The 72,089-nt window shown below is 37.8% G+C and overlaps 3 protein-coding genes, 1 long non-coding RNA gene and 1 other non-coding gene across 8 annotated transcripts in view; 2 read left to right on the plus strand and 3 right to left on the minus strand.

The window, feature by feature from the left end:
- Window positions 1–15,974: 15,974 nt before the first annotated feature.
- LOC110939464 lies at window positions 15,975–16,776 on the minus strand. Its single transcript, XR_002592276.2, has 3 exons — window positions 16,683–16,776; window positions 16,507–16,574; window positions 15,975–16,121 (listed from the first exon to the last, which is right to left on the minus strand). It is a non-coding gene; the product is annotated as an uncharacterized LOC110939464 (long non-coding RNA).
- Window positions 16,777–27,685: 10,909 nt separating this feature from the next.
- Window positions 27,686–29,581, plus strand: LOC110942135. 2 transcript variants are annotated; one of them, XM_022183861.2, is made up of 2 exons: window positions 27,686–28,199; window positions 29,219–29,377. In XM_022183861.2, the coding sequence occupies exons 1-2, from the start codon at window positions 27,788–27,790 to the stop codon at window positions 29,236–29,238; spliced, it is 432 nt and encodes a 143-aa protein (XP_022039553.1). In that variant the 5' UTR covers window positions 27,686–27,787; the 3' UTR covers window positions 29,239–29,377. The 2 variants fall into 2 exon arrangements, with proteins under 2 accessions (XP_022039553.1, XP_022039552.1); XM_022183860.2 differs by having other exon boundaries at window positions 27,701–28,199; window positions 29,232–29,581.
- Window positions 29,582–36,376: 6,795 nt separating this feature from the next.
- LOC110942137 lies at window positions 36,377–41,217 on the minus strand. The gene is made up of 2 exons (XM_022183862.2): window positions 40,658–41,217; window positions 36,377–40,137 (listed from the first exon to the last, which is right to left on the minus strand). The coding sequence occupies exon 2, from the start codon at window positions 40,132–40,134 to the stop codon at window positions 38,722–38,724; it is 1,413 nt and encodes a 470-aa protein (XP_022039554.1). The 5' UTR covers window positions 40,135–40,137; window positions 40,658–41,217; the 3' UTR covers window positions 36,377–38,721.
- A 5,564-nt stretch (window positions 41,218–46,781) lies between these two features.
- On the plus strand, window positions 46,782–46,887 carry LOC118484567. Its single transcript, XR_004873675.1, has one exon. It is a non-coding gene; the product is annotated as a small nucleolar RNA R71 (small nucleolar RNA).
- Window positions 46,888–71,658: 24,771 nt separating this feature from the next.
- The window catches only part of LOC110942138 (CMP-sialic acid transporter 3), a 5,212-nt gene continuing 4,781 nt past the window's right edge, over window positions 71,659–72,089 (minus strand). For all 3 annotated transcript variants that reach the window (XM_022183863.2, XM_022183864.2, XM_035980002.1), the window contains one exon: window positions 71,659–71,964. The gene's annotated coding sequence lies outside the window, so the exon portion shown is untranslated. The remainder of the gene's footprint in view (window positions 71,965–72,089) is intronic.

The raw sequence follows: 72,089 nt of genomic DNA on the forward strand, positions 1-72,089 counted from the left end.
GTTACTACACATTTTTGTGAAAAATCAAGTTCATGTTATTATGTAAAATATATAGTTTTTGCACATGGTAAGTGTAAGATGATTAGTGATTTGTTGTTGATTGTTTGGATGATTTTTGAAAAGAAAATGATATGCTAAATAGCATGGATACCTCCATTTACAAAGGAAACTATGGCGAAATTTTCTAAAAATTCCAACACTTAGAAAATATTTTCTAAACAAGTGTGTTTTAAATTATGATTTATAACATAAATTTTTGTAACAAAATACAAGTATTGGAGGTTGGTTTTTGTAAATAAAAATGGGTAAATATATATTTAGAATATATATTTTATAATAAAGACACTTGTGTGGTATGTGTATACTTTGTGTATAGTTATATTCTTTTTGGGTTTAAAGTAATATGACTTAACAAAATATCAATAATTTACAATCCAAAATAATACCAAAAATCACAAGGAATAAAGTATATAAGTTACGCACTTAAATATTGGCAAATCGAACAAGAACGTAACTTAGAAAATATTCCGGAAAATACCATTACAAATATATTTTTGGCAAATATTGTTTTGGATACAAGAAATGAAAATACGGTTTTTGAAAATATTACAAGAGTAATATTGTATTTTCGACCAAGAGAAAATATACTATTTTTGGAAGTAAGAAATATATTTTCTTAGAATATTTAGAAGATATATGATTTTTGAGAAAAATATATATTTTCTTGGCAATACATTATTTTTGGACAAAACAAATCTATATATTTTCTAAGTGAAACTTGAAAATATATTATTTTGGAAACTACAAATACAAGAATACGAAAATACATGTATGAAATACTCCCATCATTGGGAAGGAAATGCGAAAATAAATACTTGAGAAGTATTATAACTTCGGATAATGTTAAAGACATAAAGGAAACCTAACTCAAAACATGAATACTAAGGCAAGGCACGGCCCGCTCGGCTAATAGACCCTAGCACATTGTAGGTAGCCGTATTTGCTGACGAGATTTAAGTTACGAAGACGCAAAACAGTGAGTTCATGCTCCCCCTTTTCTTTAACTGTTTTTGGTTTTATAACTCTCGGGGGTGAAATACATGTTACGAATACTTGAACGGTATGAAATGCCTATGAAATACTAGATCATGTGAGCATAGACTAGATATTGAAATGCCATTAATACTTAATTAGGGACGAGGGCTAGATCTAACGGGTACGGCCAAACCCCATTCATGGTCACAACTAGTATCTAGTAGTGGTTCGGAGTCCCAGTCGAGGTTAATCGACACAGTCGAGGGTAATCGACATAGTCAAGGTAAATTGACACAGTCGAGGTTAATCGACACAGTCGAGGAAAATCGACAAGAGTATGAGCCATTACGAGTGCTCCCTATGTCCTCACATGCCTTAAAGTCCTTGTAAAACATTCATGTTCATACACGCTTTTCATACCTGTTTACAAAGGAGTCTCTCAAAGATTTACAAGAATTACAGTACACAAACAAGACGCATGAACTCGCTCAACTTTTGTTGATGTTTTCCAAAATTACATGTATTTCAGGTAACAGGATGGATCTCGGGCGCGGGTGTCGTAACTAGAGGTAGACTTCAAGTTTATATGTCATCCACTTTTGTTGGTTTGTAACCTAGTCGAATGTTGTGTTTTAAAAAGTTTAATAACCAGTGTTTGTAATACTCAGATTTTATGAATGGATTAACATCGTTTTGATCATGTAGTTGTTTATTACGATTGAATGCAATGATATTAAACCAGTCACACATCATATGCTTCCGCAAAAGTCAGGGTGTGACATTTACAATCCCGACTCGAAAGATGTGACTTTGATGAAAACGCATGAAACGAAAAGCGTTTTAAAAAATTTGTCTCATTATGTGAAACTGACCCGATTATCGAAACTAAAACGTTTAGCAAAACTGACCCACTTATCGAAACTGAAACGTTTAGCAAAAGTCCCCAGTTTTACAAAGCTGACCCGTTAAATAGATATGACCATACTTATAAATATAAGTCAACGCAAAATGTTTTCAGTAAGATAAGAAACCTGGCTGATAATCAACTAAAGAGAACCCGAAGCCGAAAAGAAGAAACTTCCTATGAAAAAATAAACATCAACTATAAGATAACCAAAGGCAAGCTAAACTCCATAAAAATATAATGCCAAACACACCCTTTGAATCACTTCGATAACAGAGATGTGATTTCTGTAATGTAACACCTCGAAATTTTGTGTCCAATAATGTATTGACACGTGTCTTGAGTTTACACGTGGCATTAAATACTAAATAAAGGACTAAAGTTGACAAACCTTGAAAGTATGTAAATTCGAGGGTTAAAAATGTCAACGAGGGGTAAATATACTGTATAGTAACCCTAAATGATGCTCGTACCTTCAAACGAATAAATCATGGATCGTACGGAGCGAAATGCGGAAGAAAGTGAGAAATTACAAACTACAGGGGTTAATTGAGTCAACATGTTTAATTTATACCTCTGAGTGACCCTTTGACGAACCCGAGACATTGTAACAGTAAAATACGCTCACTAAAATATGCGATATAAATTCTGCGAAGTTTCGTTTTAAACCGAGAAAGTTATGATCAGATTCGTATGCGAGGGGTTAAAAGCGTCAACAATAAAAGTTAAGGCCTTCCGGATAGTAATTAAACTAACCGGGGACTTAACAATGCGGGTGATAGTCACGAGGCCCTTATTTGTAAATAATCGAGGCCCAAATCGCAAAGTTACCCCTTCGAAACCAAAAGGTCAGGTTAATGATTACAAAAGACTTGAAAATCTTGAAATTCATGCCTCAGGCGGCCCGCATTAGAGAAACAAGGAAGTTCAGGCGGGCTGCGAGCCATCTGTGGATACGGTTACTGACATTAGGATTCAGGCGGCCCGCATGAGCCTAGCCTGAATCTTAATGCGGGCCGCGTGGAAGTCCCAGATGCAGTAAACATGGGCAGATTCACTGTTTGAGCTTTTAAACGATCTTGGATGCATTAATTGAAGCATGGGCGCCCCCTACATGTCCCCTAGCACTCAGGGACACCTGCTGATCATCCATGAACAATTGTAGGATGAGTTGTAATGATCTTGTGCATCATTTTTCACTATAAAAGGCAATGTGATGCACCAATGTTCAACACACCTCAAACCTGCCTTCTAGTTCACTTCTGGAGCTTTAAAGCATTCCTCTAACATCTCTAGTCGTGCACCAAGCTTCTGTAAGTATGCCTACCCTTTTGTGGCTTAGTTTTTGCATAGTTTAGCTTAAAAGCCAATCCGTCGTAATTAACGATTGACTTTGCGATAAATCACAAATGGTCCAGTGGTTTGTCGAATCAAAGGATATGTTGGTAATCATGTGGGCTTTAAACCCCTAAAAGGGCACCCTCTGATTTCCACTCTAACTAGTCCAAATGTCGAGTCAAACGTGCTTAGAAAAAGTCAACAGAAATGCTATTTTGCGATTTAATGCATAATCAGTAATGTAGATGGCGTGTAACCTGTTTTGACACTCATAAAACATGATAATAAGTATATTAACTAGTCTAAGCTTGTTTGATACGACCATTTATTGTTTTGACCCGGTTCGGAGCCGAAAGTCGCAAAACTTTGACTTTTGCTTTGACTTCAGTTCTGACCCGTTAAAGTATGATTTAGATATGCCTTAGGACTCTCTTAGGACCAGGTTACATGATGGTATAACCCTCTGTGACCGGTTCGTTGTTTGTCCGAGTCTTTTACACATTTCCGTTAAATGCTTAAAAGTTGACCGTAACGCCCTTTTTAAATTAAAACGAGAATTTCGGACATGTGAAAGGACCATAACCTTAGTTACTGATTTCTAAGCATGTCCCTAAAATTTCACGTCAATCCGAGGTCCAGAATAGGAGTTATGCTAAATAGCGCAAATTACGGAAACTTTAGTAATTAAATAGCGCAATTAGCATAACGCCTATCTAAACTCAGATTTCGACACCAAACCTTTTACACACTGATGTAAAATAATATTTTGGGATTTTTAAAGATTTTTAATTATTTTTAACCTGCTCATATCCTGCGGTTATGGCAACGGTTCGGTAATTACCGAATATACCCTTTTCAGACATAACTTGAGTTCTACAAGGTCTTTTGACCCGATTCCAGTTGCTACTGATTTTAAATAATAAATAGAGTATTTTGAACTTTATAAACTGTTCGGAAAACTCAGATTTCCTGTAGAACTCAGAAACCTCTTTTATAATCTTTAAAAAGACCGAAATACCCCTACGGGGCATAATATGAACTTAAACTCGTTACGGGCATTATGGAAGGTATCTTACTGATACCACAACCTCTTTAAAGCATATTGACTTAGGAAACCTGTGTAGGACTCTTGCGGTTACCCGTTACGCCTTTTGCGCGCACGGTTCGGTTTATGTAACTAGTTTACATAAACTAGCCGAAACGGGTCAAACCTTATTGTTTTAACCTCAAAATCCAGAGTGTGGTTATTATACCCATATAAAACAAGTCTTCAAACTTGTTGGGTCCAAATCACGTTCCATTCCCGGTTTTCGCCTTTCGAGCGATTAAACTGTAAACTATCCTTTTAAACTGACCGGTCTAAGCTACGGCTAAATTAAAGACCCGTTAGGATTCTAATAGGTTATTTTAAACATTCGTTCTAGAATAGGAGACCAGTAAAAGCTATTTGCAATTTATTCAATTAAGGATTTATACTTGCAAAGGTAAATACTTGTAACTTATTTTCCGTTGTACGGGCTTGGGTTACGGTATTTAAAATACCGCTTGGTCGGGCAATGGACCCCAACTCATTAGTAGTTGGGTATTATCAATGTGACCCGTTTAAAAATTGTTTTGTTGGCTTTACGCCTTTGGGAGCTTAATGACCATGTCCCGAATATCCTTGGCAGCATTTTACGAAATGGCCACGACCTTGACATCCGGGTGTAGGCGTACACCCGGCATTATGTCCATAATTATAAAAGTATAGCCGTTGGCTTTCCCGCCACGGTTTTATGCTATGTGGTGTGTTTATTAAACTTTAACCCGACACGACCCGGGCGACCGAACGCATAGTAAACATGTAATTCTTACAAGATTTAATTATAAATTATCCCAAGTTATAAAGAGTTTGTGCCTTGTGCATTCAAATCAATTTTATTAAACATTTTACCAAAGTGTCAGTTGAATGTATTTACCAGTGTAAACTGACGTATTTTCCCAAAAAGATTAAATGCAGGTACTAAGCGTAATTGGCTGGATAATTCTCCTTAGCATCAATAAAGAGTCTCGCAAGCTTAAGATGCCTACGTCTGTTGAACAATACTTATATTTTTATTTGATCCCCTGTGGATTTTATTTCAACGATGGTGATACTTTGATATTACATTCAATGTTGAAATATATTTACCTTTATGCTTCCGCTGTGCATTCATATAATTGTGTGGTTTGACTATATTGTTGCCAACTACGTCACGGTAATCCCCCACCGGGCCCACCGGTGAGACACGTGGAAATCGGGGTGTGACAGGTTGGTATCAGAGCCAACGTTGAGTGAATTAAACACTATCCTTAAGTGTTTAATCTCAATGACACAATTGCACATACTTGAGTCTAGACAAGAACATAGGACAAATTCGAAATTTTATTCCAATTTGTCTTTCATTGTTTATTGTGATTTAAAAGTTTTAAAAGCAGGAAATATGGCACCAGCAATTATAAGAGGAAGAGGAGGAAGAGGCAAAGGGGCGATCACTACTCACAATGATCACGAGGCCGGACCTTCGAACATGCGAGCTCCTTCGACTACAAGGAGTGAAGAACCTCAGAGACGTAGAAGGAACCTCTTTGAACCTGCAAGACATTCTACCTCGCACAGTTCAACACCTTCATACCGTCACTCTTTCGGACCAAACTCAGAAAATGAACCCAATAACCCTCAACCTTCGTTTATACCTCTCCAGCGATCTCTTTCGCACCATTCTTATGGCGATCCTTCTCCTTTCTTCCGAGGACTGTTTAACCCGGCTGATTATGTCCAAGAGCCAACAGGGTATAATCCTTTAGGACCTGAAGACCATTTCTCTGAAGATAATGCGGTAGATATGGACGAGGACACGGATCCCATAGAACCTGCACGAGGTACTCCCAATCATCCAATCGAGATCTCTGATGGGTCATCCTTTCATGGAACACCCTATCAAGGTCCCGACAGTTATCAGGCGAGGTTGACCAATGTGATTGGTACTTCACACCTTCTCATCATTTCTCGCCTCATGACCAACAGCAGCAACAGGATCCTTCTGAGGATTCGCGGTTCGTGGCGGTTACGCCACCGCCTCCACCGCCACCAGTTCAACCAGTACTTCCAGATCCGCCAAGGCGTAGGAGATCAGGCGCACGGATGTCCACCCGAGGAGGGGAATTCCATTTCAGCACCCATCGCCACTCGAGTGCGAGTCACTTTCCGTCAGTGCCTGAAGAACCACAATTAGGGGAACCTTCTGGTCACCCTACAGAGGTGAATTCTGCACCAGTTGCACCACCTCCGCCACCTTTCGGCTATGATAACCCTATACCAGCGTAAGGCGGTTCCACCGCGTACAATCCGTTTGAGCAGCCGACTCACACGCACTACAACTATAACTATGATGCCGATCCATATGTGGTAGCGGCTAATTACAATGCCCTCCATGGAACCTCTTGGAGACCAGATTACTCAGCTCATGGGTATCCAGCACCTCCTAGACCTCCGGTTCAGCAACCGTCACAGCAGCCACGTTTTTCTCCACCGGAGCAAGAAGAAATCCTCCACCGTCTAAACCGAGTGGAACGAGACTTCGAACAAGAACGTAAGAGTAATCGTGGATTCCTCAAAGGCCTAGCAAACCTACTAAAAGGAAGGAAGAAACGAGATCATTAGTCTCTTTATGTATTACAGTATTTACCATTACAAGCAAAATCCCTGCGAGGACATTTGTTTAGAGTATTTTAGTCCCTGCGTGGACATTTACCGTGTTTAGTCCCTGCGCGGACAATTACTTTCAGTTCCTGCGTGGACTTATCTTTTAGTCCCTGTGCGGACATCTATCTATGTATTTGGTCCCTGCGTGGACTTGTTTTCTGTAAACCTCTGCGTAGGTATTTATTTATTTAAAAAGTCCCGTTTAGGGCAGCGTGTAATCATTATTATAATTAATGGAATGTTATGTTACAAATTTCATTTTTGTTATTATATATGAAATAAATCAAAAATCATTCCTTTTTAAATTAATCTGCCTAAATAAAGAATCTTAATGGTGAAACCTAGCCAGGTGTCATTATAAGACCCGGCCAAGATGGTAAGACCTAATTAAAAGATTCAGATTTCCAGTTAACCGCTGTAAACATGTTAACGTTCTTGGCAGATGTGATTCGTTAAAATCGCACGCGTCATTCTTATATGAGAATCCTTCTAAGGATTTCAAAGCCCAAATCAATGACTTGTAAATCATGGGTTAAATCATCAATGAAGATGATCACTTATTAAACATCCATTAACGATGTAGTGCCTACGGGCCAAACTTATTAAACATCCATTAGCGATGTAGTGCCTACGAGCAAACTTATTAAACATCCATTAGTGATGTAGTGCCTACGGGCCATACTTATTGTCATATAAGACAAAAGACAGTTGTAGTCTATGACTCCCTGTCAGAAAAGGTAAAAGGACTACGGTTCAAACCTTCATGCCTTGATTCTCTGTAATCCCGGCTTATATTATAAAAACGTCCTTATGACTAGGCTCTTGTGCCACTAACAATATTGTTTGTAATTAGGATAAGTTATATTCAAATCCTAAATTAAAGTGAGTAACAAATTAACCAGATATGGTCTATGTTTACCATGGTTAATGAATTGCCATAAAAGACAATTCCATAATAAACTCCTAAATAAAGCTTTGTCATTATCTTCTGTAGCAGATTCAAGTTACAATGGCTGATCCAAATGAAGTGAATAGTCATTCGAAAGAAGATGAAAATGATAACGCCCAGGTTCATTTGGCGGGCGCGGAATTGAAAGCACTAGTCGACGGCGCTGTTAAGGCAGCCCTGGATCGACAGTACGAAGAATACACTGAGTCCCGGAGCAGAACCATATCTAAACCACACTCAAAGCCGAAAACCCACTCAAAATCTCACAGCAAACCACCCTCGACTCCGTCTAAGCCTAAAAAGGACGACGATAAACACTCATCCAATGAAAACAGTGTTCGTCCTAAGGAAAAAGTGTTTACTGATGCATCTCGCGCCAGGGGTTGCACCTACAAGTATTTCGTATCTTGCAAACCCCGAGATTTCACTGGGGAGAAGGGCGCGGTAGATTGTATGACTTGGTTAGACGAGATGGACACCATGGTGGACATCAGTGATTGTGCAGAGAGAGACGTGGTAAAGTTTGTTTCGCAATCATTCAAGGGCGAAGCCCTGGCTTGGTGGAGGTCGTTGGTTTAGGCCTCGGGGAAGGCTGTTTTGTACAACATGACGTGGGAGGAATTCATTTCCCTCATCAAGGAAAATTACTGCCCTCAACATGAGGTTGAAAAGATCGAGTCCGACTTCCTATCATTAGTTATGACGAACCTTGACTGTCAAGCTTACCTCACGAGCTTCAACACAATGTCTCGGTTGGTTCCGTATCTGGTAACCCCGGAACCAAAGAGAATAGCTCGTTTTATCGGTGGTTTAGCCCCCGAGATAAAGGCAAGCTTAAAGGCCTCTCGGCCAGCTACCTTTAGATCTGTAGCTGACATATCATTGTCCCTCACTCTGGATGCGGTCAGACAAAGGTCGCTGAGGAACAAAGAAGCTGAGAAGAGAAAACGTGAAGATGACAATTCACGAAGATCGAGCAAGAAGCACCGTGGAAACGGTGACAACAAGAGAGGGTCTGAGTCAAGGAAAGATGGGCAACAATCTGGTGAGAAGCCCAAGTGCAAGATTTGCAAGAAACACACTTTGGAAAGTGCAGACTCGAATCGAACTCGCAGACTCAGTCAAAGTCATTTGCTTACAGGATATGCAAGTCCAAGGACCACAAGACCTTGGATTGCAAGAAGCTGAAGGATGCAACTTGCTACAGTTGCAACGAGAAGGGGCACATTAAAACCAACTGCCCTAAATACGCCAAGAAGCCTGAAAAGACCAAGAAGACCAATGCAAGAGTCTTCAGGATGGATGCGAAAGAAGCCGTGCAAGATGATAACGTGATCACAGGTACTTTCCTTGTAAATGATATCTTTGCAAGAGTACTTTTTGATTCAGGCGCTGATAAATCTTTCGTAGATCATAAATTTTGCAAATTGCTGAATATGCCTGTCAAAACCTTGAGTATAAACTATGAGGTAGAGTTAGCAGATGGCACCATAGAAACCGTCTCCACTGTGTTAGATGGATGTGTGATATCCATTAAGAATCACTCTTTTCCTCTCTCTCTCTCTCTCTCTACTTCCCTTTAAATTGGCCGGTTTTGACATAGTTCTGGGTATGGACTGGTTATCTCACAACCAGGCCCAAATCGTCTGCAACAGAAAGCAAGTGGTGATAAAGACTCCAACTGGTGAATCACTTACCACTCGGGGAGATACCCAGTATGGATTGCCTGAGCAAGTGATTATGCTCAAAGCTTCAAAATGCTTAAAGAAAGGTTGTGTCATCTACATGGCACAAGTGATTATTGATGAGCCTAAACCGAAGATAGAAGACATCCCCGTCATTTCTGAATATCCAGAAGTTTTTCCGGAAGAACTACCTGGTTTGCCACCAGATAGGCAAGTGGAATTCAGAATTGATATCATCCCTGGAGCAGCACCTGTTGCTAGAGCACCTTACAGGTTAGCACCAACATAAATGAAAGAGTTAAGGACACAACTGGATGAACTGCTAGCTAAAGGTTTCATCAAACCTAGTTCGTCTCCTTGGGGAGCACCTGTCTTGTTTGTCAAAAAGAAGGATGGATCGATGCGTCTGTGCATCGATTATCACGAGCTTAATAAAGTCACGATAAAGAATAGGTATCCTTTGCCGAGGATCGATGATTTGTTCGATCAGTTACAAGGGGCAAGTTATTTATCGAAGATTGACCTGAGGTGAGGCTACCATCAACTGAAAGTCAGAGATGAAGACGTACATAAAACCGCATTTAGGACTCGTTATGGTCATTATGAGTTCCTACTGATGCCTTTTGGGCTCACTATTGCACCGGCCGCGTTCATGGATCTCATGAATCGCGTTTGCAATCCGTACTTAGACAAATTCGTCATCGTTTTCATTGACGACATTCTTATCTACTCTAAGAACCAAGCTGACCATGAGAAACACCTTCGCTGTATTCTCAAACTCCTGCATCATGAGAAACTCTATGCCAAATTCTCTAAGTGTGAATTCTGGCTTCGAGAAGTCCAATTCCTTGGACATGTTGTCAGCGAGCGTAGTATCCAAGTGGATCCCGCTAAAGTGGAAGCTGTCATGAATTGGCAAGAGCCGAAGACGCCTACAGAGATTCGTAGTTTCATGGGGTTAGCAGGATATTACAGGCGTTTCATTGAAAATTTTTCAAGGATTGCTGCGCCCTTAACTTCCTTGACCAAGAAGAAAGTAAAGTTCGTTTGGGGCCCTAAGCAACAAGAGTCCTTTGATATTCTGAAACAGAAGTTGAGCAACGCTCCGGTACTGACATTGCCAAAAGGTATCGAAGAGTTCGTAGTTTACTGCGATGCATCACACACTGGCATGGGATGTGTGCTTATGCAAAAAGGCAAGGTTATTGCCTATGCTTCAAGACAGTTAAAGGTGCATGAAAAGAATTACACCACCCATGACTTGGAGTTGGGTGTCGTTGTGTTCGCACTAAAACTGTGGAGGCATTATCTGTATGGTATCAAGTTTGTGATCTATTCTGATCATAAGAGCCTTCAACATCTGTTTGATCAGAAGGATTTAAACATGAGGCAGCGCCGTTGGATGGAGATGTTAAATGATTATGATTGTGAAATCAGATACCATCCCGGCAAGGCGAATGTAGTCGCTGATGCCTTGAGTCGAAAGGAAAGGGTGAAACCCATCCGAATCAATGCCAAGAGCATTGAAGTGAAGAATAACTTGATTGAAAGGTTGTTAGCTGTACAGCGGGAAGCTGTGTTGGAAGCTAACTATCCTAAAGAAAAGCTAGGAGTAACTGAGGAACAGTTAACTCTTAGCAAGGACGGAATTTTACGATTAAATGGACGAATATGGGTTCCAATTTACGGAGGACTTCGAGATGTCATCCTCCAAGAAGCCCATAGTTCCAAATATTCTGTTCACCCTGGAGCTGATAAGATGTATCAGGATCTAAAGGCAAATTATTGGTGGATAGGCTTGAAAAAGTCTGTAGCCGCTTATGTAGCCAAATGCTTGACTTGTGCGCAAGTCAAAGCTGAGCATCAAAAGCCGTCAGGCTTGCTACAACAGCCTGAACTTCCCGAATGGAAGTGGGAAATGGTAACTATGGATTTTATTACCAAGTTACCCAAGACGAGGAAAGGAAATGATACAATATGGGTTATAGTTAATAGACTGACTAAGTCAGCACATTTCTTACCCATCAAGGAGACTTATAGCTCCGACATGTTGGCCCAGTTATACGTTGATAAGATTGTAGCCTTACATAGCATACCTGTGTCTATTATCTCTGACAGAGATACTAGATACACGTCGCATTTTTGAAAAAGTTTCCAGCAATCTTTGGGCACACGTTTGAATTTCAGTATGGCTTACCATCCTCAGACAGACGGTCAGAGTGAGCGTACTATTCAGACGTTAGAAGACTTGCTACGTGCATGTGCGATCGGTTTGGGTGGTAGTTGGGATAAGAACCTACCATTAATCGAATTCTCCTACGCCAATAGCCATACCAGCATTAAGGCTGCGCCCTTCGAGGCATTATACGGTAGAAAGTGTAGATCGCCCGTCTGTTGGGCGGAAGTTGGAGATGTCCAATTATCAGGACCAGAGATAGTCTTCGAAACGACGGACAAGATTGTCCAGATTCGAGACCGTCTCAAGGCTGCCCGAGATAGGCAGAAAAGTTACGCAGATCCAAAGCGTAAAGATTTTCACTTCGAAGTAGGTGATAAAGTGTTGTTTAAAGTATCACCCTGGAAGGGAGTGATGCGTTTTGGTAAGAAAGGCAAGCTAAGCCCGAGATACATAGGACCTTTTGAGGTTATCGAACGTGTCGGGTCAGTTGCCTATAAGTTAAACTTACCTGAAGAGCTCAGTGGAATTCACAATGTGTTCCACATTTGCAATCTGAAGAAGTGCTTCGCTGATGAATCACTGGTGATACCACACACAGATGTGCACATAGATGAGAGCTTAAAATTTGTGGAAAAACCGTTGTCGATTGAAGATCGACACGTAAAGAAGCTTCGAAGGAAGCATGTACCTATTGTTAAGGTCAAATGGGATGCCCGTAGAGGTCCCGAATTCACGTGGGAGGTTGAGTATGATGAAAGAAAAATACCCTTATTTGTTTCAGTAAATCTCGGGTCGAGATTTATTTTAAGGGGGTGAGGATGTAACACCTCGAAATTTTGTGTCCAATAATGTATTGACACGTGTCTTGAGTTTACACGTGGCATTAAATACTAAATAAAGGACTAAAGTTGACAAACCTTGAAAGTATGTAAATTCGAGGGTTAAAAATGTCAACGAGGGGTAAATATACTGTATAGTAACCCTAAATGATGCTCGTACCTTCAAACGAATAAATCATGGATCGTACGGAGCGAAATGCGGAAGAAAGTGAGAGATTACAAACTACAGGGGTTAATTGTGTCAACATGTTTAATTTATACCTCTGAGTGACCCTTTGACGAACCCGAGACGTTGTAACAGTAAAATACGCTCACTAGAATATGCGATTCCGCGAAGTTCCGTTTTAAAACGAGAAAGTTATGATCAGATTCGTATGCGAGGGGTTAAAAGCGTCAACTATAAAAGTTAAGGCCTTCTGGATAGTAATTAAACTAACTGGGGACTTAACAATGCAGGTGATAGTCACGAGGCCCTTATTTGTAAATAATCGAGGCCCAAATCGCAAAGTTACCCCTTCGAAACCGAAAGGTCAGGTTAATGATTACAAAAGATTTGAAAATCTTGAAATTCAGGCCTCAGGCGGCCCGCATTAGAGAAACAAGGAAGTTCAGGCGGGCCGCGAGCCATCTGTAGATACGGTTACTGACATTAGGATTCAGGCGGCCCGCGTGAGCCTAGCCTGAATCTTAATGCGGGCCGCGTGGAAGTCCCAGATGCAGTAAACATGGGCAGATTCACTGTTTGAGCTTTTAAACGATCTTGGATGCATTAATTGAAGCATGGGCGCCCCCTACATGTCCCCTAGCACTCAGGGACACCTGCTGATCATCCATGAACAATTGTAGGATGAGTTGTAATGATCTTGTGCATCATTTTTCACTATAAAAGGCAATGTGATGCACCAATGTTCAACACACCTCAAACCTGCCTTCTAGTTCACTTCTGGAGCTTTAAAGCATTCCTCTAACATCTCTAGTCGTGCACCAAGCTTCTGTAAGTATGCCTACCCTTTTGTGGCTTAGTTTAGCTTAAAAGTCAATCCGTCGTAATTAACGATTGACTTTGCGATAAATCACAAATGGTCCAGTGGTTTGTCAAATCAAAGGTAGTTATATGTTGGTAATCATGTGGGCTTTAAACCCCTAAAAGGGCACCCTCTGATTTCCACTCTAACTAGTCCAAATGTCGAGTCAAACGTGCTTAGAAAAAGTCAACAGAAATGCTATTTTGCGATTTAGTGCATAATCAGTAATGTAGATGGCGTGTAACCTGTTTTGACACTCATAAAACATGATAATAAGTATATTAACTAGTCTAAGCTTGTTTGATACGACCATTTATTGTTTTGACCCGGTTCGGAGCCGAAAGTCGCAAAACTTTGACTTTTGCTTTGACTTCAGTTCTGACCCGTTAAAGTATGATTTAGATATGCCTTAGGACTCTCTTAGGACCAGGTTACATGATGGTATAACCCTCTGTGACCGGTTCGTTGTTTGTCCGAGTCTTTTACACATTTCCGTTAAATGCTTAAAAGTTGACCGTAACGCCCTTTTTAAATTAAAACGAGAATTTCGGACATGTGAAAGGACCATAACCTTAGTTACTGATTTCTAAGCATGTCCCTAAAATTTCACGTCAATCCGAGGTTCAGAATAGGAGTTATGCTAAATAGCGCAAATTACGGAAACTTTAGTAATTAAATAGCGCAATTAGCATAACGCCTATCTAAACTCAGATTTCGACACCAAACCTTTTACACACTGATGTAAAATAATATTTTGGGATTTTTAAAGATTTTTAATTATTTTTAACCTGCTCATATCCTGCGGTTATGGCAACGGTTCGGTAATTACCGAATATACCCTTTTCAGACATAACTTGAGTTCTACAAGGTCTTTTGACCCGATTCCAGTTGCTACTGATTTTAAATAATAAATAGAGTATTTTGAACTTTATAAACTGTTCGGAAAACTCAGATTTCCTGTAGAACTCAGAAACCTCTTTTATAATCTTTAAAAAGACCGAAATACCCCTACGGGGCATAATATGAACTTAAACTCGTTACGGGCATTATGGAAGGTATCTTACTGATACCACAACCTCTTTAAAGCATATTGACTTAGGAAACCTGTGTAGGACTCTTGCGGTTACCCGTTACGCCTTTTGCGCGCACGGTTCGGTTTATGTAACTAGTTTACATAAACTAGCCGAAACGGGTCAAACCTTATTGTTTTAACCTCAAAATCCAGAGTGTGGTTATTATACCCATATAAAACAAGTCTTCAAACTTGTTGGGTCCAAATCACGTTCCATTCCCGGTTTTCGCCTTTCGAGCGATTAAACCGTAAACTATCCTTTTAAACCGACCGGTCTAAGCTACGGCTAAATTAAAGACTCGTTAGGATTCTAATAGGTTATTTTTAACCTTCGTTCCAGAATAGGAGACCAGTAAAAGCTATTTGCAATTTATTCAATTAAGGATTTATACTTGCAAAGGTAAATACTTTTAACTTATTTTCCGTTATACGGGCTTGGGTTACGGTATTTAAAATACCGCTTGGTCGGGCAATTGACCCCAACTCATTAGTAGTTGGGTATTATCAATGTGACCCGTTTAAAAATTGTTTTGTTGGCTTTACGCCTTTGGGAGCTTAATGACCATGTCCCGGATATCCTTGGCAGCATTTTACGAAATGGCCACGACCTTGACATCCGGGTGTAGGCGTACACCCGGCATTATGTCCATAATTATAAAAGTATAGCCGTTGGCTTTCCCGCCACGGTTTTATGCTATGTGGTGTGTTTGTTAAACTTTAACCCGGCACGACCCGGGCGACCGAACGCATAGTAAACATGTAATTCTTTACAAGATTTAATTATAAATTATCCCAAGTTATAAAGAGTTTGTGCCTTGTGCATTCAAATCAATTTTATTAAACATTTTACTAAAATGTCAGTTGAGTGTATTTACCAGTGTAAACTGACGTATTTTCCCAAAAAGATTAAATGCAGGTACTAAGCGTAATTGGCTGGATAATTCTCCTTAGCATCAATAAAGAGTCTCGCAAGCTTAAGATGCCTACGTCTGTTGAACAATACTTATATTTTTATTTGATCCCCTGTGGATTTTATTTCAACGATGGTGATACTTTGATATTACATTCAATGTTGAAATATATTTACCTTTATGCTTCCTCTGTGCATTCATATAATTGTGTGGTTTGACTATATTGTTGCCAACTACGTCACGGTAATCCCCCACCGGGCCCACCGGTGAGACACGTGGAAATCGGGGTGTGACATGTAAGATGCCATCGGTTGGTAAATATAACGTTTAGCGGAGCCATAACTCATAAAGAGTTCAATTATGTAGTTTATTTACCTTTCGTCTTCAGTTGCCACTATCCTTAGCCTTCTGCCTAACCTGGTGAGAACGGGAATTATTGTTTCCACAAAGCCGCTATAATCTGTGGATATTTGGACAAATTGTTAGCGTTTACACTAAAAGTTACTATGCATAAAGGTAATGTGTTTGGTCTCAAGGTAATAGAAAGATAATCCAGATAAAACCCTTGGGTACTAATAGTCTGTCAAGTTAAGATATTGCTCAAGTATTATGTTGACCTTGAAGCTTTGCTTAACCATTCCCATATGTAAATGCATCAAACAGTTTAAAGAAAACTGAGCTATCAAACCCCAAAATTCAATTTACAAGAATAAAAAGCAAGAACTCTCCCCAGCATCTGAAAAATCCTCAATCAGGACTTTCATCGAAAACCTTACTTGCACAACCCAACCCCATAAAAGAGAACCAACCCGTTTCGCATAATATAATCAGGAAATGACTATTACCTGGTCGTTGTGAATAGAAATTGGAGCCCTAGTCAGACGCCTACCTTCGATTGGAGCCCTAATCAGGACTCCGATTGGAGTAGCAAATGTTGGGTTGTGGTAACCTGCGAAGAACATGAATTATCATTATTTGGTTGCGACATTTTGGTTGAAAAAGGAGAAAACCAAAACATTACCTGAAATTGCGAGGCTATCTCACATGCGGAACCGGCGGCAAAACCCACCGCAGCTCATCTCCCTCGTTTCCGGCTTCCCGGATCTGTGTTTGTACCTATCATCGGTTCGTCTCAGACCTTGACTATTACCCTGAATCCACCATCATCGTCGTCACCAGCTGCCACCTGATGTTGTTCCTTCGTTCGCTCTCTCTCTCTCTCTCTCTGTCTTTCATGCGGTGGGTTTTTATCAGTATCTCTCCCACGCGGTGGTTTTTTATTAGGTTATTGAATGCGTGGCAATTGGTGTTGATAGAAGCCGTACGCGTGGCTTCTAAAAAGCGGCCCAATTGAAGAGTGGCACCACCAGGCACCACTGTTCATTGAGTTTCTCTATTATCATAGTTGAATTGAATTGAATTGAATTGAATTAGTTCAAAAGAAAACCATGTAGTGTTTATTTGGTTTACTTTAAAGCATGCTATGGATTAGCAATACAAAAAATGTCTTGTGATAAAAAAGAAGTGATCAAAGGCATCGTTATTATTGTTATGTGGAGCATTTGCAAGGCGAGGAACAATGCTAAATTCAACAACAAGTCGGTCAGATTAGAGAACATTATCAGCGAAGTCAAGTCTTTTGGTTTCATGTGGTATTCTAATAGGTCGAAATATAGAGATACGACATGGGATATGTGGCGTAGGTTTGTTTTTGTGTAATTATGTAGTCAGTTTCTGTTTGTGTTTGTCGGCCCGGTTTGGGTCGGCGTTTGTGTCTTAATGAAGTTTACGGTTCAAAAAAAAATTACTGAATATAGTTTCACCTAACAACAAATCATTGGGTTTTTCTCATTAAGCGTGTTATCGAAATTTTAATTTACGATCTAATATTACACAATTTCCCTAATACCATCAAACATATAATAAACTAGTTAGGTTTAAAATGCTATATATCATGGTTGCGACAAGACAGTGTACTCGTGATACAATAACATAAATACATCGGACCGGACATTGGGTATCTCAATTATTATTGTGTTAAAAAATATCTATTGCAAATTTCCCTTTGTATAAGGTTGTGTCGGGAAAGATATTAAAACAATGCAACAATAACATATATTTTCTTTGATTTTACATATGGACCCATTATCATTAATATTGTAGGCACGTGATCAATAGTTAGAAACGTGTTTGTAGAAAGTGATATGTAATATTAATCAAACACAAATCAATAGCTAAGATAAAAACTAATATTTCGTAATATAATAAAAGTTATTTATGTTGAGAGGAGAAAAAAAGAAAAAGGAATAACCAACATTATATATTATATATTATAAATTTGCAACATAAATAGGCTTTATGTAGTTGTACCATGTGCATTTAATGAGTTTTGTGCAAGTCTTAACATTACCTTTTGGTTTGGGGGTTATACATAGTTTATAGCTTGACATGTATATAGTTACTGGCTACCTAACACTCTATTTCCATACACAAGGAGTGATGTAATTTTAGTTTTGATTTGGTGTGTTAGGCACGTCTGATTATTACAAAGTGTACCAAAACTTGTCTTTGGCTTACAGTGAGGTTTTAGCAAAACATGCCGGATAACTAAGGACAACCGAAGAAGACGACTTCTCAAAACAATTAATCGGAATCAAAATCCTTAAGTTGTTACGCCGCCGCAACGCACGGTGGGTAAAAATTCTAGTTGTTAATAATTTGACATAAATAACTTTTACATACTTTATTGTTAAAAATAAATAAATTATAAACTCAAAAACCCCTATTATTTATTACTTGAGCTAGCGTGGATAATGGGACACCCAATATTCACAAATTCATACCTAGTGTGCAACGAACACTTCCTCTAGAACGGTCCATTACTCTATAGAAAAATAAATCCCTTGTTGGTTGGTCAATTACTATCGATTTCAAGGGTATAGTTACGCTATGAGGTGTGGATGGAGCTTCATGGGGCTTTATCAAGTCCACATAGGATCTACGTCAGCTATGGAGCCCCCCTTTAATTTGGAGAGTGTGGATGGAGCCCCTATTAAACAAAATAAAAAAAAAACATTTGATTGGTCCAAATTGAAGGTTTAGGCGCTATAGAGTGTTACCATGATAGAGCCCCCACATGGAGGGTGTGGTGATGGATGGTGACGTGGCGGGGATGGAGCCCCATGGAGCGCCCACACCTCATAGCCTTAGGGTGAGCGGGGCACCAGCGGGGAGTGGCCGCGGTGACCCAATTCCCCCAGCGGAAACACCGCCGCCATCCCTGCGGTGACCCAATTCGGGGAGGGTGGTCGGGGGGAGTTCACCGAAGAAGGGGAGGGTTGTTGGTGAAGCCAGTCTCATTTTCAACCAATCAGTGATTTTCTTTTTTCTTTTTTTTTTAATAAAAAAATAAGTCACCTAAGAGGGGAGTGCCGCCATCAAATTGGGGTGTGAGGGAAGTTTAAGAGAGAAGTTGACGTGACATAACCTGATTGGGTGTGCGTAAGAGAGGGGACTCCCTTCTTAGGGGAGTGCCCCGCTTATCCTTATAGTAATTGATGCTCCTCCTTAACATGGTTATTACACCCTTTCTAGTAACCCATGTACGAAGCATGTCTTTTAAAGATCCAAAAATTAATCTCTCTCACCAACATAATTCAACAAGCATGGGACTCCACCTCTAACGCTTCCAGTCCATTGTGCATGTGTCTTGATACTGCGTCATGTCCCCCAATGTGACACTCAACTTTGGATATCTTAGTTGCGAAAAAAAAATGTAAACATGATACAATAACATAAATACATAGGACCACCAATATAAATTCACCATTGGAATTCTACATTATTATGCTAAAAATATCTATTCCAAATTTCCCTTTTGTAAAAAAAATAATCTATATTTAACTTTTTATATAAAGTTTGGCTGAGGAAAATATCAAAACAATTTTAGACTAATTGGTTAACATCACCACATCCGGAGGCCAATGGACCCATTTATTTTATAGGCACGCAATCAAATTAAAAGTGTTTTTTTGATCTCAACTTTTAATCAAGACAAATCAATTCTTAAGATGGGACAATAAAACTCTCTTATTGTGTGTGTGATTATATGCACCATTCAAAGCCTTGTTAACACGAGACATGTGGAACCGACATTAATTTTTAGTTAAGTTTGGTAAGTCTAATATTACGATCGCATCTTGACGAGTGTCATGCCGAATTCTTGTTCTACAAGGGGCAACCTATTGTCAGTCGTAAAATCAAAGTTAATTGGTTTCGTTCCACCTTCTTATCAAGAGAGTGACCTTAACTTAGAACCAATATGCTATTGAAATGAGTATACACTCTTTGACATGTACTGCGTTTGGCGCTCTAAAAGAAGCATGACTAATTTGAAACACACGTGTTACGCAACTTCCCAAGTGGACTTGAACCGTGAACATGTGATTCCCCACATACTCTCACCATCAAATCATGCACAGTTCATACATTGTTGCCTTTCACCCGACTACACCTTGATTGATTTGGCTTTACAATTGATAAAGAGACCCAAAATTCACAAATTCAGACCTAGCGTGCAACAAACACTTCCTTTGGATCGGTCCATTACTCTCCTAAAGAAAATTAATGTAGCCACTACATTCGACCCTGACCGTGGGTTGGTTAGTTACTCTCCTTGTCAACCTAGATTCAAGTGTATAACGACCGACACTCCTTCTTGGCATGGTCCGTTACACTCTCTATAGTAACTCTTGAAGGAAGCATTTGTTTTGGCGCTACATATCACCCCATGATAATTATCTTGCTCACCAACATAACTCAGTAGCCATGGGCTTCCACCTCTAATGGCTTGCCTACCACTGTGCACGTTTCTTGATACCGCGTCATCTCATCCCTTGTAAAACTTTGTAACAATGATCTCTCCCACTAGCATAACTCAACAATCACGAGTTGCCCCATTGAACACACTCTCATACCACTTGTCACGAACCCATCTTGACGGATGCCTTGTAGCATGGGTAGTAGGTTTAAGTTATAGGAAAAGTTTGTAACTTTTTTATTAGATTTAAATATCATTTTAGTCCCTGTGGTTTGGACTATTTTGGCAGTTTAGGCCAAAGATTTCATTTTTCATCTGTGGGTCCAAAAAGGTTTCACCGTTGCCATTTTATTCCATTGGCTTAACTTTATCCATTTTTTCTGTTAACGAGAAGTCCAATTCTGTCATTTTTTATGTAATTTTGTTAACTAGAAGGGCAATTTGGCCATATAAAATGACCGAATTTCCCTTCTCGTTAACAGAAAAATAAATGAAGTTAACTCAGTGGACTAAAATAGAAATGGTGAAACCTTTTTGGACCCAAAGATGAAAAATGAAATATTTAGACTAAACTGTCAAAATAACTCAAACCACAGAGACTAAAATAGTATTTAAGTCTTTTATTGCTAAAGTTTTTATTAAATCTTTAATTGACGGATGCCTTGTAGCATGAATAGTAGGTTTAAAACCCAAACAACAGGAACTAAAATAGTATTTAATTCTTTTTATTGGTGAAGTTTTTATTAAATCTTTAATTGACGGATGCCTTGTAGCATGAATAGTAGGTTTAAGTTATAGAAAAAAATTTGTAACTTTTTTATTGCAAAAGTTTTTCTTAAATCTTTAACAACTATTATAGAAAAAATTTTGTAACTTTTTAATTGTAGAAGTTTTTCTTAAATCTTTAATAATTATGTTTAATACATTAATACACTAAATGACACATCTCACGTAATGCGACATGAATCGTATTTTAATATCAAAGTAGTAATGATATCATTTATTAAAGTTTGGTATCCATCTTTCAGATTGTTTGAAATATACATATTCAAAATAATTTTCGCTTTGGGGAAAAACCATCAGGGCAATTCATTCACATTCGCATTCGTAATCTTATGTTTCGATTAGAGAAGTGTGTGTTAAGAGTAAATAGTGAGAGAGCAGAATCTTTAAACCTGAAAGAGGAGTCCTCTATTTATAGCCGAATGATAAAGGAGACCTGCCAGCTAACCAGTGGGTGCCAGCTATCCGACCAAGGGGAATATCCTCTTTGCCCCCTCTGTTGTTGTCAGGGTAGTGGATTACGTGGCGCGCCCCTATTTGTCCAGCTGGGCGTACTCTGGCAGTGACTGTCGGTCTACCCTCCAGATATCTTGCAGGTCCAGTTGGCGTCCATCTATAGGTGACACGTATCGTCCTTTATGTCTGGGAGAGCATCTTCTTTGTCACCTGTAATATCTTCCAGAAGCTTCTAGAAGCTTCTGGATACATTCTGCTGATGTAGGCGCCATGCTGGAGAAAAGTGGTGTGGTCCCTGCCATGTGTGCATGGATTTAGGACCATACCTCTTCAATTATGCATTTCTTGTACTTGGAATAACATTGTTCGGATCCGGAAAGACTTGGAAAATAGAAATGTTCATGTGGAAAGACTAATAAAAGGCGAGGCAGGAAACGAAAAAGAGGTTCGGTTTTGGTTGGACTGGTGGGTAGGGGAAGGCACGCTGAAGGTAAGGTTTCCGGAACTTTTTGAACTAGAAAAACACAAGCATGCAACAGTGGAAGAACGTATGGCTAAACTAGAATGGAGAACGGTTCCGAGTATAAATGAACAAACTTCACAACTGCAACAATTATTAATCCTGAGGCAAAGAACCAATTTGGAGAATCGGCCAAATAAATGGTCGTGGGTTCCAGCAGATGATGGGTCATTTTTGGTAACGTCAACCAGGGCAATTCTAAACAGATTTGCGGTTCCTTATTATCCTTATGAATGGATTAAGCGGGTGCCAAAAAAGATCAATATATTTGGGTGGTGAGGAATCCAAGACCGACTATCAACATTGACTGGGTTAAAGAAAAGGGGTATGCTTTACAGTTCACCAATATGTAAACTATGCGGAGACCGAGAAGAAGATGCAGATAACCTATTTACGAGGTGTTTTATAGCAGCGATTTTGTGGAATAAGGTGAGTTTGTGGTGCAGAATCCAACCGATCTTTGCTTTTTCTATGAAAGATTTGTTGGAATTTCATAAAACACAGTCTATCAAAGAACCAAAATGAAAATAGGTTCAAACCATAGTATTCGTGACTTGTTGGAGCATATGAAAAGCAAGGAATGAAGGAATTTTCAATGGGAAGCGAGCGAGTATATATGGGATCTTTGGGGAAATGCAGGCGAATACTTTCCTGTGGATTAAACACAGAGCAAAGCAAACAAATTTGGATTGAAGGAAATGGGTAAATTTTGAGTTTTTAAGTTGAGTCTGTTACTTTTTTTATATTTTTATGGTGTTAAAGATCCTGAATTTTTTATTCCATAGGGTGATATTGTAATAGGTGGTTGGCTTAGTAGTTTAGTAATCAGTTTTGTAATTGCGAATTTTAGGTAATAAATAAAGTTGTTGTTTGACGTTAAGAAAAACATATTCAAAATAATTATTAGTTTATTAAAATAATAAGCTAATTAATTCAATGTTATGAATGGATTACTGATGAATTATTAAAATTCATTTAATAATTGGTTGTAGCAACTTATTGCATGTTTATTAGAATCCAACTACATTATTAAAAGGGGACTTACTATCATAATCATAATTATAATTAATGTTCTAAAACATGATCAACATTATTATATATATAAACATGTACATACACATGTGTATCAATTAAAGGTAGGGCTGTTCAAAAAGCTCGTGGCTCGGGGCTCGTTCGAACTTCATTCGAAAAAAACTCGGCTCGAAGTCAGCTCGGTTTTAAACGAGCTAGCTTGGCTCAGTTCGTAAATGAGCGAACCCAAGCCAAGGTAGGTTCGATTCGTGGCTCGCTCGATAGTTGGCTCGTTAGCTCGCTCATTTAAATTAAACCCCAAATTATATATGTTTGTGTATACTGATATATTTAAGAAATGTGATGGTTATTTTTTTATCGACAGAAATAGATTGTTAAGCTATAGTCTTAATTAGTAATATTGATTTAAGATATATATATATAGTGGATGGTTCAAATGAGAAGAATTTTTTTGTAATAAGAAAAAAGAAGAAATTTCAACCAATAATAATGTTTCATTTTACTTCATTTAATATTTGCATTTAATTTTAATATAAGGGTATATTGGTAAACTTATATAAATCACTAATTTGTATTCTTCCCCTTTAATAACTAACTAAATTAAATTTGTAACTCCTTTTCAAAATATATACTTTTTCCAAATTAAAAAAACAACTTAATTTAAAGTGTAGAATAAATTACTAGTTGTGTAGGATAAATTACGAGTTGTGTGGGATATATTTCGTGGTGTGTAGTATAAATTTCGACTGTGTATGATAAAATTCTATAATGTGTAGGGCATATGTAGGAAAATTTTGATATGTGTAGATTTTGTAGATTATATGTAGGATAATTAATGATTAGTTGACTAATTAATTAAAAAGAGAAAAATTAATCATATGAATTATAAATGAAATAGTATTTTACTAATATGCCTTTTCTTCTTTTTTTCTCACATTAAATTTCTTCTCAAAAATATATATATATATATATAGAGTACTCTATATATATATATATATATATATTAGGGTAAGTAACATAGAATCTTTTCTTGTTCGTTTTATTTATAGTTTGCACAAAATTACTATTCTATTAGCCTAAATAATGTTTTATTTATTGTTTTTTGGTTTTATGTATATCATTATGTGTAAAAAAATACAAAAATGTAATTTTTTTAAACAAATGAGCCGGCTCGACGAGCCACGAGCTGGCTCAAGCTTTTGACGAGCCGAGCCCGAACCCAACTTTTCAGCTTGTTACGAAAAATGAGCTGGCTCGGCTCAATTCGATTTTTAAACGAGCCAAGCCTGAGCCTACCTTGGTTCGGTTCACCTCAACTCGTTTACAGCCCTAATTAAAGGTGCCAATGAATATTATTGCAATACAAGCCTTGAGTATATTGGTATAACAATGTGTACTTGAAAAGATATTAGAATCGACGACTAAAAACTTGAGTGTATGCTATGATTCGAGTTACTAAAACAATAATTTTCGACCCTAATTAACGAACACACTAAACTTGTACAAAATTACTGCATACATAATCTTACATCAAACATGTGTAGAATCACCGCACACTAAGCTCATTACCATGATTGCATTATCAATCACAGGATCGTAAGACCTATTTTGTTTGTTATGAAATAGTGAGCTTAAAAAAAGGCAAATTGATTTACAAAAGATGCCTTTTACTTTAATAATTCAACCTCTAATTTTTAAACTCATAATGACTTAATTTATGAATAAATGGATAGAAATGAACTAATGTTGTTTCACTTTTGTTTTGTCCATATAAGTAATTGATTTACCCGTTATATTTTAATATTGTTATTATGTTTCCATGTTGAAAGTATATTCATATAACTATTACTATTACTCTATATATTGGTATGTTATGATGAAAATATTGATGAATTTAGACTAGTCACTTGGTTGCAACTTCTAAAACTTGAACGTTCTCTAGGAAAATCAAAAAATTTGTTTGGTTCATTATCATCGTCAAGGGCGGAGGATATAGAGGGCTAGGTGTGCCCGGCCTCCGCCGGTTTTTTTTCAGTAATGTAAATTATTGTATTTTTACGCATATTTCGTCCAAAAATTAGTGTAAGCATTGAGTCCGACACCCACAGAATTAAAGATTTATAAGTCTCATAACTTTCAGCCCCCGCCATTAAAATTTTCAAGCTCCGCCCTTGATCGTCATCATGTCCAACCACCCTTCAATGTCGACACCTTCATTTTCACACCACAAAGCTCCTTTCTTCATATAGTTACCATTACACTATTCATTGTCGTCACATCGTAAGGTTTTTTGTGGTTTTTTCCATGTCTTCTTAAAGATCATATTCTTTCTTGTTTTTTTGTGTTTTTTCCATGTCTTCTTAAAGATCATATTCTTTCTTGTTTGGTTTGATAATGGTTCACGATGGTGGTAGTGAGTGAGGTTTATAGGTTTGTTTTGATAGTGACATAACTTTGATTTTACGGTGTTTATGATGGTAGGTTGTGGTCTATGGTGGTAGCTAGTGGGCCATTATGACCATTCATGCTTGTGGCAAGGGATGGTTAAGATCAAAATAAATATCTTCATAAACATCATTATTGATAATAATACAAACAATTTGGTAGATAAAAATAAATGATTAATAAGTTCTATAAAAGCCCCTAACAGGACATTTAGATGGTAAAGTGGTGTGTTTTCTAACCAAGTGGTTATGGGTTCACATCATGTGGAGTAGAGATGTGGTAATTTTAGAAGTAAAGCGGGTGTATAGTAGAGAATGTGTGTGTGTTTAAAAATATATAAAACAAGTATATAACTAGCAAAATTTATATAAAGTTTAAGAATTTAAAAATATATAAATCAAGTATATAACTAGCAAAATTTATATAAATTTTAATAATTTAAAAATATATAAAACAAGTATAAAACTAGCAAAATTCAAAGGTAATAAATGTTAAAAAGTTTATAAAAGTATTTACATGTACATGTTTATAAAATAAAGGATTTATAAGAAAGGTTATATATTAAAAAAATATACAAAATTTAAAGAACAATTCCCTAATTTTAACATGATAAGGATTTGGGTTCATAAGTGATATTGGTCGTATTGGTGGGCAAAAAAGTGATAAGGGTCATCTTGGTCCACGTGAGTTGTATTCTTTGACAGAAGAAAGTAATACGAGTCGTATTGATTATATTATTGTCACATTACTCATTTGTATATTTGGTGAAAAAAGTGTCATATTGTTGGATGAAAAACTAATATGGACCGTATCACCTTTAGGGATTATGATCAAATATAAAGTGCAAAAGAAATAAGGTGAGTAAGAAGGATATTAGTCAATTGATCTTAGATTTAGATGGTTGAGATTAGTTTAAAAAAATAGTGGAAGGGCATAAAGAGAATTCTACATTTACTGGCTTTCTCTCTCCGTATGCAAGACACATGTCAATTCCCCACATCAATTTAAAACGTCCATACTTTTTCATACGATATTTAAAAAAATCACCATAATAACAAACTTTTTTTTATCTTTTTTTTTTGTAATTACGTTTTTACTAGGGTTTCTATATATTGTGTTATTATCAAAACCTATAACACAATGTTAATTGGGGTTCTGTCGATTGCATTTTTATCAGAACCTGTTACACAATATATTATATGACACAATGAAGATGATATTATATTTCAGTTTTCTATATATTGTTTTATTTGTTCTGATGATTATGTTTTTCAACCGGGTGTGTTTTCTATACATTGTTTATAAATTTTGGTCATTGTGTTTAATATACTATCAATTGTGATTTTATATGTTGTCCATTACATTTTTGTTTTGTTATCCGTTATGTTTTAATCTATTGTTCATTGTGTTTTAGTTTGTTGTTCATTGCGTTTTTAGTCTGTTGTCAATTGTGTTTTGGTTTTTTATTCATTGTGTTTTTCGTCTGTTGTCTATTATGTTTTAGTTTGTTGTTCATTATGTATTTTATTTGTTGTCATCAGTTGTGTTTTTAATCTACTTTTTATTGTGTTTTTAGTTTGATACTCATTGTGTTTTAGTCTGTTGTCCACTGTGTCTTTTATCTGTTGTTATAGATTGTGTTTTTAGTCTACTTTTCATTGTATTTTTAGTTTGATACTCATTGTGTTTTAGTTTATGTCAATTGTGTAATACGCAACTGAGTTTTCAATTTTTTTATTAAGTATAACAATAGGATACTCGTATTAAAGATCATAAGGCGTTCGATTTTATGGTATAATTTTTAAAAACAAATAACGTATAAAATAGTGACATACGTTAAAATAATTGAGACGGGGAAGGGAGAAAATAGCATTTGACTTCCATGTTTTTATTTCCTAGTATGTTATGTATATTGAGTTTTTTTCTAAAAACATTTTAAAACCAAAACTCAGGATGGACACTTCCGTAATTTCCCCCACAATACAAACACCATTACCAACACGTTCATCTTTAAAAGCCACCCTCTTCCAAACAACCTGCAACTACTTCACTTCACACACAATCCACCACCATGCAAACCTCTCATTTCAACTCAAAATCAAAACTTTCCAAACACCCATTTCAAGATTCACAATACCCACATCATAAACCATCACCGGATCACCCAACCGGATCCGGGTCATTGACCCCCCATATCAAGAAAGTGTTTCTTGAAGGGTATGTTCATGAAGAAGAGCTTGTGAGAGCCAAGAGTTTGACTGATGATGACCTTGAAGAACTTAAAGGCTGTTTAGATTTGGGATTTGGGTTCAATTATGATGAGATTCCGGAGTTGTGTAACACTTTGCCGGCGTTGGAGTTGTGTTATTCGATGAGCCGGAAGTTTCTTGATCAGCAGCAGAAGTCGCCGGAAAGTTCGTCGGCGGTGAGTGAGGGGGTGTCGCCGGTGGGTGGGAAAGCTAGTTGGAAGATTTCTAGTCCTGGTGAGAAAGTTTATTATTTATTTATTTTTTGTTTAAACTGACAGGATTTCGGTCAGTATCGGTTCAGTTTATTACCGGATCAACAAAGATATGTCCAAAAAGATATCGTATGTTGCTTTACATTGATTGAAAATTATAAAAACGAATACTAGACTTGCTTTGATAATACCGATACCTGTACCAATTCGGTTGAAATCGGTTTGATTCGACGCAGTACCGGTACGTGTTACCGACACTCGTATAACCTACAATAGCAAAAAAAGATATTATATTTCGTACACAACTTTATTTTCAACAAACTTTATACCAGATAGTCCAGAAAAAAAAAATTAAACACATGTACGTATTCAGTTTTTTTCTTAAACTAACAAACACAAGTTACAAAAGAAAAATCAAATTAGTTAAAAATATATCTTTTGTTAAAATGTTTAAATGGGTCTTTAAATTGAAGCTTTTTAATTTCTTCTGATTCTTATAAGAGAAAAATTAAGTGAACCAGACAACGTTTTTCAAGTGTTGGTTTGTTTGGGAGTGGTGGATCTAGGAATATTTTTCTGTGGGGACTACAAAGAAGGTGTGCCAAAATAGGTCGATAGAAACAACTATGATGGATGCTTACGGTCCGGTTTAGTCTTTTTCGATAAAAATTTTGGGCAGAACCGCTAACTATAGTTTAAAAAAAGAGACAAGCCGAACTGGCAGTTTTTAATAGCTTTGCGGTTTGACGGTTTCACAGCTTTGGACAATTATTTTTTTCAAGAAGCATAATTTTGTAATTTTATATTTTTTTTATCCACAAGAGAGAATCTCTTTGGTTTACATGATCTGTTTCAAGTTTCAAAGCGTAAACTGTCAAATTGTCAAAACTGAACCGTGAACCAGACCATATATTCAACCGGCCAAACCGTCTGACTTTCTTCGGTTTTAGTGGTTTATGAACACCCTTACGAAACATTTACATTAATCAGATTTATCAAATCACTTTTTCTTTTAAATGGTATTGGTCTGAATCTCACTAGACTTCTTTTGCAGGCGATGATCCTGAAGATGTGAAAGCCAGACTGAAATTTTGGGCACAAGCAGTTGCTTGCACAGTCAAATTATGCAGCTGAAAATAACTTAGTACCCGAGCCGAGCCCGGATTGACCCACCGACCGACGTATTAACACCAACATTCGACTAAGAACGAAGTATCGGAACTGATTAAAGCATATATGGAGATTAAGATGGAAGTTTTGATGGAATTGTTATCTGAGGGGTTGTAAATTGTAGTCAGGACAAGAAAACAAAGACATGTTGGTTGTGTATATAATTTTGTCATGTAAATTAAGTGAACAATAAGTTAACATATCTTATTATCGGCTTTGCTTGTTGGTGGATTATGTAGGGGTGTTCACGGTCCAGTTTTACCAAAGTTTTAATAATGTAAATCAAATCAATTGAATTAGTTAGGTCGGTCGGTTGGACGACTTAATAAGGTGGACTGGTTAATACAGTTTGGTTTTGATGGTCAGGTTAACACGGTTTGGTTTGGGTTGGAATAAAGTAAAGATTTTAGTAGGGTTTTGTAAAATCACTGAACCACCCTTTCTAATTAAACTTAACCAAATTTTTTTATACATCTATCTTCTATCTACTATAATAAAAGAAACCAAGTTTTGAACATGTGTCATTCATTGAAGCCATCTATTTTTATAAATAACTAAAATCAATTAAAAGATAATTATACAATTAAATTTAATATAAATTTAAACAATTCATATAGGAGATAATATATAATATTTTAAAATAGAGTAAATTACAAAAATCGTCCTTTACGTATGTCACTTATTGCAAACTGTGTCCTTTGTCTTCAATAATTACAGAAAACGTACTCGATGTTTGCAAACCCTTGCAAGTTATATCCTTTAGCCCTAACTCAGTTAATTTAAATGATTTATTTATTTTATTAAACTAAAATAGTTAAGGGTAGAACCTATTTCAAAAATGTTTAAAAGGTGTTTATTGGTTCTATACTTATGTTTTCGTGTTCAATTCTCAACTCAAATACGGTAATCACTATGTTTACGTGACATTTATAAGAACAATCACCGCAATCACCCCATCCATCATATATCGATCCGTTAGTTTTTTTTAAGATATAAATTTTTATTAAATTCATTGAACCCGTGTAATAAACGAGATTTTTTAAAGATATAACATTTTTAATTTTTACTATACAAAATTACATTTATGCAACTCCTTTAATACTCGGAGTTATCTAATATATAAAATTACATTTATGCAACCAATGTAATAAACGAGATTTTTAAATATATATTGTTTTATTATTTGGTATATAAAATTGCATTTATTCAACCCGTGTAATAAACGAGATTTTTAAAGATATATTTTTTTATTATTTGGAATATAAAATTGCATTTATTCAACCCCGTGTAATACACGGGGTTCTAACCTAGTTAGATTTATATTTATTATTTAGTAGCCTTTGACATATAATATATATTAATTTTGAAATTACTTGAATTTTAGAAATTAAAAGTCTTTAAAAGATATAGCATATATATAAACAGAAACTAAGTTAATTGTTTTCTAGATGTCATTGACGAGGAAAATCAAATCTTAAATCGTGACACGTAGTTGGCTTTGTTTTAAAATTGAGTGCTACACATGTTAATTATTTACTCATAATCAGGTTGTTGAATATAAAATAATGGTACAAGTCAAGTAATTATTTGCAATTTGTAAATATAATAATAATCTGTATTTTATCAATCTTTTAATATGTTGTGAAACAATATGGCTGGTGACAAAATAATTGAATTAGGAGTTTTTTTAGCTTAATTGGAAAAAAATATTTATTAAATTGGTGTTGCTAAAAAAAATATTTATTAAAATATTGTTTTCTTTACAACTTGCTTTTCACTCTCCAAATCTTATTGAATAACCTATATATCTTCTTTAAAATAAACATATTTTTGGAAAACACAATATAAAATATATAACATTAATATTTTAATAATTTGAAAAATAGACTTTCTTTAAGTTAAATAGGTTTTATTTGGTTTACATAAAAATGAATTTAATCGTATCTTGTGAATTTCATTTTTATTTTCAATCTTTTGACCGTTATTTATATTTGAGTAAACTTACGTTTTTCTTCCTTTGATTTGGTTACTTTAACGGTTTTGCCCCAAACCTTTCAAAACAGTCATTTTACTCCCTGATCTATGAAGGCCTTCATGATTTTGCTCCCCGCCCCTAAACGTCATCCATTTTAACAGTTAGGGTTTTAAGCTAGAATTGTAAAGGGAGGGTTGGGACAAGACATAATTGCCCCCTGGTGTTTTGCACGTGACAGATTTTAACTGTTAAAGTGGATGACGTTTAGGGCCGGTGTCACACCCCGATTTCCACACGTTTCACCGGTGGGCCCGGTGGGGATTATCGTGACGTAGTTGGTAACATTACAGTCAAACAACACAATATTTAAATGCACAGCAGAAGCAAAAGGATAGATATATTTCAACCGAATATTATTGTAATATCATGTATCACAAACAGTTGAAAATAATCCACAGGGGATCCAAAATAAATAGGAAACATTGTTCAACAGTTTGACATCCAAGCTTGCGAGACTTATTGTGGACGCTAGGAGAAAGCCAGCCTAGTTCGCTTAGTACCTGCACTTAACCTTTTTGGGAAAATACGTCAGTTTACACTGGTAAATACATTCAACCGACTCATTCGAAAAGTTTAATAAAAATTGATTTGAATGCACGAGGCACAACTTTTATAACTTGGGATCATTATTTGAATATAATACTTGTAAACGAATTACATGTTTCTTATGCGTTCAGTAGCCCGATCCGTAGACCGGTTAAAAATGAATAGACACACCACATTATTTGTTCATTTATGCATTGATGCGTGTGTAGTGCGATATATTTTAGATGTATATTTAAGCCCTTTTTACACTTTTAGTCAAGTTTTAAATTTATAAAAACACGATATTTACTAACAATAAACACACATATGGGCAAGTGCACCCATCGTGGACGTAGTATAGTGTTGGTAAGATACCGAGGTCGTCCAAGGACACAAGAGCTTTTAGTACCGGTTTATCCTCAACGTCTAATCAAATCAAAAAGTGAGAAAAATTGTTTTAATCTAAGAAAATAAAAACTAACTAAATGCTGAAAAATAAAATAAAATAAAAACAGATAGACAAGATGAATCACTTGGATCCGACACGTGTATTAGTATAACCTTTGATTATTTTCTCACTTTTGCACTTGTTTAAGAGATTATCTTAGTTATTGTAGTAGGCCCCTCTTTTGAAGGCGACGTTACCCTCAACCCAGTAGTTTGAGTCAGCAAGGATACAATCCTAAAGGGTCGGATTATTGAAAGATAATGAATTAAGTTATTAATGCAAATTGTGGTAGGCCCCGCTTTCGGCGGTGACGTTACCCTCGGCTAAGTAGTCTGAGTCAGCAGGGATACAGTCCTAAATAGCCGGGTTATAGTATTAATAGTAGTTAACTTATGAGGGGGTCAAAGAGTTTGGATCCCCGCCATCCAATACCTATGGGCATTGAAGGAGATCCTACTAAATTTGACCCAGGTCCCAAGCAGGACCTCTAAACGCTGAACAAGGGCAAGACCCTTACCAAACCGTTCCCTTAACCCCCGACCAGGTAGCCAACATACCTCCATATAGACCGTGGAGATATGAATGGTGAAAATCTTTTATTTTATATAGACAGTAAAATAACGCCAAGGCACCACGGACAAACGATAAGGAAAGATCACCTTCAACATAAGTAACTAGTTATTAAAGTCATTAATACAAAACCAAATAAAAAGTGCAAAAGATTAAAAATAAAAAGTATTATACTAAACACTTGTCTTCACCAAGTGATGTAAGAGACTTAGGCAAACATGGCCTTGATTGTCAAGAACTCTTACGATCAATCTTGGATCCCAAGATGACTCACACACTCTACGATGGACAATGGATGATGGTGGTGGATGATGGTGTTATGGTGGTGGTGGGTGGTGGATGAAGTGTGAGAGAGGTGGTGTGCCAAGGGATGAGATGGAATGAAACCAAGCACTCCTATTTATAGGCTGAACAGAAGGCTGGGCACGGCCCCGTGTCCGCTGGACACGCCCCCGTGCCCGTCTGACACTCTCTCTCCTCATTAATTGTAATTCGCAATTACAATTAATGCGCCTGCTGTACTTTCACCACGCCCCCGTGCCCGCTGGACACGGCCCCGTGGTGGGCAATAGAAGCTTCTATAGGTTTGTCTTTTATGCTGCTTCTTGGGCACGGCCCCGTGTCCGCTGGACACGGGGCGTGTTCAGACTTCTGCTTTCTCTTCTTTGCCTTGGAGGATGCCGTTGAGGGTCCGGGCAGTCTACTTTTATTCCTTTTCTTGTATTTATGCTAGAATTAGTTGTCTTTTTGCTTCTTTTGTGAATTTGAGCTCATTTCATCCTGAAAATACAAAAGAAAGACAAAAACACTCTTTTTCCAACATTAGTACTTAAAAAGGGTTAGTTTTATGCCTTAATTGATGTGATTTATATGTTGCATTTTACACACATCAAATACCCCCACACTTGAACTTTTGCTTGTCCTCAAGCAAAACTCTTTAAATGTGGCTTACACTCCCAAATGGAATAGGTAGAAGAGAAGGTTTTTTTTTTGGCTTGTCCTAGAGTGTCGGGAATCCAAGATCTTTGTAAGTTTTATTTTTATTTATTTACAATCCTATTCGTTATGATTTATTTAGAACGTTTCATAAGATAAATTATTTATTCGGGCATAGCATGCCTTATTAAAATTCCATTTATATACAAGTTCACATACCTCACGGGAGATCACTCAACACTCGGCCGAAGGTGTAATTTTTAGTGAATCACTCGAGAGCGGCATGGAACTTACGCCTTCCATAGGCTTGCCAAGCAATCAATCCTCCTCCTTTTTAACTTTTTACCTTTTTAAATATCAAGAGGACTTTTTGGGTGAAGGGTTAGGCTTGGGTTAAAGGTGGGTGGTTGGGTTAGTGGTTAGTAAAAGGGCGAAAATCGTAAAAAGCGTCGGTTTTCGTGACATACCTTGTTTTTAGTGACTTTTTATTTTGAAGTATTTCTCCAAACAAGCTTTTATATAGCTTTTGTTTGTTTTTGACTTCATCATCTTTTTTTTTTATTGTAAGTCACATAAAATGGCGAGCTTACGAAAAACCGAGCTTGTTACTAAAATAAAGGGTGAAAAATAAAAAGGTTTTTGGTGGGTGAAAAGGTTTTAGGGTAATGAAATGAAAGGTTTAGGCTCAAAGGGGCTAACTAGGGGGATTTTGGGTAGGTGGTAAAAAAATGAAAAATAATGGTGTAGAAAGAAAAATATGGTTAGTCCTAATGCCTCCATCACTTACTTACTTGGGTTTAAGTTAGTAAGGACCGGGAATGTATCGTCGTGGCAAGTTCTAGAGTTGTAAGAACCAAGCGGCTATTCACACAAGAAACGAAAAATGAGCATTTAGTCTAAAGATGTATATTTGTATGCTCAATAAAGGCTCAAAACTCACTTTTGTGGGAATGGGTTTTTAATGTGATCAAGTATATATAATCGAATTTTTAACTAGACTTGTTATGCCGTTTCGTAATTTTCTTATGTTGGTTCTTTGTTATCACGACGCTATCGGTTGTAAATTTGTAAAAATATAACCTTTTTAGAACTTGTTATTTCCAAATCAAACCAAGACAAGCAAATAGTAAAAAAAAACGAAAAGTTTTTGAAAAAAATTTGGGGTGTTTAGCGGTTCCAATAGAGTTTTGTGTAAGGCTTGTAATTAGGATTTGCAAAATTCAAGGTTTTAGCATCCCCCCCCCCTCACACTTAAATTACACATTGTCCTCAATGTGTCCCAAAAATAATATTTTCGGTTGATTAGAATGTGTAAAAGTGGGTTAAAAAGCAAATATTTATGTTACTGGCTTCCTGGACACGGCCCCGTGGTGACCGGGCACGGCCCCGTGGTCAGGTGCCAGTAACAGAAATTAAAGAGTTAAGACAGAAGCCTGGACACGGGGGCGTGTCCGCTGAACACGGCCCGTGTCCAGTTACCTGAACTGGGTGTTTTTCTGCAGGTGGCTCAACACGGGGCCGTGTTGGTTGGGCACGGCCCGTGTTGAGCCTTCTGTGATGGAGATTTGTGTCGGGTTGCTCTGTTCTTCGTGCATGGGTCCATTTTTCTCGTTCCCTTTTTCATCCATTACCACCATGAGTGTGTTTTATTCATTAATAACCATCAATCTTAGAAACCATCATATCATTGCAAACATAGAGAAACATTACATAAAGACTAAAAATAAAAATTACATAAATATTAAGCCGTGGAGTTCTAGCCCTATGTTTTATTTTAATTAGCAAAATTTCCAAGAAGCTATTGATCTTGGTTAGATAAGGCTTCTAGAAACTCCTTCTTCCGGGCGTGGTCCTCCTCATATGTCGGCGAGCCACTCCTCCACCTCCCTTGGAAGGAGAAAAGAGGGCTCATTTGCATTAGTTTGAGGAGTCTCGACTTCCGCTGGAATTTCTTGTGGGTGTTCCATGGGAGGTTCCGCGGGAAAGTCTTCCCACCCGGTAGGGTTGTGATCGACGTCGAAGTACCGATCAAAGATAAAAAGATTATATGCTCCTAAGTACCCTAAATTAGTAGTGGCAAATAGGGTGTCGAACCACGAAGAGCTAGTGGTTGGTGTAAGATCTCAATCGATTGCAAAACATGGTAAAAACTTGAAATTGGATTTGTATTGTGATTTGAGAAACTAGAATTAACTACAATTGTAAATTCAATAAAGTAACAATGAGCACAACCAAATATCAAGTTTGATAGCACAATTAGTAATTTAAGTTTGTGAATCTAGTTTGGTAGATTATATAGACATAATCTTGTGACATCATATGTGAATTGAGTATTGAAAGACCTATACTTGTGTATCTAAGCTTACAACGATTGAACACCGATGTAATTAGGCTATCACAAAATGATCACCATCAAATATAAACATGTTAACATAACCTTCAATCATATATCTTGACATTCAATGATTAAACACCAATTAACTCAAAATACATGAAGTGATTCAAGAAAACAACGTTTAAGAACAATCAACACATGAAATAACACATAAAAACTTAGCAAATGTCATAGATCTCTAACAAACACCATGAATTCATGTCCAACATAGATAAACAACTCAAATTGAACTAAATGGCATACAAACCCTAGCCCTTGGTTGTGATCACAAGGGTTTTAGCCACACATGATCATGCTTGATGAAGAAATGTTGCGATTTCGGTAGCAACTGGAGCAATCTTGATGTTAGAACACTTTGTGAATGAGTATTCCTTGTCCCTTGATGTCTCCTAGCCTCCAATGGTGAAGAATGAATGAAAAATCCCGAAAAAACCACTTTATTTTTGTCCAAAACCGAATAAAACCGTTTTGTATCTGCACCCGGAGTATGGAACGCCGGGTTTGGGAGTATGGAACGCCGGGCAGAAACCCAAACGCCCATGCTTCACTGTCAAACGCTGGTTCCATGTTAAAGTGAACGTCGGGGTGTTCCAAACAAGCCTAGATCACTTTCCTTGAGTTCCTTTGATGTGTGTAAAGCTCCATGTGATAGGTTTATGATTCGGGATCATCACGCAATCTTCCACCGCTACCCTACATGTAAAAATGCATCAAAGTAACATGTCTCGATATAAATTCGATGCTAAAACATATAAATATTAACCATTTAGGCATACCAAAAGCATACGCATCAAACTTCCCCAACTTAATTCTTTTTCGTCCCGAAAAAGAGAATTGCAATGGGATCAGACTGCTTTGCAATCCAAAGACACTTTGTCTCCCCGAGGAGTTCAAAATAGGTTTGATACGGATTGTACAATTTTATGAGATGCAACCTTCAAATAACTTTCAATGTAACACTTGGGTAATGATTAGCTACAAACATATACATATTTTTCACCAATGCAGCTAAGGTCATAAGGCATACCCAACCCACAAGACTTGGTTTAAAAAGGAGTAAGCAAATAGATACAAATTGCCTAATTAAACCTAATATGCCTCAACTTGTCAATACTTAAAGTTTCACACTCCTCACAATGTGTCACTCCCCTCGGGTTCATTTGTGAACTAGTAAAAATAGTACTAGTAATTTTTTCTGAAGCACTCAACCCGCAATTGCAACATTATTATCATATGCTAGTACAAAAATCAAACCGCCACCTATTAACAAAAGACTAAATGCAAATCAAGAGGACTTTATGGGTTGGCTTGGGTGAAGGGTTTGGAATTAACGTTGGAAAATGGCTAAAAGGTGAAGAAATCCGGATCCTACAAACACTCGGGTTATTTTGACCCGTATACACAATGCTCACTTTATGCTATCTTTGTAACCACATACTTTGGTCAATTGGCCTCATACATAGCAACGCTTTTTCTTTCTTTTCTTTTTTTTTTTTTTTTTTTTCAGGAGACAATAAACTAAACAAACTATCAACTTTGATCCGGATTTCATCAAAAAGGTTAAAAGAAAAGGTAGAGATGGCTTCATGGTGAATGGGTGAATATTTGTGGGTTTTAACAAATGAAAGGAATAGGCTCAAATTGGTGATCTAATGGATAATTTAAGGTAGGTTAATCAAATGAAATGGTGTTAATCAAAAAGGGGTATCCTAACGCCTCTATCACTTTTGCACAAATCTCAGTTCAAGATCTTGAAATGTATAATTGCACTAGTTCTAATGAAATGCACAATTTTGGGTAACCCTCTACAAAGAAATGAGCATGATATATGAAAGTGCTCGAATAGGCTCAAATTCTCACGGTAATGGAAGGATATGGGTAAAAGTGTGAAACATGTGTTGACAAGCATATGGCATATTACCCTCAAATAGGCATTTTTATCTATATAACTTACTAAACATATTCTCTCAAGCACTTGAAGGGCTAACCATGCCAAAGGACCCTATGCTTAATCACTAGTTATGCCATGTAATGAATTGTGTTAGCTGATCATACTTACATGCACAAATTCAGTTACTTGAAGGCTTATTATTCTTTTTTTTTTTTTTACAATCTTCCCAAATCCTATCTTCCCTCCATTTCGGATCAATTTCATGCCTAAGTACCACACACCAGAGTTTCATCATTTCCCATTTTGCATGCAATCTCTTTTTTTTTCTTTTCAAAGATTTAATATTGCAACATCATCTCACCAAACAAGCACAACACATGTGATTCTTAGCCGATTAGAATTGATATCTTTATTAAAAACTTAAAACATATGCAACTACATGGAAGTGCAAACTAGAGAGCCAAATTACTATTTTCCTACATGCAACACATAAAACAAAAGAAAGCACGACATCACACACTTCACTTCATGCAAAACAAAAATAAAAAGGTAAGGAAAGAAGACATGCACCTAATCACTGTGAGCCCGGGGGCGGTTCTAGGATAACCTCAGCGTCTAATGTGGGCAAGTGGTGTTGGGTCTGGGTAGAACTTCTTTCAGCAGCAAGTCTTGCCTGTTCAATCCTCCACTGAGATTGCTCCTCTCTTTCTTTAGCTTGCTTTTCTCTTTCCTCAGCTGCCAATTTTCTTTCTTCAGCTGCAAGTCTTTCTTGTTCTTCCCTCCACAGACGATTTGTCTCACACTCTTTCGAAATTCTTTGCCACAAAGCCTTTTCACCGGCTGACCACCTTCCATAACCAAGAGGATTAGGTGTACTCGGTAACAAGACATGTTGCCTTTGGAGTGGTCTTTCCACCATAGCATTCTCCCCTTGTTCTTGCTCTTCCTCGTCTTCATTATCATCCTCGTCAGATCCTTCAGTTATGTCGTCTCTTTCAAAAATTTCCCGACGCCCACTCTTCATGTCAATGAGGACACATCTTGATCTTCCCTTTCGGAAATCCCAATCACCTACATCCGTTTTGTCAATACAAAATGGAGTTTGCCTCATTTTGTAGGGTTTCGCCCCTGCAGGTATGGCTTTTGCATCCATAAGCACTCGAGTCAATAATCTGATGTGAGGAATTCTCTTCCTGTCATAATCCTCACGCGACTCCCACACATTAAGTAGCACAAGATGCTTGAAAGATATGGTGGGTCTCCCGGTTATTAGAGCATACAAAACTCGTATCTCATAATTCCGAATCTTCTCTTTATCTCCCGCTCTTGGAATGACATTCCAGTTAAGGATGCAGGTCAGTAATTTAGGGAGCGGTTTCAGATCCTTCTTGTACAATTTCATATCTTCCCTAATGTCATCAACTTGAAACAATTCCCTCAACATTGTAAGCCAATCATCTCCTTTACCAAATATCTTCTCTGCCGACAAATACTCATACTCTCTTTGAGGGTTGACCGCACCCGTATCGAATTTGACTATCTTGTCCATGGCTTCAAAAGACAACGCTACCTTCTTATTTCCCACATAACCAATCAGTTTAGTAGTAAATGGGGGGTTTTTTCCATCCTTTTTCTCCAGAGTAGACATCCATTCAACAATTTCATCGGTATAGACCTCACTTTTGTTATTATTGTTGTAAGTGAGTGCCGCTTCCCATCCCAATCGTTGGAAGCATTTGACCAGCCCATAGTACTGAAAGTCTGATATCATTGTAAATCTTTCAGCTACTCCCAATTTGTTTCGAGGTACCTTTGAAATCTTTTCAAGATATAACTCTTTTTGGAAATTTTTAAACTTTGATAACCGTTCACCCCTTGACCATTCAGGCAACTCGACCTCCATAGCCTCACTGTCATGAGCAGCACTTGTTCCTCCCTTTTGTTTCTTAGAAGCCGGGGCTTTGCGTTTTCCGTTGTTTTCCGCCATATCCTATAATTCAAGAATGCAAGGTGGTGTCACGAACTCATATCGATAACCATATCAATTTCTTAGCAACACAACCAGACCCTTTTACCAGCCAATGTTCAACATTTGATCCCTTCCAATAGTTAAGTTATCCCGAAACCTCACATTGCATTTAAATTTTTAGAAAGGATCTAAACTGTTATTATTCAAATACCCAATCCATCGTTCAAAACAAATTACAAAAACTACACTCCATCAAGCTTAAATAAACATCATTTATCTCACAACAGTTGTCAACCCTCATAATCCACATTTCAATATTCAACAGTTTACATCAGGTGTTTTTTTTTTTTTTTTTTTTTTTTTTAACTTCCAGCTAACATAAGCAATATTTAACATGACAATCTAATTTTTTTTTCATGCTTTTTACCCCTAATCACCCACTGTTGAACAAGAAACATCTTTTTCTACCCAGAACCATGAATGTAATGAACTATTAAGTTCACATTACTTTCAAAATTAACAAAGAGTAAGAAAACCATACCTTGGTGTCAAATGAAGATGAAAAGTGCAACTGTGAGTGAAGAACACACAAAACACCAAAAAAAAATCGAAACTTTAAAGCTCTGATTTCTCACCAATCACGAAGAATTACCAAAAATTACTTCATAAATTACGTTCTCCTTGAAATTCTAAGCGAGATTGATACCAAATTTGTGGGTTTTGGTTCAGATTTGATGTTGGAGTGAGTTAGGGTTTATGTAAAAAAAATGAAGAAGAGAAGAGACGTGTTGTTGAAAAAGGGTTAAACACTGGGAATAGGTGCAACTTCTTTCCAAATTTTTCGGATTGCGTCAAATAACGGCAGCGTATGAGACGGTGGGGTTCGGCGTACCATACGGTGCTATCAGAGCTGATGGTGGCGTATGGTTTTCGAAGGGTACCGACGTTCCACAGTGAACAATCGGCGTTTCAAATGAAGTGATAAATTGCCGGCGTTTGATACGGTGATTTCCGACGTTTGAAACGCTGATTTCAGAGCTGGGCACTTTTGAAATGTTGAGAAAAAGCTCTAGAAAGTTGATTGGAATGTACCTCTGTGTTCATCTTTACCACTAACAAGATGGGGATTGACTTTTCAAACCACTAATTTTAATTAGTATAGTTTTTTTTTTTTTTTTTTTTTTTTTTTTTTTGAACGTAAAACCAAATGAAAACTTTTTAATTATTAGTATTATTGGTTTTAAAAGCTATGAATAGTTTATTTTATTTTTTTTTTCATAATGATTCTTGTTTAATTTTTGTTTGTTTGATTTTTTTTTTAATTATTATCATTATTTTTTAACCTTTGGTTTGAAAAGTCATATACAAAACGTACCCCTTCCCCAACTTAAAATCGTGCATTGTCCCTAATGCACAAGCAAACTAAAAACGAGTATACGTCACCGGTGAAATGAAACACGAAAACCGTACCATCCTTCCCCAACTTAGTTATTTTGCAAAAGTGATGAGTGAAAATGATGTGATGACAGTGATTCAAAATGACGGGACACACAATGCAAATGCAAACAAACAAACAAAACATGCAAACACACAACGGGTTGCCTCCCGGACAGCGCTAATTTTAATGTCATCAGCCCGACAATACCTGGCCCTTAAGTGGCTTCATAGGATGGTGAATTTGTGAGAAAATTCACCACATCCAATTGCTTTCCTTTGTTGTCAATCATGGTTATGAATGGTTTTAACCGGTGACCATTCACCACTTGCTTCTTACCATCTTTGTCTTCAATCTCAAACTCACCATGATTCCCAATTCTCACGATGGTGAAAGGACCCAACCATTTACTTTTTAGCTTACCGGGAAAGAACTTAATCTTTGAATTGTATAACCAAACTTGTTGTCCCATTTCAAAAGTCTTTGCCCTTAATTTGGCATCATGAACCGCTTTCATTCTAGCCTTGTATGCTGAAGAGCATTCATAAGCTTCATCCCGCAATTCTTCAAGTTCACAAAGTTGCAATTTCCTCTCTTTCCCTGCAGCATCAAAATCAACATTCACAGTTTTCACCGCCCATAAGGCGCGGTGAGCAATCTCAACGGGAAGATGACAACCCTTACCATACACCAACCGGTATGGGGTGGTTCCAATAGGTGTTTTAAAGGCTGTTCGGTACGCCCACAAAGCATCATTTAAGCGTAAGGACCAATCCTTACGATCCGGGCGAACCGTTTTTTGAAGAATCTCTTTTATTTGTCTATTGGAAACCTCCACTTGTCCACTAGTTTGTGGATGGTAAGGTGTAGCAATTCGGTGGCAAACACCATACTGTTTGAGTAATTTTCCAAACTTGAAGTTTTTGAAATGAGTCCCTCCATCACTTATGATGACACGAGGAACACCATATCTAGTGAAAATATTTGCTTGGACAAATTTACACACAACAGCATGATCGTTTGTTTTAGTGGCGATTGCTTCAATCCATTTTGATACATAATCGACCGCCACTAAAACAAAGTAATTTCCAAAAGAGTTGGGAAACGGCCCCATAAAATCAATCCCCCACACATCAAAAATTTCAACCACAAGTATGGGATTCATGGGCATTTCATCTCTTTTGGAAATTCCACCTACTTGTTGACATTTAGAACATTGCTTGGTGAACAAAAAGGCATCACGAAAAATAGTAGGCCAATATAAACCACAAGAAAGAACCCGATGTCCAGTTTTCTTAGCACTAAAGTGGCCACCACATGCATATGTATGAGCATGGGCCAAGACTTCTTGAATTTCCTCATCCGGTATGCACCTTCTTATGATTTGATCCGCTCCAACCTTGTAAAGATCCGGTTCATCCCAAATAAATTGTTTGGCTTGGGATTTGAGATGTTTCACTTGCCTTGTGGACCATGAATCCGGTGTCCTACCTGTGGCCAAAAAGTTAGCAACATTAGCAAACCATGGTAATTTAGAAACAACAAATAAATGCTCATCCGGGAATTCTTCATTGATCTCTCTTGTATCATCTTCCTTAATTTCGGGTATCCTTGATAAATGATCCGCGACAACGTTGTCACAACCCTTCTTGTCTTTAATTTCAAAGTCAAACTCTTGCAACAGAAGCACCCACCTAATCAATCTTGGTTTGGCATCTTTCTTTTCCATCAAATAACGAACAGCACTATGGTCAGAAAATATAATTACCTTGCTACCCCAAATGTACGATCTGAATTTGTCCAAAGCATAAACAACGGCTAGTAATTCCTTTTCAGTGGTTGTATAATTAAGTTGGGCATCGGAAAGGGTTTTACTAGCATAGTAGATTGCAACGGGCTTTTTATTCACTCGTTGCCCTAGGACAGCTCCAATTGCATGATCACTCGCATCACACATTATCTCAAAGGGCAAGGACCAATCGGGTGATTGCAAAATGGGAGCTTCAACTAGGTGTTGTTTTAATGCATTGAAGGACTTAAGACATGCTTCATCAAAAACAAACGGTGCATCTTTTTGCAATAAATTACACAACGGTTTTGAAATTGCACTAAAGTCTTTTATAAATCGTCTATAAAAACCTGCATGTCCTAAGAATGATCGTACACCCTTCACATTTGTTGGTGGGGGAAGAGTAGAGATGACTTGTACTTTGGCCCGGTCCACCTCAATTCCTCTTTGAGATATCACATGGCCTAGCACAATTCCTTCTTGAACCATGAAATGGCTCTTTTCCCAACTCAACACAAGGTTTGTCTCGGTGCATCTTTTTAAAACTTTTTCTAATTCAACGAGACAACCCTCAAAAGTATGACCAAATATCGAAAAGTCATCCATAAAGATCTCTAAAGACTCGCCCACCATGTCAGAGAATATACTCATCATACATCGTTGAAATGTGGCGGGGGCATTGCACAACCCAAACGGCATTCGCCTAAATGCGAATGTGCCGTACGGGCATGTGAATGTAGTCTTTTGTTGATCTTCCGGGTGAATCGCTATTTGGTTATACCCGGAGTAACCATCTAAAAAGCAATAGAATTTCTGACCGGATAGCTTCTCAACAATTTGATCAATGAATGGAAGTGGGAAGTGATCTTTAGATGTTGCTGCATTTAATTTTCTATAATCAATGCAAACTCGCCACCCGGTTACGGGTCGAGTAGCGATTTGCTCACCATCCTCACTCTTAACAACTTGAATACCTGATTTCTTGGGAACAGTTTGAGTTGGACTGACCCATGTGCTATCCGAGATTGGGTAGATTATACCCGCATCTAGCCATTTAAGAACTTCCTTTTTAACAACTTCACGCATATTTGGGTTGAGTCGCCTTTGGGCATCTCGGCTTGGTTTGACATCTGGATCAGTGATGATTTTGTGCATGACAATAGAAGGTGAAATCCCTTTCAAATCAGCTATGGTCCATCCAATAGCCGATTTATACCTTGACAAAACTTCCACTAAGGTTTGCTCTTGCTCAGGTTGCAAATTTGAAGCAATAATCACCGGTAATGTTTGCCATTCCCCCAAAAATGCATACTTCAAATGTTTAGGTAACTCTTTTAACTCTACCTTAGGTGATTCTTCAAGAGATGGCTTAAGCTTTGTATCAATATGATCGGGCAGGCTTTCAACTTGTACGGTCCAAGGTGGTCTTTTTTCTTCAATTGCCATGACCACTTCGGGACATTCATCATCCATCATGCTTCTAATTTCTTCCAAAGCATCCCTGTCATAAACAAAATTCTTCTCCTTGGTGTTGTTATCCTCCTCTACACATGAAGTGTAGGATTGGACACAGTCATCAATCACATCCACTACAAAACATTCACTTTCAGAAAAAGGATTAGTAGCATTAGTAAAAACATTCAATCTTAATTTCCTATTTCCAAAAGTGAGATCCACAGTCCCATCCCTACAACCAACTTGAGCATTGGCTGTAGCCAAGAAAGGTCTTCCCAAAATCACATTAGCTTGTTTATCTACTTGTTTTGATGTGGAATCAAGCACTAAGAAATCAACGGGATAATAAAAGTCTTGAATTTTCACAATTACATCATGTAGCATTCCCCTAGGGAGTTTAGGTGACATATCCGCCATTACAACAGTAATGTCAGTTTGCTTAAGTGGACCAAAGTCATGTTGGTCATATAAACTCCCCGGGAGGATACTAACACTTGCTCCCAAATCTAATAGTGCTTGTTTAATGCTAACATCACCCACTTGGATGGAAATGAGGGGTGCCCCGGGATCTTTAAGTTTTTGTGGGAGAGAACTTGACAAAATTGCACTTACATTAGCTGTCAAATCGAGTTTCTTAGGTAACTTATGTTGTCGTTTTTGAGTACATAAATCTTTCAAAAATTTTGCATAAGAAGGGATTTGACGAATCGCATCAATCAACGGTAAGTTAATTTTGACTTGCTTAAATACATCCCACATTTCCTCAGATTGGGGTCCCCTTTTCCCATAAATCGATGCTTTCACCGGATTTACTAAAGCGGAAGGATATGGGGCGGTATTAGTCTCCACACCCTTATCCGTCACTTTAGTAGACTCGTTACCCACACCCTCTTGATTTGTTGAATTTTTAAAAGTTTGATGAGGTTGAGTTTTAGTAACATGAGTTTCTATTTCTTGGTCATTATCGGATTCGTCACTAACATCCTCCACCACACCTTCAACAAATTGTGATGGAGTTTCAACATTGTTCTCATAAGACTTACCATTTCTAAGAACACATACCTCATTGACGTGTGCATTTTTGTTGCTCTTTGATGATGATCCTTGATGTTGTGGATTGATTGTTGTGTCACTTGGAAGCTTTCCCGGTCGTCTTATAGCTACTTCTTCCGCTAGTTGACCAACTTGTTGGGTTAGAGATCCTACGGTCTTACCCTGAACTTCTTGTTCTTGCACCACCCCTTTTAGGATTCCTAAAATCTCATCTAACTTGGTTGAACCTTCACTGTTTGCATTTCCTTGTGATGAACTTGCTTGGCCTTGATTTTGACTTTGACCTTGTTGGAAATTCCTTGAGTACCCTTGTTGTTGAGGTATTCCTTGTTGGTACCCACCTTGATTAAATCCTTGATTGAATTGCCCCCGTTGATAGTTACCTTGAAAGTTTTGTTGACGAGGCTGGAATTGTTGTTGTCCACCTTGTTGGCTTGATCCTTGAAAGTTAGGATTCATTTGATTCGCGGGATTGCCGTATCGGAAATTTGGATGATTCCGCAATCCGGGATGATACGTGTTAGAATTCATATTCCTTTCCCCGTGTATTTGATTAACTTCTTCGTTACTTCCAAATTCATAGGGCAGTCAAAAGCAACATGCCCCATATCTCCACATATTTCACATAACTCTTGTACCTGCGAAACAAGAGAAACATCCTTTCCCAACTTTTGGCAAATCATATCAATTTTCTTTTCTAATGCATCAAACCTTTCATTACTAGGTTGGTCATTTACAACTTTAATTTGATGTGGTTTAACACTTCGATCAGCGGAAGCTTGAATTTTTAAACCTTTACTTAAAGTTTCTAAAAAGTTCCATTCATAATTCTCATCATGAGTTAAAAAGGTTCCACCGCTACATGCAAAAACAACTTTTTGATCCTCGGTAACTAAACCATCATAAAAAATTTTGACCAAATCCCATTTAGGGATGTCATGATGAGGACACATTCTAAGCATTTCATTAAAACGTTTGAAGGCTTCATGAAATGTTTCCCCAACATGTTGACTAAAAGATTTGATAGCATTTCGAGCTTCACTAGTTTTACTCATCGGATAGTATTCCTCAAGAAAAGTTCTTTGCATTTCATCCCATGTTCGAATACTATCGGATGGTAAAGTTGAAAACCATTGTTTAGCTCTATCTTTGAGTGAAAATTGAAAAAGACGTAATTTTACCTCTTCGGGTGTAAAGCCTTGTTTCCCAATGGTGCTACATATTGCTGCATAGTCAATCAAATGTGAGTAAGGCTCGTCTGATGCAACTCCCCTAAAGGTTGGTAAAATAGCCAAGTACTGAGGCCGGATTTCAAATACTCTCCCATTTAAAACCGGTGTAACAATTGGAGATGGGTTTCTAAAGATCGTCGGCCTGAAATGAGTGTCTACTCCGGGTAGTGGTGGATCACCTTCACCACCTGCCATATTTGTGCTTTCGGTATCGCTTTCTTCAGAATCAGAAATGTATGAAGAGATTGGACTTGAAGTCAAGCTTGCTCTATGGACAATTCGGTTATGTCTTTCTAATCTTCCTATCTCCGGAACAAATGCTAATGGTGATGATCTTCCAGAATGTCTAGTGTGCATGCAATGAAACTACTACCTGCACAATCACCACACCAAACGTAACAAAGAGTAAAAAGATACAAGACTTATGATATTTTTGGGTTTTTAGCAATATTTAACAAAAACAGAAAAGCAATCAACTAAAAGCAAACACCAAGCGCACGTGCTCCCCGGCAACGGCGCCAAAATTTGATCGACGTCGAAGTACCGATCAAAGATAAAAAGATTATATGCTCCTAAGTACCCTAAATTAGTAGTGGCAAATAGGGTGTCGAACCACGAAGAGCTAGTGGTTGGTGTAAGATCTCAATCGATTGCAAAACATGGTAAAAACTTGAAATTGGATTTGTATTGTGATTTGAGAAACTAGAATTAACTACAATTGTAAATTCAATAAAGTAACAATGAGCACAACCAAGTATCAAGTTTGATAGCACAATTAGTAATTTAAGTTTGTGAATCTAGTTTGGTAGATTATATAGACATAATCTTGTGACATCATATGTGAATTGAGTATTGAAAGACCTATACTTGTGTATCTAAGCTTACAACGATTGAACACCGATGTAATTAGGCTATCACAAAATGATCACCATCAAATATAAACATGTTAACATAACCTTCAATCATATATCTTGACATTCAATGATTAAACACCAATTAACTCAAAATACATGAAGTGATTCAAGAAAACAACGTTTAAGAACAATTAACACATGAAATAACACATAAAAACTTAGCAAATGTCATAGATCTCTAACAAACACCATGAATTCATGTCCAACATAGATAAACAACTCAAATTGAACTAAATGGCATACAAACCCTAGCCCTTGGTTGTGATCACAAGGGTTTTAGCCACACATGATCATGCTTGATGAAGAAATGTTGCGATTTCGGTAGCAACTGGAGCAATCTTGATGTTAGAACACTTTGTGAATGAGTATTCCTTGTCCCTTGATGTCTCCTAGCCTCCAATGGTGAAGAATGAATGAAAAATCCCGAAAAAACCACTTTATTTTTGTCCAAAACCGAATAAAACCGTTTTGTATCTGCACCCGGAGTATGGAACGCCGGGTTTGGGAGTATGGAACGCCGGGCAGAAACCCAAACGCCCATGCTTCACTGTCAAACGCTGGTTCCATGTTAAAGTGAACGTCGGGGTGTTCCAAACAAGCCTAGATCACTTTCCTTGAGTTCCTTTGATGTGTGTAAAGCTCCATGTGATAGGTTTATGATTCGGGATCATCACGCAATCTTCCACCGCTACCCTACATGTAAAAATGCATCAAAGTAACATGTCTCGATATAAATTCGATGCTAAAACATATAAATATTAACCATTTAGGCATACCAAAAGCATACGCATCAGGTTGTTAACCCCGAGTGCCAAGTTCCAGTCCTGTTGTGGAAGGACTGGTTCCATTGGAGGTGCTACAAGAATGTTTAACCTTTGGTGCAAAAGGTTAATTTCTTGAAAGCTACTTTCGAGTCCCATCGTAAGATCGTTAATACGGTCAATCAGGACCTCCTCTACTGACGTCATTTCGTCGAGAGCTTCCCTCAATGCTATTACATAGTGCACAAGCGTAGCTTCAACGGAGGGCCTTCTTCCCCTTCGGCTGTTTGAGGAATGAACGGATGATGTTTCGCTGTTTTCACTCGCCATTCTACGAAAAATAAACCAAAAAGCAGTTAATGTGATGTTTCGCTGTTTACACAACATGTTTTTACCAAGATTCCATGAACAAAACTCATTGTTTTCTACCATAAAAGTTGAAGGATTCAAACTTTTGATGGTAGTTCTTGGAGAAAGATGAAAAAAGAAGGAAATGTCTAGAAGAGGAAAGGACAAGATGGGTTGTTGGAACCTTCTTTTAGACTTACCTAGGATTGTTTGAGAGAAGATTCCTTCAAATCTCTGTCCCAAGTTGGTCCAAATGTGCAGAATTCTTGGCTGCATTTATAGAAAACGACAGCTTTCTGGACACGGCCCCGTGTTCGCTGGACACGGCCCCGTGTGCAGATGGAATTCTGACACAGTTTGTCCGTATTCTGACGTTCTGATCAGAAGTGAATCTTTTGATGAACACGGGGGTGTGTTGGCCGGACACGGCCCCGTGTCGGGAAGCTGTTTTATGAAGTTTGTTGCTCCTAAGGAGCTTATTTATATCGGGTGGTTCTTGATTTGTTGGAACAACCCCAAAGTGCCTAAGATACCTTAATTGTCCTATACTAAGGCGAGAACGCAAGAGGTTATCGGTTAGGGTAATTCCTATTTTCATTCTAGGTGGACAAGTCCAACCCTTTTCCGGGCTCTCGTTAAAGAAGGTGTATGCCGAATCGCTCAGGTCTATGTATGCATCGAACGAAGTCGATGGGGAGTCCTTCACGGCACAATCGGCACAGGGACGACTATCGTCTAAGTCTTTTCTAGGTATGAAGGTATTTTCGGGAGCAACGAGGTTGTCGGAATGCGGTTCCAACATTTCCTCATGGTCATCATCTTGGGGCGGATCAATAAAATCCTTCCTAAGTTCTTTTGACCAATTGAGAATTAGTTCTTCTAGTTGAAATAACTCGTCAAGGAGCATTTCCCCTAGAATATCTGGCTGGGCGCATTCGAGGGAGAGATAGTGCTTATTTTTACTTTCGCCCCTCTTAAGGTTATAAGGAATCGGTGGGTCTATATAGTGGGGCCTATAATTTAGAAAGTAACATTTTAATTCCTCATGTTCGCCTCCACATAATCGACACCACACACCATAAGAGTGCCGAAAGTAAAAAGAATTACTATCACTCATGTTTGTGTCAGAAATTACCAACCGCCGGGGTCTAACGGTTCTGTTTTCAGTAAGAGAATCTTGGGCACGGGGGCGTGTTGAGTGGACACGGCCCCGTGTTCAGCTTACTGTCTGACTTAAAACAGGATTGCCAGTTCCAATGATTGAGCACGGGGGCGTGTTCAGCAGGCACGGCCCCGTGCTGAGCTCTGCAGAAGCTGAAAAACTAAGAAAAATCCTAAAAATTAAAAAGAAAAATAAAAATATGATTAGGCCGTTGATTCCTAACTTTCTTAAAATCCTTGTGTCCCCGGCAACGGCGCCAAAAACTTGATGGGTGTGTAGTGCGATATATTTTAGATGTATATTTAAGCCCTTTTTACACTTTTAGCCAAGTTTTAAATTTATAAAAACACGATATTTACTAACACTAAACACCCATATGGGCAAGTGCACCCATCGTGGACGTAGTATAGTGTTGGTAAGATACCGAGGTCGTCCAAGGACACAAGAGCTTTTAGTACCGGTTTATCCTCAACGTCTAATCAAATCAAAAAGTGAGAAAAATTGTTTTAATCTAAGAAAATAAAAACTAACTAAATGCTGAAAAATAAAATAAAATAAAAACAGATAGACAAGATGAATCACTTGGATCCGACACGTGTATTAGTATAACCTTTGATTATTTTCGCACTTTTGCACGTGTTTAAGAGATTATCTTAGTTATTGTAGTAGGCCCCTCTTTTGAAGGCGACGTTACCCTCAACCCAGTAGTTTGAGTCAGCAAGGATACAATCCTAAAGGGTCGGATTATTGAAAGATAATGAATTAAGTTATTAATGCAAATTGTGGTAGGCCCCGCTTTCGGCGGTGACGTTACCCTCGGCTAAGTAGTCTGAGTCAGCAGGGATACAGTCCTAAATAGCCGGGTTATAGTATTAATAGTAGTTAACTTATGAGGGGGTCAAAGAGTTTGGATCCCCGCCATCCAATACCTATGGGCATTGAAGGAGATCCTACTAAATTTGACCCAGGTCCCAAGCAGGACCTCTAAACGCTGAACAAGGGCAAGACCCTTACCAAACCGTTCCCTTAACCCCCGACCAGGTAGCCAACATACCTCCATATAGACCGTGGAGATATGAATGGTGAAAATCTTTTATTTTATATAGACAGTAAAATAACGCCAAGACACCACGGACAAACGATAAGGAAAGATCACCTTCAACATAAGTAACTAGTTATTAAAGTCATTAATACAAAACCAAATAAAAAGTGCAAAAGATTAAAAATAAAAAGTATTATACTAAACACTTGTCTTCACCAAGTGATGTAAGAGACTTAGGCAAACATGGCCTTGATTGTCAAGAACTCTTACGATCAATCTTGGATCCCAAGATGACTCACACACTCTACGATGGACAATGGATGATGGTGGTGGATGATGGTGTTATGGTGGTGGTGGGTGGTGGATGAAGTGTGAGAGAGGTGGTGTGCCAAGGGATGAGATGGAATGAAACCAAGCACTCCTATTTATAGGCTGAACAGAAGGCTGGGCACGGCCCCGTGTCCGCTGGACACGCCCCCGTGCCCGTCTGACACTCTCTCTCCTCATTAATTGTAATTCGCAATTACAATTAATGCGCCTGCTGTACTTTCACCACGCCCCCGTGCCCGCTGGACACGGCCCCGTGGTGGGCAATAGAAGCTTCTATAGGTTTGTCTTTTATGCTGCTTCTTGGGCACGGCCCCGTGTCCGCTGGACACGGGGCGTGTTCAGACTTCTGCTTTCTCTTCTTTGCCTTGGAGGATGCCGTTGAGGGTCCGGGCAGTCTACTTTTATTCCTTTTCTTGTATTTATGCTAGAATTAGTTGTCTTTTTGCTTCTTTTGTGAATTTGAGCTCATTTCATCCTGAAAATACAAAAGAAAGACAAAAACACTCTTTTTCCAACATTAGTACTTAAAAAGGGTTAGTTTTATGCCTTAATTGATGTGATTTATATGTTGCGTTTTACACACATCATGCATCAACGGGTGTACGCCTACACCCCGTGCTCAGGTCGTGGCCATCTCGTAGGATGATGCCAAGGATATCCGGGACATGGTCATTAACCCCCCAAAGGCTTTAGGCAAAAAAAACATTTCAAAACAAAGCATATCAATGATTTAATCTCTATTCGATTAAAGATTCAATGCCGGACCAAGCGGTATTCTATATACCGTACCCCAAGCCCGTATAAGGGAAATTAAGTTAAAAGTATTTACCTTTGCAAAGTATAATTCACAACAGCAATTGCAAGTAGCTTTTACCGGGTCTCCTATTCTGGAATGAAGGTTTATAATAACTTATTAGAATCCTAACGGGTCTTTAATTAAGCCTAAGCTTAGACCGGTTAGTTCTAACGAAAGATACGGTTCGAACGCACGATTAAGCGAAGACCGGAATAGAATGTGTTTTCGTCCCGACAAGTTTAAAGACTTGTGTAATATAGGGAAACTAAACACCTTCTAGATTTTGAAGTAAAAACGATAAGGTTTGACCCGTTTCGGCTAATTTATGTAAACTAGTTACAAAAACCGAACCGAACGCGTAAATGGCGTAACGGGTAATCGCGAGAGTCATTTACAGATTTCCTAAGCTAATATGCCCTAAATAGGTTGTGATATCAGTAGGATACCTTCCATTATGCCCATAACGAGTTTAATCCCATAATACGCCCCGTAGGGGTATTTTGGTCATTTTAAAGATTATAAGAAAGATTATTTATACTTCTGATGTTCGGGTCTGAAGTAATTAGTAAAACCACTTCTTTTAACCAATTACATCAGTAAATAATAAGTCTTTATATGACAAAATGGTTTTAAAGCTATACTAGGCGTTTAATACGCGTAAAAAGCTATTTTAAGCGATTTCAAAAGGGCATTATGGTCAACCTTTAAGCATATAACGGAAATGTGCAAATGACTCGGACATTCAACGAACCAGCCACAGAGGGTTATACTATCATGTAACCTGGTCCTAAGGAAGTCCTAAGGCATTTCTAAACTCTACTAAAACGGGTCAGAACTGAAGTCAAAGCAAAAGTCAAAGTTTTGCGACTTTCGGTTCCGAACCGGGTCAAAACAGAAAATGGTCGGATCAAACAAGCTTAGACCAGTTATTATACTTACTATCAAGTTATATGAGTGACAAAATAGGTTACATGCCTTCTACATTGTTAATTATATGTTAATTCAAAAATTAAGCTTCTGTTGACCTTTTCTAAACATCTTTTACCCGACATTTGATCTAGTTAGAGTGGGAATCAGAGGGTGCCCTTTTGAGGGTTTAATGCCCACATAATTACCAACTTATAACTACCTTTGATTCGATTAATCACTGGACCATTAATGATTAATCGTTAAGTCAACCGTTAATTACGACGGTTTGACTTTTAAGCTAAAACTAAGCAAAAACTTAACTATGAAAGGTCAAGCATACTTACCCAAGTCTAATGCATGATTAGGAAGGCTTAGGAAAGACACTTGTGCTACAGAAAGCTCCACAAATGCAGAAGGAAGGAATGAACACAATGTTGCAACAATGTGGCTTTAAATAGCGTTCTTAATCCATTGAGATCATGACAACTAGGTCTATCATTGATCCCAGATCATTTACAAGTGTTTCCTAGTGCCTAGGAACTGTTAGGGGTCGCCCATGTTGCTGAAAATATCTTACTAAGTCGGTTAAAACGTTTATAACAGCCAACAGCCAAGCTGTTGTCGCTGGGCACCCCTTACGGACCGTAAGGCAGGTCCTTTACGGTCCGTAAGCCTTTGCCAGAAAGCAAAAAAATTAACCTTTCATGCATTGAACAGGCAACTTGCATAGCATTATTTTGAGCCTGGAAAATGTCAGTATGAGGCCTTTTTACCCATGCTTGATCAGTTGTGTCTACCTATCTTGCAACATTATTAGGTTGAATAATGATAGTATTCACAAACGAATGTTTTATTGAGCATTATTTTCATAGGATCCATTCTTGCAAAATTTGGAATCCATCAATTAGTAATCACTGGATTTAAAGGATTACTAGATGTTTGTTAATCACGTTATGGTCTTGGGATTTATAATGAAGTCGTTCAGAGGTATAAATTAACATGTCGACGTGTTCAAAAATCTTGCCATACATCTTTAACTAAATTCGGGTTTATAATACTTTTGTCATACGTGACACGTGTTGTTTATTTATTGAACACAAATTTTCGAGGTGTTACATCCTCACCCCCTTAAAAGAAATCTCGACCTCGAGATTTACTGAAACAACTGAGGGTATTTCTCTTTCATTGTGGACTCTACCTCCCACGTATACTCGGGACCTCTACGGGCATCCCATTTAACCTTTACAATCGGTACATGCTTCCTTCGAAGCTTCTTAACCTGTCGATCCTCGATCGACACAGGTTTTTCAACAAACTTCAAGCTCTCTTCTATGTGTACATCTGTGTGTGGTATGACTAGTGAATCATCAACGACTACACTTCTTCAGATTGCAGATGTGGAATACATTGTGAATACCATTGAGCTCTTCGTGTAAGTTTAACTTATAGGCAACTGATCTGACACGTTCGATGACCTCGAAGGGTCCTATGTATCTCGGGCTTAACTTGCCTTTCTTACCAAATCGCATCACTCCCTTCCAGGGTGATACTTTAAGCAGTACCTTGTCACCTACCTCGAAGTTAAAAGGTTTACGCTTCAAATATGCGTAGCTTTTCTGCCTATCTCGGGCAGCTTTCAGACGGTCACAAATCTGGACAATCTTGTCCGTCGTTTCAAAGATTATTTCAGGTCCTGTCAACTGGACATCTCCCACTTCCGCCCAACAAACGGGCGTTCTGCACTTTCTACCATACAAGGCTTCGAAAGGAGCAGCTTTAATGCTCGTATGGTAGCTGTTGTTATATAAGAACTCGATTAATGGCAGGTGATTATCCCAGCTACCACCTAAGTCAATCACACATGCACGAAGCATGTCTTCCAAGGTTTGGATTGTACGCTCACTCTGTCCGTCCGTCTGAGGATGGTAAGCCGTACTGAAGTTTAAGCGTGTGCCCAAAGATTGTTGGAAACTTTTCCAAAAATGTGATGTGTATCTAGTATCTCTGTCTGAGATAATAGACACAGGCACGCCATGTAGAGATACAATCTTATCTACGTACAATTGGGCTAACATGTTGGAGCTATAAGTCTCCTTAATGGGTAGAAAATGTGCTGACTTAGTCAACCTATCAACTATTACCCATATCGTATCATTTCCTTTCCTAGTCTTCGGCAACTTGGTGATGAAATCCATTATCACCATTTCCCACTTCCATGTGGGAAGTTCAGGCTGTTGCAGAAAACCTGACGACTTCTGATGTTCAGCTTTGACTTGCGTACATGTCAAACATTTAGCTACATAGGTAGCTATAGACTTCTTCAAGCCTATCCACCAAAAGTTTGCCTTCAAATCCTGGTACATCTTGTCAGCTCCAGGATGAACGGAGTATTTGGAACTGTGGGCTTCCTGGAGGATAACATCTCGAAGTCCTCCATAAATTGGAACCCATATTCGTCCATTTAACCTTAAAATTCCGTCCTTGCCACAGGATAACTGTTCCTCAGTTACTCCTAGTTTTTCATTAGGGTAGTTAGCTTCCAGCACGGCTTCCTTCTGTGCAGCTAACAACCTTTCATTCAAACTATTCTTTATCTCAATGCTTTTGGCATTGATTCTTATAGGCTTTACCCTTTCCTTTTGACTCAGGGAATCGGCAACTACATTCGCCTTGCCAGGATGGTATCTTATTTCACAATCGTAATCATTCAAAGTTTCCATCCATCGTCGCTGCCTCATGTTTAAATCCTTCTGGTTGAACAGGTGCTAGAGGCTCTTGTGATCGGAATAGATCACAAACTTGATGCCATATAAATAGTGCCTCCATAGCTTCAGTGCAAATACAACGGCACCCAACTCCAAATCATGGGTGGTGTAATTCTTTTTGTGCACCTTTAACTGACGTGAAGCATAGGCAATAACCTTGCCTTTCTGCATAAGTACACATCCCATCCCGGTGTGTGATGCATCACAAAATACCACAAACTCTTCTATTCCATCAGGCAATGTCAACACAGGTGCATTGCTTAGCTTCTGCTTAAGGATGTCAAAGGCTTCTTGCTGCTTAGGACCCCAGTTAAACTTAACATTCTTTCTAGTCAAAGAAGTTAGGGGTGCAGCAATCCTTGAAAAAATTTCAATAAAGCGTCTGTAATAACCTGCCAATCCCAAGAAGCTGCGAATTTCTGTGGGTGTCTTCGGCTCTTACCAATTCATGACAGCTTCTACCTTAGCGGGATTCACTTGGATACCACGCTCACTAACCATATGTCCAAGGAATTGGACTTCTCGAAGCCGGAATTCACATTTCGAAAATTTGGCGTAAAGCTTCTCCTATTGAAGTAGTGAAAGAATGCATCGGAGATGCTTCTCATGATCAGCTTGGTTCTTCGAATAGATGAGGATGTCGTCAATGAAGACGATAACGAATTTATCCAAGTATGGTTTGCAGACACGGTTCATGAATTCCATGAATGCCGCTGGTGCATTAGTGAACCCAAAAGGCATCACTAGGAACTCGTAATGACCATAACGAGTCCTAAATGCAGTTTTGTGTACGTCTTCATCTCTAACCTTCAGTTGGTGATAGCCTGACCTCAGATCAATCTTAGAGAAGTAGCTTGCCCCTTGAAGTTGATCGAACAAATCGTCGATCATGGGCAATGGATACCTATTATTGATAGTGACCTTGTTAAGCTCACGGTAATCGATGCACAGACGCATCGATCCATCCTTCTTCTTGACAAATAAGATTGGTGCTCCCCAAGGAGACGAACTAGGTCTAATGAAACCTTTGGCTAGCAATTCATCCAGTTGTGTCCTCAATTCCTTCATCTCTGTTGGTGCCAATCTGTAGGGTGCTCTAGCAACAGGTGCTGCCCCAGGGAGAATGTCGATTCTGAATTCTACTTGCCTATCTGGTGGTAAACCAGGTAGTTCTTCAGGAAAAACTTCAGGATATTCAGAAATGACGGGGATATCTTCGATCTTGGGTTTCAGCTCATCAATAGTCACTTGTGCCATGTAAATGACACAACCCTTTTTCAAACACCTAGAGGCCTTGAGCATAGTCACTTGCTCAGGCAATCCATACTGAGTATCTTCCTGAATGGTAAGTGACTCACCAGACGGAGTCTTGATCACCACTTGCTTCTTATTGCAGACAATTTGGGCCTGGTTATGAAATAACCAGTCCATACCCAAAACTATGTCGAAACCGGCTAACTTCAAAGGAAGTAGGGACAAAGGAAAAGAGTGGTTCTTAATGGATATGAAACATCCATCTAATATGGTTGAGGCGGTTTCTAAAGTGCCATCTGCTAATTCCACCTCATACTTCACACTTAAGGTTTTGACATGTATATTCAGCAATTTGCAAAACTTATTGTCTACAAAAGATTTATCAGCTCCTGAATCAAATAGTACTCTTGCATACACATCATTTATCAGGAAGGTACCTGTGATCACATTGTCATCTTGCACTGCTTCCTTTGCATCCATCCTGAAGACCCTAGCATTAGTCTTCTTTCCTTCATCCGCTTTCTTTGCATACTTTGGGCAGTTTTCTTAATGTGCCCCTTTTCGTTGCAACTGTAGCATGTCGCGTCTTTCAGTTTCTTGCACTTGAGGGTTTTATGTTCTGTGGATTTGCAAATCCCACAAGGCCTTGTCTGAGATTGGGATTTTGTGTCAAGCCTGCACTTCCCAAAATGATATTTGTGACAATTCTTACACTTGGGCTTATCCCCAGACTGATGCCCATCTTTCCTTGAACCAGATCCTTTCCTGTGGTCATTGTTTCCTCGGTGCTTTTTATTTGATCGACGCGAGTTGTCATCATCGTCATGCTTCCTCTTCTCGGCATCCTTGTTCCTCAGCGATCTCTGCCAGACCGCGTCCAGCGTGAGGGATAAGGATATATCAGCTGCTGACCTGAATGTAGCTGGCCGAGAGGCTTTCACACTTTCCTTAATCTCCGGAGCTAAGCCCCCTATGAAACAAGCTATTCTTTTGGGTTCCGGGGTCACCAGATAAGGAACAACCTTGACATTGTGTTAAAGCTCGTAAGGTAAGCTTGGCAATCCAGATTCTTCATAGCTAATGACAGAAAATCTGACTCAATCTTCTCTACCTCATGCTGAGGGCAGTAGTTCTCTCGGATGAGGGCAACAAATTGTTCCCATGACATACTGTACAGTGGAACCTTCCCAGTAGCCTGAATCAATGATCTCCACCAGGCCAAGGCCTCACCCTTGAACGATTGTGACACAAACTTTACCACATCCTTTTCAGCGCACCCGCTGATATCAACCACTGTGTCCATCTCATCCAACCAAGTCATGCAATCTATAGCCCCCTTTTCCCCAGTGAAATCCTTGGGTTTGCATGACACGAAGTATTTGTAGGAGCAACCCTTATCACGGGGTCCTTGTTTCAGCACGTTACCTTGAGATGGGACACTACGATGGTTTGAAGAGTGACGATCGTTATCATCTTTCTTTGGTTCTTCCTTCTTGGAGGGAGGCTTGGGCTTAGAATGCGGTGCTGATAAGGTCCTACTCCGAGTACCGCTCGATTCGCTATACTGCCTATCCAAGGCTTTTGCAACAGCGTTATCAATTAAAACTTGCAGTTCCGCACTCGTTATATTAACCCGAGCATCATTCTGGTTCTCCAGTGGGTGACTATTTATTTCATCCGAATCAGCCATTTTATCTTGAACTGCTACATAAGATAATGACAAAAGTTTATTTGGGAGTTTATTATGGAATTGTCTTTTATGGCAATTCATTAACCATGGTAACGTAAACCATATTGGGTTAATTTGTTACTCACATTTATTTAGGATTTTAATATAACTTATCCTAATTATAAACAATATTGTTAGTGGCACAAAAGCCTAGTCACAGGGACGTTTTAAATTATAAGCCATGATTTCAGAGAATCAAGGCATGAAGGTTTGAACATAGTTCTTTTACCTTTTCTTGACAGGGAGTCATAGACTACTACTGTCTTTAGTCTTATATGACAATGAATATGGCCCGTAGGCACTACATCACTAATGGATGCTTGATATGTGATCATCTTAATTGATGATTTAACCCATGATTTATAGATCATTAAGTTAGGTTTAGGAATCCCTTGAAGGATCCTTGTATAAGAATGACACGTGTGATTTTAACGAATCACGTCTGCCCGGAGTGTTAACATGTTTACAGAGGTTAACAGGAATTTGAATCCTTTAATCACGTCTTACCATCTTGGCCAGGTCTTATAGTGACACGAAGGCTAGGTTACACCGTTAAGATTCTTATTTAATATATGGTAGGCAGATTAATTTAAAAGGAATGATTTTGATTTATCTATTTCATATATGATGTACATAATGACAAAAATGAATTTCGTAAACTTAACATTCCATTAAAACATAAAAAGGATTACACACTGCCCTAAACGGGACTTTTAAATAGACAAATACCTACGCAGAGGTTAAACAGAAAACAAGTCCACGCAGGGACCAATTACTATGCTAGGTGTCCTCGCATGGACTGAAAAGGCAAGTCCACGCAGGGACTGAAAGATAAGTCCACGCAGGGACTGAATACACAATAAATGTCCACGCAGGGACTTGATTGAAATAGGAAATACAATAGTACATATAGAGACTAATGATCTCGCTTCTTCTTTCCTTTTAATAGGTTTGCCAGACCCTTGAGGAATCCACGGTTGTTCTTACGTTCTTCCTCAAAATCTTGTTCTACTCTGTTTAAACGGTGGAGGATTTCTTCCTGCTCCGGTGGGGAAAAACGTGGCGGCTACGATAGGTGCTGAGCCGGAGGTCTAGCAGGTACTGGATACCCATGAGTTGAGTATCCCATTCCCCAAGGTGTTTCATAAGGTACCTCAGGATGAAGGGCGTGGTAGTTTGCCGCCACTTCTATGAATGGGTCGACACCAATATAGTTGCAGTGAGTGTGAGCTGGCTGCTCAAATGGGTTATATGTCGTGGAACCAGCGTATGTAGGTATCGGTTTATCATAACCAAACGGTGGTGGAGGTGGTGCAACTGGTGCAGAATTCACCTCTGCAGCTGGGTTAGAAGGTCCACCCATTTGTGGGTCTTCTTGCAGTGGCGGGTAATGACTGCCACTGGAGTGTCGAGGGGTGCTAAAGTGAAAATCCCCTCTTCATGTGGATATTCGGGCGCCTGTTCTCCTACGCCTTGGAGGATCCAGAAGTGCTTGATGAACTGGCGGCAGTGGAGGCGGTGGCGTGACTGCCACGAAACGCGAATCCTCGGAGGGATCCTGTTGCTGCTGATGTGGTTGCTCATGTGGCGATAAATGGTGAGATGGTGTAAAGTACCACTCACACTGGTTGAATCTTGCCTGGTAACTGTCTGGACCCTGATAGGGTGTTCCGTGGAAGGATGATCCATCAGAGATCTCAATGGGATGGTTGGGGGTGCCTCTTGTAGGCTCGCGGGATCTGTGTCCTCGTCCATGTCCATTGCATTGTCTTCTGAGAAGTGGTCATCCGGTCCCAATGGGTTAAAACCCACTGGTTCTTGGACAAAGTTTGCCGGGTTGAACCGGCCCTGAAAGACAGGAGTGGGGTCGCCAAAGGAACGGTGCGAAACAGAACGCTGGAGAGGTATGAATGAAGGTTGAGGGTTATCGGGCTCGTTTTCCGAGTTCGGCCCAAAAGAGTGACGGTAATAAGGTGTTGAACTGTGAGAGATATACCGTCAAGCGGGCTCAAAAAGGTTCTTTCTGTTTCTCTGAGGATCGGCACTCATTGTGCTGGCAGGAGCTCGCATGTGAGAAGGCCCGGCCTCGTGATCGTTGTGGGTAGTGATTGGCCCTTTGCCTCTTCATCCTCTTCTGATTGCCGGTGGCATATTTCCTGCTTAAACAATTGAAATCAACAACAAACAATAAAAGACAAACTAATGCAACAATTCGATTTCGTCCTAAGTTCTTGTCTAGACTCGAGTATGTGCAATTGTGTCATTGAGATTAAACACATAAGGATAGTGTTTAATTCACTCAACGTTGGCTCTGATACCAACCTGTCACACCCCGATTTCCACACGTTTCACCGGTGGGCCCGGTGGGGATTATCGTGACGTAGTTGGTAACATTACAGTCAAACAACATAGTATTTAAATGCACAGCGGAAGCAAAAGGATAGATATATTTCAGCCGAATATTATTGTAATATCATGTATCACAAACAGTTGAAAATAATCCACAAGGGGATCCAAAATAAATAGGAAACATTGTTCAACAGTTTGACATCCAAGCTTGCGAGACTTATTGTGGACGCTAGGAGAATGCCAGCCTAGTTCGCTTAGTACCTGCACTTAACCTTTTTGGGAAAATACGTCAGTTTACACTGGTAAATACATTCAACCGACTCATTCGAAAAGTTTAATAAAAATTGATTTGAATGCACGAGGCACAACTTTTATAACTTGGGATCATTATTTGAATATAATACTTGTAAACGAATTACATGTTTCTTATGCGTTCAGTAGCCTGATCCGTAGACCGGGTTAAAGATCAATAGACACACCACATTATTTATTCATTTATGCATCAACGGGTGTACGCCTACACCCCGTGCTCAGGTCGTGGCCATCTCGTAGGATGATGGCAAGGATATCCGGGACATGGTCATTAACCCCCCAAAGGCTTTAAGCAAACAAAACATTTCAAAACAAAGCATATCAATGATTTAATCTCTATTCGATTAAAGATTCAATGCTGGACCAAGCGGTATTCTATATACCGTACCCCAAGCCCGTATAAGGGAAATTAAGTTAAAAGTATTTACCTTTGCAAAGTATAATTCACAACAGCAATTGCAAGTAGCTTTTACCGGGTCTCCTATTCTGGAACGAAGGTTTATAATAACCTATTAGAATCCTAACGGGTCTTTAATTAAGCCTAAGCTTAGACCGGTTAGTTTTAACGAAAGATACGGTTCGAACGCACGATTAAGCGAAGACCGGAATAGAATGTGTTTTAGTCCCGACAAGTTTAAAGACTTGTGTAATATAGGGAAACTAAACACCTTCTAGATTTTGAAGTAAAAACGATAAGGTTTGACCCGTTTCGGCTAATTTATGTAAACTAGTTACATAAACCGAACCGAACGCGTAAATGGCGTAACGGGTAATCGCGAGAGTCATTTACAGGTTTCCTAAGCTAATATGCCCTAAATAGGTTGTGATATCAGTAGGATACCTTCCATTATGCCCATAACGAGTTTAATCCCATAATACGCCCCGTAGGGGTATTTTGGTCATTTTAAAGATTATAAGAAAGATTATTTATACTTCTGATGTTCGGGTCTAAAGTAATTAGTAAAACCACTTGTTTTAACCAATTACATCAGTAGGTAATAAGTCTTTATATGACAAAATGGTTTTAAAGCTATACTAGGCGTTTAATACGCGTAAAAAGCTATTTTAAGCGATTTCCTGGTTAGACAGGAAATCTGAGTTTTCTGATCAGGTTATAAAGTTCAAAATACTTTATTTGTTATATGAAATCAGTAGCAATTGGATTTGTGTCAAAATACTATGTAGAACTCGTTTTATGTCCGAAAAGGGTATATTCGGTATTTACCGAATCAAGGTCATAACCTTAGGTTATGAGCAGGTTAAAAATAATTAAAAATCTTTAAAAATCTCAAAATATTATATTACATCAGTGTGTAAAAGGTTTGGTGTTGAAATTTGGGTTTAGATAGGCTTTATGCTAAGTGCGCCGTTTAATTAACAAAAGTTTTCTAAATTGCGCTATTTAGCATAACTCCTATTCTAGACCTCGAATTGACATGAAATTTTAGGGACATGTTTAGAAATCAGTAACTAAGGTTGTTGTCCTTTCAGATATCCAAAATTCTCGTTTTAAGGTCAAAAGGGCATTATGGTTAACCTTTAAGCATATAACGGAAATGTGCAAATGACTCAGACATTCAACGAACCAGCCACAGAGGGTTATACTATCATGTAACCTGGTCCTAAGGAAGTCCTAAGGCATTTCTAAACTCTACTAAAACGGGTCAGAACTGAAGTCAAAGCAAAAGTCAAAGTTTTGCGACTTTCAGTTCCGAACCGGGTCAAAACAGAAAATGGTCGGATCAAACAAGCTTAGACCAGTTATTATACTTATTATCAAGTTATATGAGTGACAAAATAGGTTACATGCCTTCTACATTGTTAATTATATGGTAATTCGAAAATTAAGCTTCTGTTGACTTTTTCTAAACATCTTTGACCCGACATTTGATCTAGTTAGAGTGGGAATCAGAGGGTCCCCTTTTGAGGGTTTAATGCCCACATAATTACCAACTTATAACTACCTTTGATTCGATTAATCACTGGACCATTAATGATTAACCGTTAAGTCAATTGTTAATTACGACGGTTTGACTTTTAAGCTAAAACTAAGCAAAAACTTAACTAAGAAAGGTCAAGCATACTTACCCAAGTCTAATGCACGATTAGCAAGGTTTAGGAAAGACACTTGTGCTCCAGAAAGCTCCACAAATGCAGAAGGAAGGAATGAACACAATGTTGCAACAATGTGGCTTTATATAGTGTTCTTAATCCATTGAGATCATGACAACTAGGTCTATCATTGATCCCAGATCATTTACAAGTGTTTCCTAGTGCCTAGGAACTGTTAGGGGTTGCCCATGTTGCTGAAAATATCTTACTAAGTCGGTTAAAACGTTTATAACAGCCAACAGCCAAGCTGCTGTCACTGGGCACCCCTTACGGACCTTAAGGCAGGTCCTTTACGGTCCGTAAGCCTTTGCCAGAAAGAAAAAAAAATTAACCTTTCATGCATTGAACAGGCAACTTGCATAGCATTATTTTGAGCCTGGAAAATGTAAGTATGAGGCCTTTTTACCCATGCTTGATCAGTTGTGTCTACCTATCTTGCAACATTATTGGGTTGAACAATGATAGTATTCACAAACGAATGTTTTATTGAGCATTATTTTCATAGGATCCATTCTTGCAAAATTTGGAATCCATCAATTAGTAATCACTGGATTTAAAGGTATACTAGATGTTTATTAATCACGTTAGGGTATTGGGATTTATAATGAAGTCGTTCAGAGGTATAAATTAACATGTGGACGTGTTCAAAAATCCTGCCATACATCTTTAACTAAATCCGGGTTTATAATACTTTTGTCGTACGTGACACGTGTCGTTTATTTATTGAACACAAATTTTCGAGGTGTTACAGCCGGGGAGCAAAATCATGAAGGCCTTCATAGATCAGGGAGTAAAATGGCTATTTTAAAAGGTTTGGGGCAAAACCATTAAAGTAACCAAACCACATGGAGCAAAACGGAAGTTTATTCTTTATATTTTAATATTTTTCTTTTCAGTTTTAATATCTTTGTTTTTGTTTTTATTTTTATTTTTCAACTATTACGATGAATAAACTTCTAGTTTTGAATAGGTTGTAATTATGTGTTTACAACTTTTTTTAGGTGTAAACGAGTCAGTTGCCCATGAGTAATTTGAGATTGGCTAGCTAAAAGATCGTACTAATTTGAGCTTCAACGAGCTTTTGCCCAAATTCGAATCTAAAATTAAAATAAGGTTGTATAATATATGAGCTTGAGTTTAAGTTGTTGCGTGAATCTAAACGAGCATGTTTTTATATAGTTTTATTTAATTTGTTTTATACATTTTTTTCAATAATAATAATTTAAAAATAAAATGTTGGTGAGAAATATATATTATTTTGTATATATAAATTATAATTAAAATATATACAATTATTAAAACTGTATATAAAGTAATTAATAAATAATATAGAATTAAGCTTCAGATTGAAAAACTACTCGCAAACCGATCTTGAACTTTAAAATTTGAGCTTCAAATGATTATACATTCATTTACAGGCAAATTGGAAATAAATAATCCCACCTAACTCAATTTGGCCGATAATAATCCTAAGTCAGTTATTGGTCGATAATAATCCGAACTAGTCATTTTTTTTGTAAAATAGTCCGCCATTAAAATAGGTTAACGGAGTTAACTTTTTTCCGAATTAAAAACCGATATTTTAGGGCTTTTGATCAGAACGGGGATACGAGTCGATTGATGTAAAACTTACCTCGAAATATTGCCCCAACCCACGAAAACGGTACTTCAATTCGAGTGTTTAAACTTCTAATTAACAAAAATCAAGCCATTTTGAGCACAATTTCGAGGTAAGTTTTACATCAATCGACTCGTATCCTCGTTCTGATCAAAATCCCTAAAACATCGGTTTGTAATTCGGAAAAAAAACTTAAGTCCGTTAAGCTATTTTAACGGCAGACTATTTTACAAAAAAAAAAATGACCAGTTCGGATTATTATCGGCCAATAACTGGCTTGGGATTATTATCGGTCAAATTAAGTTAGGTGAAATTATTTATTTCCAATTCGCCTCGTTTATATTCGTTTGATTACATGAACACTTTTCACATTTGTTCATTTATATTTGTTTGCTTAGATTTATTCGTTTATATTCATTGTTTACAATTATAACTTTCGTTATTTCACTTGTTGCATTCAAGTAAGTAAAATTAAGCCAAGTGGGGCTAGCTCACTTGGTAGAGGCACTTGCCTCTTAGTGGGAGGTCTTGGGTTCAATCCCAAACAATGGTGAGTTATTTGTAAATATAGGAGTTTGGGAGAGTAACGTTAGCCATTCAAAAAAAAAAAGTAAGTAAAATTAAAAATCAAGTTCAATAAAAAAAACATACAATCAGTTCATTGTAAATGATAAAATCTAAATTCAAAATAAACAAAACAAAAATAATTTTCCAAAGAATCAAAATATTATTGTTATAAATTTTATACTTTTTTCTTTCCAAAATATGTTCCTTTTATTGAACTTATAGGTTATCTAATCAGATTTAGAGAGAGACAAGTTAATTGTTGAAAAAAACACCATTTTGGTAAATAGTTTTTCAACAACACCAATTTGGTAAATATTTTTTCTACCCACACTCTTTTGGGAAAAAACTCATTGAATTAGAACTGTAACTTAACTAGCATTGGAGCCTTCGCTTCATGGCGGGATTGTAAAAGGGTGCTGACGAGGATGTATTTTGATGGGTTATTATAGACCCTGCAAGTTTTAATCTAAATGACGGTAAAAATAAGCAATCAACACGGTTAAGTAAACATGTTTAGATTTAGAAGTGATGTTACCTTGTATATTAAATGGTTGATATAGACAATATAGACTTTGATCTAAACGCCAGTCAAAATAAGCAAGCAACACGATTAAGTAAACATGTCTAGAGTTAAAATTTAGTTTTAACTATAATGAGTTAAATAAATAATAAGTAAAAAAAGAATTAAACATATAAAAAGACAAAAGAACAAATATTTGTTATAAATAAAAAAACTAAATTTATTAAACTTAAAGGCCCGTATGATAACTTTATTATAGTTTGGAGGTCAAAACGTAAATCGTTTATAGAAAATAATTATTATTAAACTTCCGTATGATAAATCTATTTAAGTTTAGAGGTATAAATGTAAATCATCTATGAAAAAAAATTATTAGAGTTTAGGGGTCATATGATAACTCTATTAAAGTTTAAGGTTAGAAACATTAACTAACAGAAAAATGCCTGGATAGTCTATGTGGTTTGCTCATTTTTCACCTTTAGTCCCTAACTTTCTAAAATTAGAATTATAGTCCCCAACTTTTGCAATTTCGTTTCCGGATAGTCCCTGGCGCAGATGAGGGTTAGTTTTGGTATTAAATGAATGTGAAATTACAAAATCACCCTTACTATTAAAAATAACAATAAAACATTAAAAAATCTAATTTATTATTAAAAAAAGTGTGCCCCACCTTTTTTGACCCACCCCTGCCTCTCACCAAAAAAGAAAAAAAAACAAAGATGCCCATTTTTTTCCGTACACAAACCATTATGGTAAACATGAAATTGAAGCAAATATTCACAAGATATGAACTGTTTTCACAAACCCATTTGGAAATCAAAATTCCCTGATGTAGGTCGGTTGAATCTTGACTAAAAGTTGAAACAAAATGATGATTTATGAGAAGATCGTTGTGCTAAAGACGAAGATCATGGTAGTGAGAACGCAACATAATTAAAACCGGTCATGTAGATCCGGAGACTGCGTGTAACTTTTCTACCTTCGATTGAGTAGCCAATAACATATAAACCTTTTATCAATTTTATGATCACTTGATAATGGTTATGCAGGTTTCAAATGGTATTGCTTCTACACCTACAGTAAGATGTTGCTCACAGAACCTTCCCAAATCGACTGAATAACCCTAATGAATGTTCGGATACCAAATGGTTAGGTGAAAAATGGGTATCTCTGTTTTTGTTGGGTGTTTGCAGGTTGCAGACAACAGGTTGCAGACAACGAAAGAAGAGATAAAGGGCAGAGGGGGTGGGGAAATAAAAAAGTTAGAATTTTTAATGCTTTATTGTTATTTTCAATTGTAAGGGTAATTTTGTAATTTCACATCCACTTAACACCAAAAGCTAACACCTATCCGCGCTAGGGACTATCCGGAAACGAAATTGCAAAAGTTAGGGACTACAACTGTAATTTTAGAAAGTTGAGGATTAAAGGTGAAAACCTAATATTTATATAAATATAACTATTTATGTATTTACTAAAATTTAAGCGAACATAAACGAACGTAAATAAACAAACATAGACGAATGTTCACGAACATAAACGAACGAACACAAAGTGTGTTCATGTTCGTTCATTTAATTAAACGAACAAAATTTTTTGTTCATGTTCATCCATTTATTAAATAAACGAACTTCCCACCGAACAAATTCACGAACAGTTTAAGAACGTTCGATTCGTTTATAGTGCATACAAATTCACAACCATTCACAATCTAAATTGTTAGTATGTAGAATTAATCGAACTGAACCGGTGTTGGGTGATAGCCCACTAAGTATTCCACAATATAACAAATTAAGTGTTAAAGTTCACTTAAGTTCATACATTTTCTTTTACACTTTGTCACACCATTCTGTATTTGACATTTGCATAATGACAAATTTGAGTGTTGTGTCGGTTAAGGCAACAAATAGAAATAAGCGGGTCACATAGATATTCTTTTTTGTATAACTCAAAACATGGTTATCAACTATCATAGAATCATAAAGATGGGTTATGTTATTTTACAAATGCTTCTAAAAATAAGAAGTGTACAAAAATACAATGGATCGCACAAGATGACACAATATGAAACAAAATATAACACAATGCTGAGAAATATAACACTATGTTGAGGAAAAAAACATAATGAGTCGCAAAAAAGACACAATGACGCAAATATAGAAAAGACACAATGATAAATAAAAGACACAATGATAATAAACAAAACTTCTAAAATCTACAACCTATAAATCTAAAAGTGAAAACCTAAAATCTCACATCGTAGAGTTCGATGAGACGGTTCCAATGCCGCTTAAACGAGGTCAATCAGAGCCTATTTGATACTCTTTGTACGACTTCTTACTTTTAGGACCATTTATATTTGATCCTAAACCTATGTTTGATATGCATAATTTTCTTTAAATCTAAATTAAGTTATTTATCATGTTTGATTGGAAAATGAATGAAATTGATATAAAATAAATTCTTTAATTATTCAACCGAATTTCATTTTATTTTTCAAATTTCAACAAGTACCCTCTAAAGTTACATAAACATCATCTGACATTGGTAAACAAATTTATAAAAATATCATCTACATCACTATTGAGTAGATTTAAATCAAAATTCAAGTAGTGTTTCAAAAAACGGCACGAATATTGACATTTAAACCGGTTAATAGTTATCCAGAGGTTAATTGACTTTTAACAAGCAAGTATGATTAAGGTTTTTCAAGAAAAATATTTTAACAGCTAAACTACGTAAACAAAACAAAACCTTTTCAAGCTAGAGTAGGACCGTAGGGGTGACAATATCTATTAGAGTTTTCGGAGCTGGAGGGTCTCCGGGAATCAACTTCTATCATCACCTGTGATAGAGGTATGGTTTACCTACATTCCACCCTCCTCAGACACTACCATTAACTTTGTTGCTGGTGGGATTTTATTGCGTATGGATATTGTTGTAATCTTTGTTATTATAAGGCTGGAGGGTATGGTTCAATCACTCTAGGGTGTTTGAGTGATTCTCTAGCCAATAATATTATGTCATGTCAAGTCCCCATTCCACACCCCATTTTGCACTCAATCACTAGGTATGGTTCAATCACTCTAGGGTGTTTGAGTTATATATTTTTTATTTTCTAGAAATTATAAATTATGCATAAATAAATAAAACATATTTTACACTAAATAAAAGTACTTTTAATTAAAAAAAAAACACATTACATACTTAAAACTAGAAAATTAAACCATAATAAACCTAATATTTAGAAATTGCATGGCCAATTATATTTTTTTGCGATATCTCATTTCCGCGCTAGAATAAACAGCAACATCTCGGGTGAAGCATGGTCGTGTGGCTTAGTAAATGTCTCCAAATCCCGATCATACAAAAGTTGTTTCACCTCCTCGCGTTGTTCCGCCACTAACGCTACGGTGTCTTCCTCGCGTTTCTTTCTTATATTCGTCAACTCTATCGCCCGTGCTTTTTTTTTCTTCTTTCATAAGAGTGTATTGCGCGAGCTTCTTGGTCAAAGCCGTTTTGCTATCGGTTGTTGATGTTGCGGGCCTCTTTTCTTTCTTTTTTTTTGTCTTGTTGGTGAGGGGTTTACGTTTATGTCCGGTATATCGCTATTGAACTCAGTTCCAGGTGTACCCGTATTGTAGTTATCCGAATCGGACGACTTTCTTTTTTGTCCTGAACTTCCACTATCTTCACCCAACAATGGTGCCGGTGCCCATTTGTCATGTTTACGAACGACCTCCCATGCCTCAATATGTTGAAAACCACTCGGATATTTTGATTTGAAAATCAGTTAAAGCCCTATTCATGACGTCGACGTGGCGACGTCGCCACACCCACTACCACGAATACGATCCTACATAGATAACAAATATAAAGTAAAAAATAATTAAACATAAACAATGTTATGGAAAATATTTTTTAAATGTTCAAAAAAAATGTTACCGCTTGTTGCCAAAAACCGTTGAAGTAGTTTATCTTAGTCAACATAGGCATCCATTTTGAACGTACTTGATGAACTATTCAAGTACTTCCGCCGACCGTTTCGTTGTAACGGTCGAGAACTTTTTTCCAAAAACTGTCCCATTTTTGTTGGTTTCCTTGTTTCTTGTTTAAAGAACAATGAACCCATGCTTTGGCTAAGGCATCTTCTTGTTTTTTCCTCCAACTTTGACGCTCTGCCTTGACTCCCTTTTGTTTCGGCTCACTTGCTTCACCAATATAGTGAGCCTCACCAATATCATCGTCTTCTTCCTCATATTCTTCTTTGTCCTCGCCACTATCTACATCCAAATGTTCTGTTTCGGGGACAACCTGTAAATCTTGGTCTTCATCGTAGATAGGAAGTGGGCGCTCGACATTCTCTCTTGGTGATTGAATTGGCGGGGTCCTAAATGCAAATGAATCGAACTCGGTTGTGAAGCTTGGGTGTGAAAATATTTGTGGTGGAAAATTAGGTTGGGTGCTATAAAAAGTCGGTTGTGAAGTTTGGGGGTAAAAAAATTGAGGTTGAGAGGTCGGTGAATATCCGTAGGAGGTTTGAACCGGTGCACTCGGACCTCTAAAATCACCTTGTCTCGTTTGCGAAACTTTTTTTCTTGAATCCGATCCTCGGCTAGCGGAACCTTTTTTCTTGGGTTCACCTTTGTTTTGTTTATCCATGGTGTTTGTGGATGTAGAAAGAGAGATGTTTTGAAAGAGTTGTGTGTTTTAAAATGATTAAAAATTGTGGGTTAAATAAAAATAGAGGGTAACAGTCAAATAGAGAGGGCAACGGTCAAAAATAGACTGCAACGGTCAAAAATTGTTCACCCTTCTCATCAATCAATCTCGGTGACTATTCACCAAAAAAAGGTGTCACCGCTCCCCGAATCTTGATCACCGATTGAGCGTAAATGGTTCACCGAACGGTGAATGGGATCCCCGAATTATTCACCGAAACCATACCGAGTCCCCTAAGTTCGTATAAACTGTAACCGACTAGACAGTCAACAAACCACCTCTAGTTGGCTTGAACATATCTAAACACTTTGCAATCATTTATGTAACTCCACCATGTATATAAAAATAAAAATGAAGTTCCAGTTACATGATGAAATCACAAAAATAACATCCAAAATTGTTGTATTTCAATTCAATGTAAGTATACAAAATGTAGTGTAGATGGTATAAGGGAACAAACACTCCCAATTTTTCCCTCTTCTTCTTCTCTATCTAAACACCTCTTTTGCCTTTGTAACCCCAGTATATAATTCTTCAATGATATCAACAATGATCTTGTAACAAAATGCGGTAATGCCCATAAACCGCGTACATGAGAAAAATAATTCCTAACTTTTATTCAAGTAATTTTCCACTGCCAATGTTCCTCCACTATGATACTTCTAAGAAGCAACCTGAAATGAGCAGGTTGGTTAACGAGTCAAAACAAGTTGGGTTGAGTAACAGGTCAAAACGGGTCAGGCAAGGTTGTGTTGACCCATCTGTCCATACTTTATAAGTTTTATAAATGATGAATGTA

The sequence above is a fragment of the Helianthus annuus genome, chromosome 11, assembly GCF_002127325.2.
Source record: "Helianthus annuus cultivar XRQ/B chromosome 11, HanXRQr2.0-SUNRISE, whole genome shotgun sequence".
NCBI lineage: Eukaryota > Viridiplantae > Streptophyta > Magnoliopsida > Asterales > Asteraceae > Helianthus > Helianthus annuus.

Bases quoted from the DNA above. Each gene is read 5' to 3' on its own strand.
- LOC110942135 (XM_022183860.2), top strand. From the start codon at position 27,788: ATGCAAACCTCTCATTTCAACTCAAAATCAAAACTTTCCAAACACCCA. The intron at 28,200-29,231 runs GTGAGAAAGTTT...CTTCTTTTGCAG, and splicing joins TTGGAAGATTTCTAGTCCTG to GCGATGATCCTGAAGATGTG.
- LOC110942137 (XM_022183862.2), bottom strand. From the start codon at position 40,134: ATGGCGGAAAACAACGGAAAACGCAAAGCCCCGGCTTCTAAGAAACAA.